The sequence below is a fragment of the Erithacus rubecula genome, assembly GCF_903797595.1.
Source record: "Erithacus rubecula genome assembly, chromosome: 10".
Taxonomy (NCBI): Eukaryota; Metazoa; Chordata; class Aves; order Passeriformes; family Muscicapidae; genus Erithacus; species Erithacus rubecula.
In genome coordinates, this window is record NC_136662.1 from 11,964,529 (window position 1) to 12,031,947 (window position 67,419).

Here is a 67,419-nt window from a genome sequence, read left to right on the forward strand (position 1 = left end):
TGACTTTAATTAAATATCTCGATCCCAGCTACTTTTGCAACACTGATCTACCTGTTCCAAGCTCTCAGCCTGGTGTTTTTAAGTCTTGCCTAGACATTATCATTAGAGAATATGTTTACACTGCCAGTGAGATTCCAGAATAAAGTGAGGATTCCGACACAAAAGTAGACACCCTGAAGTAGCCAACCTCAGGCTCAAAGAGAGCAAGTCCAAAGCTGGACTGCTCAGTTCATTTTCCAGCTCAGTAGTTGTAGTAATCCAGCCTAGCCAGCTGCTAACAAGATTGGGTCTGAAGTTTACCTCCACAATGAGATAATCAGATTACCAGCCACAAAGATCAAATAATGACCCAGCTTTAGAGCAAGTTCAGCAGGCCCTTGATAGCACTGTGTGGTCCTTGAGACTTGATTAAAAAATTAAATGGCTAAACTTTTCCTCAATATTTCGTATTGGGATTTTGAGTGACTTGATGATTCTTTTCATACAGCATTTTCCTTTTCTTTCCTTGATTTAAAATTAAGAGGTAGCAGAATAGGAGGTGGCCCCTGCTGAGCAGTTGTTCTTGAGCTGGGCTTTAAATGAAGCATGCAGAATTTTTAATTTGGGAAGAAGATGATGGAGAGTAAGCTTGAAATAACTCCTGAGAGAGGAGGTAGGCTATAGTGGAAAACACGTCAACAAACAAATAAAATCTTTCCAAATCCCTCCAGTCAGCCATTTCCACATGCTATGGTGTCTGTCCCTGTCCTGCATTGTACTGCTGGAGCAGGACGACTTTGGTGTCTGTTTCATGCAATAACATTTGAAAGTTTCAGGTTTGGCTACTATATGATTGCAGTTTCAGTAGTAAAGGGATTATTCTGAGAGGCATACAAATGTGATTGTCTCCCAGCAGATGGTGCGCACTGCTTCACCTTTGAGAAAAGTTAATTAAGCCAAGCATATTGTGCCCATAGAGAGGAAAATGTAGATGAATATTGAGCAATCAAACTCAGTGTCTCCTTTTTTCATGCCTTTGCAATGGGACACAGAATCCCATTGAAAAAGAATTATGTACAGAATCAAATTAATTCACGTCCAACTTTACTCTCTTCCCACGTTTTAACAGGGGTGCACACCAGGCCCTTCAGAAGTTTTGTCCACAATCAATGGGCCACACTGCTGTGTCCACTAAATTAAATGAATCAGTGCAGAAAAATCTCTTGTGAGATATTAAAAGGGTGAAAGACTGTTTAATTCAAATCCTTCCGTAGTCTTTTCACAGCCCCTTTTACATAGTACAGTATAAATTATTAACTAACTCCTTTTATCTCAGATCAAATTACAAAACAGAAACAATTACCCCCTTGTTAATGAAAGCGAATGGTTCTAATAATTATGAAAGTTGGGTTGTGCTTTGTTTGGATTGGCTTGGGTTGATTTACTTCAAATTCCTTGTTTACAGTTTGTTTTCAAAACAGCAGTTAATCTATCTGATTTCAGGTGAGTTGTGGAAAAAAAGCACTTAATTTTAAAAATGCAGGTATATATAATTCTTGGTGAATTCAGGACTCAAGACACAAATCCCCAGCTCCCTTCCCCCTCTTACACCTCCCCGATTCCTTGCTGGTGCTCTCTGTTTGTGCATTGACAACATGTTGGGAAACAGGGTCATCCTGCTGGGATTGGGTAGGAGGTTTTATTCAGCTCCTTTCCCTGCAAGACAGGCAATTTTAGGTGGAGTAATTGGGGAGGGTTGCTGCAGGCTGTCTGAAGGGCACTCATGTTTGGCCGCTTTTCTAGTGCAGTGGCTGGGTACAAGGAGGTGTCTGGTGTAACTGCATGGCTGCTCTGGAAGGGAGCTAACAAGGTGGCAGAAGAGAAGCACTCATTTTATTTTGAGCTCATAAACTCATTGGCGAGTAATGCTGGCAGCATAAGACAGCTGTGAGAAAACTGGCAAGATCCGTGAAGGAAAGAAGTGGCCTGTCAGCTGTCTCTGCCTTTCCCTGCCCTGCAGCCTTGCCAGGGCCCGGCAGCCGTCCAGCCCAGCAGAGAGCTCAGGGTGGAGAGAGGATGGGAGATCCTCTCTTATTGGCCTTGATAGCAACTGTTTCTTCCTCCAGTAGTGTCATGGAAAATTGCTGGGCTATAAACCAGCTGGACCTTCCTTGGGCACAGGGTTTGTTTTTGGGCAATGCAGCAGTCAGGACACAGTAGGGTAAGAGAAATTTAAAGGAAGCCTCCAGCTCCATCCTGAAATCCTGGAGCAAAATCTTGTGTGAGGAGAGGCGCTGCAGAGAGACACAGGGTGAGCAGGAGCTGGATCCTCACATTTGCAGGCTATAAGAACATGCCAGGATGTGAGACAGGCCACCAACTGCTCCATTGGACTCAGCCGTCGCTTGGAAAAAAACACCTTCTGAGCCTTGCTTGCTTGCTTTTTAGCCGGGGAGTTGCCTTGGATACTAAGTTTATCTTGAATTGGAAGCAAAGGAAGCAGGAGAAAGCAATAGTAAAATACAGTGTAACTGGAGGTAAGACCTTTGCCTCCTTTTGCACTGTTAAAGATATGATTAACAGCAACTTAAATCTAATTTTATAAAATATAATTTTTGTTCAGGAAATGCATGAACCAATTTTTTTTTTTTTTTTTTTTTTTTGTGAATGCCTTTTCAGATCCAGTGTGGACTTTCAGGCAGAAAACCTAAATAGATCCCTGGACTCAGCAGATGGTTCACAAGGATGTTTAGATACCAAGACTTAGAATGCAGGAACTTGAACTTGAGTTTTCTGGTATCAAGAGAAAGGCAGGGTGGCAAATATTTTAGTCAAGAAGTACTATGGGGAAGTGGGAGAATATCCTAGTCTATCCTGACAGTAAAATGTGCTACTGAAAATGTGATCAGATGGCAAGAGTGTGCAGGTACTACTATATTGCTGGCCATATTTTAGAGCGGGAGAGAGGGAGGGAGAGAGCATCCTTCTCAGAGTAAATGTAAATAAATCCTGCTGTGAGCAGTACAATCCTTTGTGTCAAGTTGATCACAAATCCTGGTATTCATCTTCAGGGGAGGAGATGATGTATGTAACTGAACACCTGCAACCACAGAGCTTTTATTGTGGAAATTCTGCTTGCTGACCTTTTTCCACTTAGGAGTTGAATTTAACGTGTGTTGTGTTTCTGAAAGCAGTAGATCAAAGCAGCACACACTTACTCTGTGGACCTCTTTGCTGTATTGCAATCCTATTTGCTTACTTTAATGGCAGTTAAGGTTTTACTATTATTTATTCCTCCTACAGAACCAATATGACTATAGAAGAATAATCAGGGTTTTATTCTGGTAATCACAGTGTTGTTTTTATGAATAGGAAATTAGTTTAAATTACAAATCTAGTGACGGTCCCTGGTTACACCTTCTGTATTTTTGTGCTTGTTTAAGTGTTATGCAGGTAGAGGGGAGGCCAACAACTGGACTGTTAACTTCTACTATGTGTGCTGAAGCTCAGCCTGATTTGCAGGTTCTAAGCTGGATTTGCAGTGGCTACAAGAGGATGTTTTTAAAAAGCTTATAAACAGATTTTATTTGTAAACCGCTGAGACTCAATAAACGTGGGGCTGCACTATATTGCTTTATGATGCCACATTTTAAAGCTGATCTACTTCATGAAGTTGAATGCTGTCTGCAGCCTCTAGTTTTATGTTTTAAAATGACAGAAGATTGCTGCTTTAAAACCCTGGACCCCAAAAAGCTGCCAAAATCTGGAGCTGTACAGGACTGATGCAGTGCTGGTGAGCTCTATGAGTCCCACAGCTGCTTGTGCTGTGCTGAGCTTGCAAGCTGCTCTCCCCACCGGTGCCTCCCAGAGCACATTCCCTAGCAACAAATACCTACAAATTCAAAGGTATTTAAAGTACTTGGATTGCCTTGTGCGTAATAGTACCCACTGCAGAAATATCACAGCTATGTCAAAGATGATGTTATCTCCACAAAGATTACCTCCCGCTAGAACTGAAACTTCAGGAAGCACAGCTGAGTTAATCTGATCATTAATGTGATGAAGTGTTCTCACCTGGAGGATAGTTTGATGTCTTCTCTTTCCTTCTGTTCACTGAAGAGGAATTTGATGTAGTACAAAAACTGAAGAAGGTAGAACCAAAGAGATATCCCCTTGGGAGGCCATTTTAACACAAATCTCAACCAGAGCTGAAATGCATGTGCCCTTTGAAACCATACCTAAACTGTGTTATGGAAGGAGACTTTGCTTTGTATCTTTCCTTGACTTTCAGCCTCTCTGTGGAATAAAATGCACTCAGGTGCTTAGTAGCCATTTACCTCCAATGTATTGTCAAATTCCAGTCTTTCTTGATGGTTTGCAAAGCTTAAACATACCTATAACAGACTGTTATTTTACAGTCATTAAATAATGATGATACTCTCTGCCAGCTTTCTGCTGACTATTCTTAGCAAAAGTCAGAGGAATTTTCTGGCAGAGAAACATTTAAGATGCAGTGCGGTATCAATAGCAGCTCCAGAGGTAGGTTATTTTCTTTGTGATGTCTCAGCTGGTTTCCTTCCCAGAAAAAATAAAGGCAGGAGGGGACCACAAAGCTCAACAGATCTTGTTGTACTGCAGTTCCTCCCTGTACACGGACAAGAGATGATTATATTATTTTATTATACTAATACAAAGGTGTTTGATGTAATATAATAATGGTTTTAATTCTGAAATTCCAGTGAACAACTTAATGCTGTGAATCCAATGGGAAAAAACCCTTCTTTTGTCAGGAGGAAATTTGTTTTATTGGTCTCTGTTTCTCAGGGATGCTTGCAGACCAGGATGCAGCACAGGGGAAGGCACACTCTCTGCAGTGATGGGAGCAGGAGAGGCTGGGCACGAAGGGCTGAGTCCAGTGGTCTGCCCAGGAAGGAAGGAAGGAGCCATGAGCCATGTGCAACTTGCAACAAAACAAGAACCAAGAAGCCGGAAAGAAAAAATCGGTAAAGGTTACTTCAGAAAATAGTGGTATATGATCTAAGGTCACAACACATTTACCTTTTTCACTTCAGTTTTCTTCTAAAATCGTCTTGTATTTGTCTTCACATCTGTGTAATGATGTGCAGCTACAGGGCTAACATTCACATTTTGCTATGATTGTCTTCAGCAAATGCGTCTGAAGGGGCTGCAGGGCTGAAAAGGACTCCTCAGCCAAAGTCGTTGTGACAAAGTAACATAAAGAGAAGAATCTTGCACACATGACTGTACTTGGAGGACACATTACTTTGTCAAGCTGTAGTGTGGCTTTGGCTGTCTGAGCTGACTGGGGAAGACTTCCATTTCCTTTTGCCTCCTGAATTTTCAATTTTCCTAGAGTTGCCCAAGTTTCTTCTCACTTTTGATTGATTCAGAAGTATCTGGAGATGGTCTAGCTACCTAAGCTTCCAGCCAGTGAGAGAGAAATTGTGCTTGCAATGTGATAGAGAAACTACCCTATGGAAACTACTCTCCTACTTGTGCTGCTGTGCTTCATGTCTAAGACACAGCACTGGGTGCTCGATTGCAGCCTTCTAAACCTCTTGTCTCTATTTTGCTTAATAGGTTTCTGAAGGGGTGTATTGATTTCACTACAGAATGACAGTGACTTTTATGTGCTCCTCTATCTTACACTGTGATAGCCCCTCTGAGTCTCTCTGGCTCTGACCTGGCATCCAGCCTGTGAATTAAGAACTGCACATTTTGAAAACCTGCTTGTTTACTCTATGTGAATTGGAGAGCTGAAGAGGAAGACAGATATCTAAATATTCAGCAGCTTTCTACCATTTGCACTGCTCAAAGGTTCAGTGTGGCAGAGATCCACCTGAGATTCTTCCTTGGGACACATGCAAGTAGAATGCAGCTGTGAAGCCCTGCAAGGAGGTTCTGGAGGTTTGCTGGTTTCAATGTTCAGTCTTAGGAGCAAGCTGTCTGTCAATGATGGGTCACATGGAGTTCTCGTCTTCTCCTGGTATGATTTTAGCTATGCTTGTGTGCATTGAAGTTACTGCCTAAACTCTGGTGCCAGTTCAGGGGTTTTCTAATACTTGCTGTTGCCTGCTCCATCTCCAGGTTAAAGGGGATGTCACCAAAGATGGGGAACCTTCATTCATGCACAGTTACAGCTCAAGAACAAGGTATCATCCCTGTGGATGTAGAAGGAATGGAGGAACCAGCTGGTTCCCTTGTGACAAACTTTCATCAAGTGCACATGCTCTTTCAGTTTGCCCATTTAGGAGTGCTGAGGGTCAGGCTTGTGTTTGATGATTTGTAGCACTGGGAGCAAAGGGCCCCATACAGGAGATAAATCCATTAGAATAATCTTGGTTAGCAGATTTTGATGGACACCAATGTGTTCAGAAACATGGTCACACAATTTGTTCCTGTCTGAAACCAGCAACCTCTTATTTTTGTGTTGGCCTCAGAGACAGGCTGGTAAAACTCCCCAAATGGTGACTTTCACATGCAGTTCTTGTTGCCTGTTTCTGAATAACACAATAAACACACTGAAGGCTACTTCACATGGATTTATTTGTCTTAATGTAACTATAAACATAAAGATGGATTGCCAACATAATATATCTATGAAGGAAGTTTAGTCATAAATAAGGAGTTTTGATATGAAACAGCACTCTGCAGATTTCCAAGGGAAACTAGAGGGAGTTTCCATTCCTCCTGCTCTCCCAGCTAAGAAACATGTATCTAAATACAAGGATAGATACATATACCAAACCATGTGGGGAAAAAATGGAGATAATATTGAACAAATGCATACTCAGTGAGAGAAAACCTACAGGCATGGCATTAGGTCTGCAATACCAGCTCATCAACAGGTACTCCTAATATATTGCACTCCTAGAAATTAAACAAGAAGATAAAATCCGTCTTCTTCCAGTGAGTTACTGAGGATTAAAATCTGGCACTACGTCAAAGCATACAAGATCAAAAATATTGACCTGTGTCTAATAAGTACCTTAAGGGTTTGGTATGGAGATGACTTGGACATTTAGTCAGACAGTTAACAGGTGTATTAACAAATCTGAACGTTGAAAAAAACCCCAGCATAAATATAAAACCATACCTAAGTACCTTTTGTGTAACAAAGTTTTCATTTTTTCTCTCCGTTGTGGATCAGCCTAGAAATGTATTTTTTCCAATTTTTGTGGCTTAGAACCAGTCACTGTTCCTTTTCCTGTCTGAATGTAACTGGTTCCACCTATCAATATCATCACAGTCTAAGACAGCAAGTAAATTTCTTATTTATTGATTTTTCTACAGTACAAAATACATGTTTTGAGAATTAGAGGGATTATATTTAAAATCCTACTACTGATGTACATTCTTACCCTAGAAATTTTGAGTCATTTAGCACTAGTGAAATGGAGTGTGGGACAGTGCATTCTGCTTCTGAGCTTAGTGAAAATGACCTGGGAATATCAAGGGCTCAGTAACTGCTGACAAAAATACTGGATCTTCTGTTGTAGAGGAACTGGCAAAGTCTGGCATTTTCTCAAGGCCAATTTTGTTACCTGACATTCTGCCAAAAAGAAGCTATGAGTGACAAGGTTAAGGGCTCATTCGATGGCTGTGAAATCAGCATCAAACAAACAGCCACAGGGAGTGCCAGACCATGTTCAGTCCTTTGCCTGGAGTCTCCTAATATTAGTATTACTCTTGACAGACAGAGCAAAGACTTCCACTGGCCCAGGCAGGCAGAATGAGCAACACAAAACAACTTACTACAAAGCATGCAGATAGTGACACAGTGGCAGAAGTGCCAGTGAGCCTTTGCTACTCTTAAACCTCTATGCCTTAATTTACATTTATCTGAGTCCTTCTTCCTCTGATGAAGAAAAAAGAGTTGATAGTCAAAAATATTTTCTGAACCCTAGGCAAAATGGCAGTTGCCTATTTTAATCTGGCATATAATAAGAATCTGACAACCACATAAACAGAATAAAATTTTCAAGTTGTACATTGAATTTGTGACTCTTAGGAGATAATAAAGAAATTTTCTATGTAGTTGGAGTGATTTTAGCCAAGCAGTGATTTTAATCATTTAATAAGGTTTCTTCTGCAGGTGATTACTTTGCCAGGTTAATTTGATTACACTTGTTAATTTGAATCACATTCCTTAAGAGGATGATAATAAAGCTTCCATAACTTTAGTGATTGTAAGTGTGCAGCTAATACCTCATTCACCATTTATTCAGCTTCACGTAGTGAGCTGTGTCTTCAACTTCATGATTGCTCTAAGAGTGCTTATACTCTTCTCAGAAAAATGAGTCTTCACACACCTCCAGCTGTCCATATCCCCCAGGTGGACCAGCTGACATTGGCAACGATGATGAGTCACAGACAGACTGGATCCCAAGGTAAGTAACATCCCATGGAGCAGCAGAATATGTTAGTTATCCAAACAAAGAAGCCATTATTTATCAGAAGGCAAAAGTTGGAATGTCAGTTCACTGTGCAAACATATGCACTCCTGACTCAGAAATGTAGAAAGTGTTGGACTTCATTTCTTATTTGCACTGCACAGGTGAGATACAATTGACACATAGATGTGCCTGGACTAGTTTTCACCTGTGAAGGAGTTGCAAGAAAAAACTCAGGGCTTGATGTTTGCTCTGTATTGGAGAGTTATGTGGTCATGGCTTGTTCAGTCACTGGACAGAAGCTGTGTCAGGAGAACCTGCAGCAGCCTGATGTTGCAACATAAACACCACACAGTTGGTGTGTGGGTTTTATCTACTTGGTGTAGTGCAATTATCTTCATAAGGTCTGACATATAGCAAAGAGGTGCTGCAGCAGTTACTGGTGATGGTTTCATGGTGGTAGCTGACAATGCTCGTTTTTCTATATATGTGTGTAACTGTTCAAACTATGCCGATGATTGATAGACACAGAATATATTAGTTTCTTACCTGTCCAGTTCCCGTCATGGTGATCACTTTATTGGAGTGAGAAGACAAAGCATGTGCTTATACACATACTGATTGTCACAAAAAAACACCTAAAAAAGCTGAGTGCAAACAACTATACAGAACAATTCCCTATAGGCTATAGCAAGCTGAACATTAAGAGCCCCGCTCTAGTCAATTTGTCCTCTAGAAAACAAAATCGAATGGACTTGAAAATTGAGTAAATAGTCATGAGATGACATAGTTTCCCTGGTCCACCAAACCAAAATGCAACTTGTGTTTTTGAGGAAAAAAGAGCAAGCAAAGAGTGAGGCAGCTTTGGGGTGATAGCTTGGTCTTTTTCAATTTGCTGAATCTCACATTGGCTTGTACAGTCATAACATTTTACTTGAACTCTGCACACACAAAAGAATCTGCTGAGGACAGTGAGAAATACCATATGGATAGAGACAGGTCATAAATAAGGTGTATATATGTTTATTATGGATCTATACATTCTGCCTACCCACATACCTAAAGGACATATTACTGCAGTAGCTTAGCATCATGTCTTATCCTTGGCATGTTCATGTTTATATATTTCTTTTTTGTGAAAAAATGAGGAAAATTGCAGTGTTGTTTCATTCCATATATGTTGTATGTTATTTATTCATCCTTTTTTGCTCTTACATCTAAGAAGTATTTCAAATCACCTTGACATCTCATCTATACACAAAGCTAGAAAATGTTGCATTTCCACCAGTTTTACAACCTGGTGAGAACCATTTATTTATTTTATTTTATTTTTTTGGCCAGTGCATCATTGCAAATTTCTGTCATGAAAGAATGTATTTTTACCCATGCAATCTGAGATTTTGCTTCATAAAACCAGGACACGTGCAGATCTGTGGAGGTGATTGTGTAGGGTCAGAGGTTAAATTTAGATTTTTCTGTGTCTGATTCATTATAAAGTTACTTTTCTGAATGATATTACCCAGTCTAGCCAGGAGAGTGGCCAAAGGGACAACAGGAGGATTGTCTGAGAGGCAGGGACCTTTTAGTTTAGCCTGGAGGAGCAATTGGACAGACCACTGCCTGCATTCCACTCCTCTGAGGTTCAGGAGCTGCCTTCCCCAGCTTCAGTGCAGAATGGTGCCAGCCTGTATTTATACTTTTTATGGTGCTGGATAGAAAAGAGGGTTTTAGAGCACCTGGAAGAGGCACAGTCAAATCAGAATCTGAGCAATGCTTCTGGTCTTTTAGCCTAACACCTGCTCAGAGTCTTCAGTCCTGTGTTTCTGAAACCATAAAAAGTGTATGTGAGGGATGCATTTCTCCCACACCTTTAAGTTTCACCACCTCTCCAAAGAATGTGAGTGAAAAACTGATGTCCTTTGAAGGGCTTATTTTGGGGGTAATCAACATTTTGCGGCTTGATTTAGTTTTCCATTCTGCCTTGCCCTGCCTGACATGCAGAGCAAAATGGATGTCTCCAGCACCAGTTTTATCAAATTGTGATGGTTTGGGATGAATTAAATAAAATTAAGCAACCAACAGACTTCCTGAGTATCTGGTGCCCAAAATAGGGCCTTGGGGTCAAAGTCATTCTGGCTGCTTGCCCCGCACATGGTGTGGGCATTAAAGGCCACTGAGGTCTATGGGCAGTTTCAGGATGATTTTGAATGAGCTGTCAGGCCCCTGGAGAGCAGAACTGTAGCCTTGTCCAGCTGGCTGCAGGTCAGGTTCTGAGCTGTCTGGTAGAGAGAAAATATCACTACTCTGAGATGTGAAAGTGGAGGATGTGAAAGCAATGCTAATTCCTACATCTGCCTCTAGTCATGCAGGTGAGACATGAAATAGAAAGGAGCTGCACAAGAAGCTGGGGAGTTTGGAGCTTAAAAAAAAAAAAAATTAAAAAGCACAGAGCAACAGATTCCAGCTCTGAGTGTGATGGAGTTTTTGGGAGATGAAATTTCTTAAGGCAGCACATCGTTTTGCTGTTGAATTGCAGGATTTGCTTTTTTAGAGGAGGAAGGAGTCAGGCTGCTTAGCACTGCAGGAAAGCTAGTGCCTTGTCTGATGTCTCACAGTAAGACACAAGAAAGAGAATTCTATGGAGGATCCTTTTTCAGCTGATCACTAGCAAGCAGACAAGTAATTTCTAATTAATACTCATCAAATTAAACCAAGTTAGTCTGACCAAGATGGGAGGTATTATACCAGAAGCTGATCTGCCATCCAGGATTTTAATTTTCTGGGCCAACTGTAAGGCTCTCCTGTGTTCTGATATCCTTATCAGACTCTTAAATGCTTTAATATAAAATGGGACTTTGCATACAAGTATACAGAATGCCCTGACTCTGTGGTCTGCTTTCCTCTGAGGGTAACAGTTCCTGACCCAGTTCTTGGCATGGGCAGGCTGTGCTCTGTAAGTCCCTTTATGGTGCTGTGCTTCCTATTTGTACATATTGAGATGGGAAAGGAAAAACACAGTCCTTTATTCTGAAAGTGTAGGAGGGGATTTTTAAAATTTTGATTTTTTGCAGTGAAAAAGTGGCAAGAGTTGGTAACTGAGATCACTGCAACTGAGATGCGAGACTGAAGAATGTTATAGATCCTCACTGTACCATATTTCATATTTTTTGTTTAGTATTGTGTTAAATTTCACTGATAGAAACATTTAATAAGGGATTAAAATAGGCTGAGGATTAGCAATTTGCACCTTTTAAAAAATGAACAGTACTCTTGTTTTGATATGCAACTCCATGGTCAATTTGCATCTTTAAACAGGTGTAGTCTTTCTCTAGTAACTTCTCTTTCTTGATTAGCTGAAAATAATCAGTTTTACTTTGTCTGTATTGGACTTTCCTAAGCACAATTAAAGCAAGCTAGTAACAGAAAGCAAACCAAATGTTTAAAGACCTGGAGATTCAGCTTATTGTAGCCTAGGCTGTCAGAGTTGACTGGTAATTTTGCTGAAGACTAGCCCTGCAGGTTATTAAAGAAAAAAAAAATTAGTTTCTGAGAATATATCAACAAAAATTTCTTCATGCTTGACAGTAACATACACATAACCTCCTTATTTACCAAACTGCCTTCAGGGAATAGTACAACCTTCAGCCTGCTATTGTACAGTGATCTGTGCCTGTTGGCAGAGCAATCTTGACTGATAATTCCCATCTTTCAGCCTGCCTTACCATATCTGTTCAAATGGACTTGTCCCAGCAATAGCACCCAAGGAGGCACCTTTTACTACAAGGTCAGGCTGTGAGAGGTCAGTGTATTCTCCAGCAACCTGGCATGTCTGGGAGGTCTGAAGTGTATGGACCCTAAACAGATTTGTTGCAATGTAATTATCATAAATAGGGCCATGTTACTAAAAATATGCACAGAATTCCTTTAGCTGAAAGGTGCTTGAAACCTTTTTACAACATTGTTTTTATTTTTAACTGTGAAATTGAAATCTTATCTTTATTTTCTTCCTATTTCATCACCTCATAAGTACTTAAATTCATTATCAGACAAAATACAAGCAAGTATAGTTACTTCTATTAATTTTTTTTCTCCACTCAATTCATTACAGCTAACACATTGATGGTGAGGCTTACAAATTTACTCAATCCTATCTAGACTTCCACACAGGCTAACTGAGGTGTGGAGCAGGCTGCAAGGCACTGTGGCAAGTCACAGCTTAACATCATCAGGGAGCCATGCTTGCTCACCTCTCAAGGAGAAGGTGTTTGCTGACATTAGGGGAAGAAAATGAACCTGGACATGATAGTCACAGTATAAGTCAAGGTTATGGAGAATAATTCTTGATAAGTCTGAACCAAACTTATCTGAACTTTGCTGAAATCACGAGGTTTTAGTGACCTTTAGGCCTCATTAGTAAAATCAATCTTCAGTTTTAAAGTTTTCTGTCTCTGAGTTGGTACCAAAAAGTATATGAAATTTTACTTCTGTGGGTGGCTCAAATGGAAAACCTAAGAAAAAAAAAATTAAGCTATTGGTAATTGACACTTTAGATTGAGGATTTTATAATTTTAATGAGATATCTTCCCAATTCATGCATTAATATCGTACAAAGTAATGTGCAGTAAGATATATTCATTGTCTTCTGCTGAACACATGCAATTTAAGTGTCAAGCAATAGGACTTTTTCTCCCTTAAACATAAAAGCCTTTATGTGAACTGAACTACAGAATGGTTTCTGAGTTCTTGTCAAATTATCTAGCAATTGATTACATGGGGAAAAGCAAGGCACTGCATCTATCAGCTCTCTGCATGGGGGAATGGTTAGACTCTTTTGATCATTGATAGGGGTATATAAGTTCTCAAAATGAGTCCACTCCTCCAACTTTTAAGAAGAGAACACTCAGTCCTGACTGAACATTATATGTATAGGAGGATCATAAATGCAAAATACAGGGCTGCAGCAAAAAAATACTTGAAAAACCAAAATCTTGGACTTAGTCTAAGCTTGATTTATCTTTGTGCTGCAGGCAGGAGAGCTGTCCCCTGTGGCAATGTTCTTTAGTGGCTTACATGGCCTCCACACTGGTGAAAGTGTTGTCCTTGAAATCACCAAGGAATATCTCTGTTTCAATTTCAGCTTGAGGTTATCATTATAGTACATTTTACAGATACATTTAATTCCCAGTTCATATATGGAAGTCATACAAATTATTGGTTTTTTTGCCCAGATCATTAAGAATTTTAACATAGGCGGTGGCCATTCAGAAAAAGGATGTTCTATTAAGAGCTTAACAAAGGTTAATTTTGGCATATAATTAACTCATCATCTAATGAACCAAAGACAACTTTATCATTTAATTGCTACAACTGGTAAAAAGTTCAAAGAGTAGAAACTACAGTTTTCAACATCTAAGTGCTTAGAGTAGTAGCCGTGCTTATTCTCTCACCCCAAGGAAGGTTAAAATCCAGAGCCTCTTACAAATTAATTTCCTTTGTGTTTTTCATTTATTTCTTCTAAGTCTACTTACAGGAACAATTCCTTCACCCTTGGCTTGCTGTATCCATTCTTGTGTGTTACAGGGTAGTATTTAAAATATGGATGGGTGATGAAATTGTAATTTCTGAAAGCATTCAGATGAAGGGGATGTGAGTAACAGCCTGGTAGAATATGACACTAGCCACCAGCACACTCCTGGTGTTATCCCTTCAGTCCTGAACCTTATCCTTCAGAAGCTACTGGAGGAGCTTGGTAAAGGAAAGGGGAGACAACACTTCAGTCAGGCAAGAGGAGTAGTTGCATTTCTGGATGCTGTTATGAAGTAATATATAAAGGTGACAACTTTCCTCTTGCTTAGCATTGTCAACCTACTTGGAAACTAAGAATTAAATCCAGAAATTTAATTAGTCTTAGAAGTTCTGGAAGTTCAGGAAGAAATTCTTGTTGGAGAAGGTGGAACATTGAAATAGGCTCTTGGGAAAGTGGTGGAGTCACTGTCCCTGGAGGTATTCAATAAATGACTGGACATGGTGCTTAGTGCCATGGTCAAGCTGGCAAAATGATGTTCAGACAGAAATTGGACTCAATGATCTCAGATTCCCTTTCCAACCTAAATGATTCTGTGATTCTGTTAATGGACAAACATTTAGTAGCACAGCTGCTCAGCTTCTTGAATAACTCATATAATTAGTCACTTGAGACTGCCTCATTGAATATCTGGAACCTTATTTTGGACCTTGGGCTCTCATTGAGTAGAAGGATCTCTCAATCAATGACAGCTCCAGCTGTCCTCATCTTTTGAGAGTTCTGGGTTTGAGTTGCATTTTCCAGTCAATTTTCTACCCAGCCCATGTAGTCTGAACCTGGAATTGCTGGTGGTTCTGAATGAGGCAGAACGAAGAACTTAATGGGGCTTTGGTGGGAGGTGGGATTTAAATTGGGTGCAGCAAAGAAGAAAAACCTGGGCATGAGTAAGGTGGAAAGTGCCAAAGCATGAGATAGAGCAGTTGTGGGGTTGAGAGAGCAAGGAATCAGCATCTGAGGTGTGTCTGTCTTCATGGGAAGGTGAATATTTAAAGACAGAATGCCCAGGACAGGGTTTGCGATGGCGTTTGAAATTCAGTAAAGGACCTTCTATCCTTATTCCTTACACCTTCTTCACATGATGAGAAACTTTCCTGCAAACAGGCACCATGACAATGACAAACCAAATCCTCATTAAAACAAAGAAAGGTTAAGGGGAAAAAATAACCTATTTAAAATGAGGTAACTCACCAGTCTTTGAGCTGTAAATTGACAATAGGATTTATATAAATCCATAATTGTATCTCTTTTACCTGCAGTTAGGTTGGTTAATGATGAAAAAAGTATACAGCCCATCGTGAGGTTTTAATGAGGATTCTTTTTGCAGAGTTAAAAAAATCCACCAAATTAAATTCTGCCAATTTACTCCATTGCAAATTGAGCGCCACCCTGTGCGCAAAAAAATCATCAAGTAGCTTAAATCAGTTACAGCTAAATGTGTAAGTCAGCGTGTGCTTTAGCCTTTAGTCATGAAGAATATATTAGATTTTAAAAATAAATGGCTTTCTGCTGAGTCTTCATTGCAGTGGCTTTCTGACTTTTAATTAAATTTTCAGTACTTGTGGGTACTTCTTCATGTACTTTGTCCATAGAATTCACAGCATCTCTATCATTATATGCAGTGGAAAACCAGAAGCTTGTTCATTCCTTTGTTAGTCACTGGTAAAATACCTAGAGATTTTTTTTCCTCTTGTAAGATAAGAGCAAAGCATTTATTCTACAATAATACTCTGTAAGAATGAAACAAGAATGCATAAACTGAACATGATTAGCAGTTGCTGGTAGCTCATTACAGTTTGCTCATTAGACACTTCTGGTCTCTTTCATTGGTGTTAAATGAACTTAATGTAAATTAATAAGTATGGGTTCACATCATTTGCAAGAAGCTCATGAAGAGAAGGGAGCAGTGGGTGCTGCTGGCCTCAGCAAGGCGAGCCACTGCCTGCAGGTGTTGGAGGGAAGGGCTGCTCCTCTGTGGGACTGCAGGGCCATCGCTGCCAGGCTGGGCATTGCCTGTTTTAGCTGTGGCTCTTGTGCTTTGAGGGACAACTTCATACCTTTGACTGCTAATTGGAAGGGGGAAAAGGGGCCTAACACTGGCTGGCTGCTTTCTGCTCCTCTGGGACCCTGGCACCACCCCCAGGAGTGGGTGCTGGCCCTGCAGAGCCTGTGCTGGCTGTGCCTCCTGGCACACGGGAGGTGGGCAGGGGCCAGTGCCCATCCTTGGGAGCAGCGTGTGTGCTGGTACACTGTGGCAGCCCTGAGCTGCTCCACTCAAAACAGTGTACCTGGCTTGGGCTGTGGGCTGCCAGCCTTCTTACCCACCCCCTTCTGCTGTGTCTGAGATGAGAGAAGTCAGAATTTTACAATTTTGACATGGGTGGCAATGTGAAGGAACAGCCATCTCCCACTGCTAATCAGCCTGGGATTTAATCTGTCACATCCTCTCACAGGTGTGGCTGGGGCTGCCCTTGCCCTTCACCCTGAGAGCCCCCAGAGCTCCCTACTGGCTGGAAAATGGGCATCCTGCCATGCCTTGGCCCCCATTTCATTTGCTGTGCTGGGCTGCTGAAAGTAGCACGTGGTGCTAGTGTGAGGACATGGACATGGGCAGGGCAGGCTGAGCTTTGTTTTCTTTTGCTGAGACTTGTGGGAACATGAGCAGGGCCTGTGCTGCGAGCTCTGCCTGCAGCCACACATCTGCAGAGCAGCAGCGTGGGTGACAGCCTGCATAAGGCAATTGTCTGTGTGTCTGTGAGGAGCACACGCAGTCATGGAAATGTGACAGGAGAATGCAAAGGTTTAAGAAATATTCTTAGCTCACCCCTACCCATCAGTGCTCATTGAGTGTAAGAAAAATGAATGTGGCTGGGCAGTGGGAGACCTATCATACACCTAATTTCAAGTGTCTCATCACCAATTATCCCCATGCGTATCTATTCTCTTTACCTGATGGACTAAGATTGACTCTCAGACCTGGGCTCTTCCTCCTCTCTTAGTGCTGCTTTCAGCATGTCATTTTTCCATTTGTCTCAGCTGCCACTTTAAAGGCTATGGCCCAATCAGTTACTGCCAGTGTAGCTGCTTGTCTGCAGCCAGTGTCAGTCCTGGAAGTTGGCATCCTCCGAATTTGTCCCAATTTGTTTATTATGGGACTGCTAGGAACCTCTTCCTGGAATTTGATGTAAATTCACTGTGAGCTAGGCCTGTATAGAGAAGACTTTAATAGGGACTTCAGAGGTGTGTTGGGGTGGAGAGGGTAATGGATACTTTCTTTTTTAAGTGTAGGGAAATTATGGTGTTGTCCTTGCAGAGAGTTTCATGTTAACTGCTTTCATCTGCTGGAGATGGCTAGAAAGCAGGAATTATGGTGGGGTGAATGGTGTGAGAGAGGAAATTTGAGAGGTGTTTAGTTTTTATTCTGCATCAAAATGAACAGTGGTACTTTTTGAGGAGAAAAAAGGAGACATTCAGGATCAGTCCTTCCTCCCTTCTTTCTCCCACCTGTTGTTTCTTGCTGGATGTAAGTCAAACCCTGTTCAAATCCCTATCTGGCTACTTTCAGATTGAGAATTGGATGAGGATGTTCTGGGGAGAAGTAGCAGAAATGGCTGGCAGTGTTTTTGTGTGGCTTTGCACGGATAAGGGTGTGTTGGGGTTGGAGGGTGTTTGCAGGGGTAGACAGACCACAGGCTGTGCAGGCATGCTACTGTGGCAGCCCTGATGTCTACACCTTTCTCTGCTGACATCTGTGGGGCTTCTACCTCTCCTCTTTCTAGTGTTCTGCACAAATGGGCTCCAGAGTGTATCCTCCTTTTGACTCTACTTTCCAATGAAAGCTGGTTTTTATTAAGAGATCTCTGCCCAGTTTTATCCAGAGGTTGCTGCTCTAAGCCATTTACTATTCAGTTCAAACATGGTGAAACTGCCACTTATCATGGTTATTGTGGCACTTTGCTGAGACAGGGTGGCGTTTCCTTCTGAGGAGAGGTGTTCAGGAAAGGTAAAAGTACACAGAAACAAAGATTCAGATGTATTTTTTGTATTGTTCCTGTAAGACAGTTTGTGTGGAAAGTATCGTAATTACAGTCATGTGCTGCGAGCAAAGTTGCTAGATACCTTAAATATTCTCCAGCAGATCCATGTGAGCTCTCATTTGTACAAATTCTGGTAAAACAAGTTTTCTGACCTAAATCAGCACCAGCCCAGCACTAAGGAGCTGGGTTCTTTATTTGGCAAGTTATCCTCGCTATCAAAATGCATTTACATAGAGCCCTGCAGCCTATGCACTAATAGTGCCTCCCCCTGCTTCTGCCTCCTAGTGGGCTGCTGAAGGAGGCTATACATATGTATTAAGTTATTAAGCAGTGGTGTGGGTTCTCACAAGTTCAAACGCAGAGCATGCTGTGCCTATGCTCAAACGTCTCCAGGAGGGCCTGGATTAATAGAAATGCAAATGGAGCATCTGCACAAGGCCATATGATTAGAGCCTTCCCCCTCACACCTCAAAGTCAAAAGCAGAAAAACACTGCATGTGATATACAACCAAAAAAAACTGGTGATATAATATGCAAAGTCTGTTGCCAATTTCAACAGCAGTCAGCAAAACATTGAGCCTCACCCCACGTTAAGCACCATTGGCCCCACCTTCTCAAAGGTAAGTGGTTTAATCAGCATGAATTGCTTGGCTCCTAGAGTCCACAGTGGTACTGGCCTTTGCCTAGGATTCCAGGGAACTTCAGCTCAGCCCTGTCCAGCAGGAGCACTGCTAACCTGAGCAGAAAAGATTTTATTTTGTGCCAACTCATGCAGAGTTTTTTCTACACTGATGGGAGATTTAAATGTGGCTCATTTTTAAAAAATCAGTCATTAGTAAAATCAGCTAGGAAAAACACGGTTACATTCTGCTTTCAGGGCTGGTGTTGATGTGAGTCCATATGTAATCACTTTGAGTTTATTTCTTTCTACCCGAGAGTAGAATTTGACTCACTGGAGGCATAAATCCTGCTGTGTCAAGGTTTTACATTCTACTAGAGACACCCACTCAGCTGTGGTGTAGACTAGTGTCAGATGTTAGTTCCTGCTGCCACAAACATGGAATAACCAGAAGGCAGAGAAGCTATAATTTTGTATCCTTGGTCCTAGCCAAAGCTATGAGATGTAATAGAGCTAAGTTTTTTTCATAACTTCTAAAATTTTTCTACATGTGTTGGTATCAGACCCCTTAGAGGGGGTAAATGAGAATGACTCCTCTGTGAAGAGATCTAGATGTTTCTGCTGGAAATAGAGACTTCTGCTGGTTCAATACCCACAAAATCAGGTTTCTATTTTGGTCAGTTACTAGTGGTTTGTCTTCTCTGATGGTAAATTTTTCACAGGTTATTGCAGGCTTCGTCTGGCCCGGAATTACTGAGGAGAAGAGAATCCTATTCCACCAAGACTTTTGCCAGGTAAAGTAGGGAAAGAAACTCACTATTCTGTGCCTGTTTGTCAAGTTGTTCACAGCCTTGCAGGGGCATGGCAAACAGAGAGGTGCTCATGGTGAAGAAGATCACCTTTGTCTTCTTCATGTGAGACTTCCCACTGGATGTAGATCTGCTCTTGACACATTTCAGAACCAGGTATGGAAACAAATCTTTTTTGTTTATAAGCCTTACCCTCACCCTCTACCATGGATGTACCTATGCATTCAAACATTGTCCTTTATAGTTTTGTAAGACTACATACTGTAAACTTTCTTTTTTTCTGCTTCTATGCACTTACCGTCTTCTTGATCAAGAAGCAATCTCGGCTTCAGGAAAGTTTCTTGGAGTGAGATTACAGCTGGCATCCAGAATTTGAGTGACTATTCATGATTCTGTCAGAATAAGAAATCAGGCTGATCTTTCACACTTTGTGGAGATTTTATTTAGTTTATCCTTGACAAAGACTCTCCTGATGGTAGAGGCTATTCACAGATGCTGATACACTTCACTGTCTTTGTGAATAAGGGAGCCAACACTTGAACTCTTCCCTGCTCTGGAGTAAGGCTCATGAGCAGCTGTTGTCTGTGCATTTGGTTTATTTAATATGTACAGAGTAAAAACACATCTAGTTCTTTGCCCATGGTCTTCTGTATGGAAGTGTGGAAACTAACCTGAATATAATGTAGCTTGATTTATGAAGGACAGTCGCATGTATCTGATTCAAATACTTCTCAGTTACATGATCCTTACAGGGTAGTTGGTGGTCATGCTTAGTGCTTTGAGTGACTTTAAGAGGTTGAAATATGAATATTGCCCTACATATATTGAAGTTATTTCTTCAGAATCAATTGCCATGTTCTTTTGCTATTTCTGTGCTACCTGATATTACAATCCATGTTTTGGTCACATGCCTTGTATTCTAGGATCTACTTTCACACATCTATTGCAATAAGCTTGCTCTTCCCAGCTTCCCTCAGAAAATGAGGAGAATTTGTCCTTGTTCCCCGACTTAGGCTTTGGAGCTGGAAAGCAAACCAGAAAAAAGCTATACATAGAAAAATATGTTCTACTTTTGTCAAACAGAATAGGAAAAGCTGCAGAGTTTTGGGGATTTTGTTGGTGGGGGTATTTTGTTTGTGTTGGATTTGGTACTTGTTGCCTTTTTTTTTTAGGTAACTAGAAAGTAACTCTATTTGTAAGGGAAGTAAAATTTTGTTTATGTCTTTAGACAATGTCCCTGAATTGTCAGACTTTTTGCTCCTCTTTGTCTATAAAATTCACAGAGCAAATAAAACATTGGGTTAGATGGGGAATTGGGTGTGATTCTTCTTTTCAGAGCCAGAATAGGGTGACTGTGAGCTGTAGCTCACCTTCCTGGTTTGATAGGTGCTAGCATCCTGCTTCACAGCTTTTCAGCAGAACAGCAGCATGACTGTATGGAGGCCTTGACTCTTCAAAGACATTGCTGGATTTACTTGTGTGGTAGTTAATCAATTTTCTTATCTGTCCTCAAACGTTAGAACCCATGGTATGTAAATTCCTAAATAACTGCATGCACCAGGCCTGCACAGACCAAGATAGAGGAAGAATTAATAAAACATACACATGAGTCTCTGCTGATTTCTCCACACATTAAAGGCTAGTGATTGCCCAGCAGTGGGCACGTTTGTATACATACTTCTCACATGCCGTTAACAGAGCTGACCTCTTCCAGCAGCACACACAAACCCAAACTATATCTACAGGAACCTTTTTATTTCTCTTAGAGAGAATATTTTATTGTGGTGTTTTCAGTGTGGTGAGGAAAGGAATAAAGGAAATAGTTCCCTTAGGTTAGATGAGACTCTGACTTCTAGCATATTATGGGCAGGATGAGTGTAATATCTAATGGGAGAAGGGCCATTCTTGTCCAACCAGCTGCTGCTGGTCCACAAGAAAAACAGCTATATATCTCTGGGAACCTACCTGCAACCTTGGTTGCAATTTCCATGGTTGATTCCATTAGAAAAGAAAGAGGAATGGAGAAAAAATGGAGAATAATTTAACACACAGCACAAATGCACAGTAAGGAGGAAAAAATTAATTGCTTATAGCACTTACAGAGCATCTTTATTTGTTCAAGAGGTGATTTGGCTCTGAAAAATAGCACATCAATTCAATTTGGATGTGTTTGCTCACTTTGATATCTAAAGCAGATGTTTGTTACATATAATTTATTTTAAGTAATAAAAGTAGTTGCCTAGGTGAAATTGTGGCTATTCTATCACATATATGACTTAAAATAAAAACCTGAAGTATTCAAATACTATATCAAACAGGACATTTACCTTTCAGCTATCTAGAAAAAATCCATTTAACTCCTATAAAGGGGGCAGAGCAGGACAATTACAGGTGCAGGTATGACTGAGTAGATAAGAACCTACTCTTGCTGTTTAACTGCTGTCCCATAGTTGAAGAATAATACAGCCTACAGATCAGATGTCAAATAAATGCTGTGTGAGCTCCTGGACTGTTTCAGGGCAATCTCACCCAGATAAATTTCAATTACAATAAAATGGTTTAGTTCTCATAAAGGTACTTGCAACACTGTGGCAGAATGTGAAGCTGAAGCAAACTGCTGGGTTGGTATCTCTTAAAATGTTTCAGCTACATCATTCGAGGAGGTCTTGGATGCACTCTGTACTGGCTCTTGCCCCATTGAGCCAGAATGTAGTTCCCCAAAATGCTCACCTCCTGCTTGCTACAGTGGCTGAGCTCTGGCCCTTCAGAGGATGCTGCAGGTCCCAGTGGGGCACTTGCTCAGGGGAGCATTGCTGAGGGCTCCCTCTGGACAGATCCTTCACTGCTGCAAAGTGTCTGAGCCCCAGTGCAGCTCAGCCAGTCCCTCGTGCTGCAGCTGCACACTCTCGGCAGTGCTGTGAAGTAAAGGGAGAGCCTGGCTGATGGTCACGTCTCACCTTGAGTCTTCAGGATGAGAGCTACATATCTGGCACTCTTTGAGGTACTTTCTAACCATATTTAATTAGGAATCTAGTAAGCCCCCCTGAACATAGAGCCCTTTGCTGCAGCTTTCATAATGTCACTTCTTAGAATAGCACAACACCGTAAATGTTATTTAGGAGGAAGATACTGCAAAAATCTGTAACAAATTACTCCTTCAGGAAGGTTTAGTGGTGACAGAGGTGCTAAAAATCTGGAGAGAAAGGAAGAATAACAATAACGAATAATAAAAAGAAAATAATTCACGTGTCCAGGATGAGTGCAGCCTTTATAGGGATGAAGAATATTTGTCCATGAACACCACTAGAAGGCAAGAAAGTGTCTATTTTTCCTAAAATAAGTAGGATCTTTTTTAGCAGTACTTAGGTAAACTGCCTGTGCAGTGTTCTAAAGGTGTACCCAGCTTTCTGGTTTTGATGTGTTCTTGCTCTCTGATTCACAGCCCTGGCTGCATGCTTGATGGTGGGAGGAAGAAGGACCCCACTGGAGTGCAAAGGTCAGTCTGATTCTTAGAATGTATCTACAGAGTGCAACGAAGTTCTCCACAGCAAAGTCATGACTGGGACCTTCCCTCTTTCAGACTAACTCGACATGTAAGAAATTAGGCAGATTCTTGCCTGGTCAGAGCTATGATGCTTTACTCTGTTCCCAGAATGGATTCACTTCAGATCCATTGCTACAGAGGAGAGGGCATGCATGAGGCACAGAGCTTAAATGGCTTATCCAGAAAATTATGGCAGGTTTTACTTAAACTGGGTATTAAACTGTCCAACCTCTTCCCTCACCTATTTTCTCCTGACCTGTAGCATTAAATCCCTGTAATTTTTGGGGGATTTTTGCCTCCTGTATCTACCAAGTCATTGTAGATTGGCTGGTCTTTTTATGTTTATGAACTGGTGACACCATATGGGAGATTTGTTTAACATTGGCCTGTAAAAAACTGAACAAGATGGAAAGCATGATGTAACAAAACCTTGCTTTTATTCTAGTGACAACCTATAGGACAAGCCAAAGAGAGGCAGAGACAGCTTTTCATCAGAGATTCCTTGATACAATGTGTTCTGCAAAAAGATGTCTCCACATTGTAACTTTCTGACTTTTGTGTGTACTGTGATTCTCTTTACAAGTGCTTCTGAAGACTGCAAGTAAGAATTATTACAGCGATATCATCCTGTTCAATAACAGTCACCTCACATAATACCACCAAGGACAGTTCAGGTTTCTAGGGAGCCAGTGAACTGCATCAGTGATGTCCTGTGGACACTCCATGTTAATTTTGTAAGAAAATCTTTCTGTTGATCTCTGGGAGTCTCATAGCCACCACAGCCCTTCTTCTCTCCAAAGTAAACTGAGATACAGTGACCTCTGCATGTTTGGCTTCTCTTTGAAATGCTACAAGAAAACTCTTTCTTGCTGTGTTTTAGTGCAATGCAAAAGGGTGCACTCAATGGACTCTCAGATCTGAAGGAAAAGTAGATGTTTTTAGGATGACTTTGTTTCCTTTTAGTCCCATCCTTCTTTTGAAGCATGACTGGTTTTACAGGTACTGTGCTTCCAGCTGACACACACAGAATTGAAGTGAGATATATATTTTTTGACTACTAAGAAGTGAAGTGTTAAAGTTCTTTTCTTCTACAGAAATGGTCCTGTTGTAGATTTCTTTTTTTGTCCTACCAGTATGGTCTGTCTCCGCCTCAAAATACAGCCATAAACAATTGTAGTGTAGCCCCAGCAGAGGTGGCAATCTAATGCAAATGTCAATGAGAGGTTGACTCTACAATGCTTTACCTCACAGATGAGTAGATAAAGAAAATAATCAGAATTGTGGCAGACTGAGGAACAAGCCAAAAAGTTGGAGGGTTAATTCTCATCCAGCAGCTTGGTCATTCCAGGAAGTACCATAGCAGAAAACTTAGCTGTTGTAAAGTTTAAGTTCATCTCTAGATTGATTCAAGAGATGCCCAGAAAGAACTGGAAAAGTCAGGATTAGACCCATGGCATCAGAGGTCTGTGGACAAGTCATGATATTGGCAGCACTGTGGAAAATATCTTGGACTTTTAATAACCATAATGTTTTGTAGGTAATTAAATATACCTGCTTCTCAACAATGGATACTGTGTTGACCTAAGTTTTCAGAAACGGCAATCTAAAATCTGTGGAAGGCTAAGTAGAGCATGCTTGTCACTACATAACCAGACTGGGTGCTTACACATCTAATATGCAGACCAAGGGTCCCTGTGTTTGAGAACCTGGTCTGTCCTACACACCCAGCTTCTGAGCAGCTTGTTCCTGCAGCAGCTGTGGCTGTCTTAATGCCTTTACCAATTTTATGTCCAATCTTTTAATCTACAGCTTTATGTTTGGATTTTCTTCCTCTATGGACATACTTCCATCATTTCTCAGTCCATTCTCTTTCGTTCTTGACACTTCTTTGCAGGGCTTTTTCCACACTCATTGTGATTCCTCTTTCCCACCTCCCACTGACAATAGCCAGCAATCTGGTTGGCCTTGGTGCATCATGTACTCCAGTGGGCAGCCTCATCCCCAGCAGGGCAGCAGACCTTGGCTAGCAGCTGTCTACTGCCTAAACAAAATACAAGTGTTTCTTGTGACTTTATTGGCAGTCTGAAGAACTCTTTTAGTCCCACTGGAGAATTCCTTATTAGATGCTGTAGAAATATGGATGGAGATTCAAAGTTTGGGTAGATTCATTTGTTTTTCCTATTTAGAATCTTTGGACATACATGAACAACCAGACTGAAAGAACTCTGGATCCTAGATGCCAAACCTGTATCAACTCTGGCAACGAAAAGGAAAAATCATTCCTGACTAATCATAGCCAAAGAGCTTGTCTTGAAGACTATTCCAGGTCACTGTGCTGTGGATTCTGGATGTCCATTTTGCCCCAGTGAGGTAACTTTTGAGACAGAATCTCAGTGGAGAGGCAAGCGGTTCTAATTTGTTGCTCAAAGTAGAAAAATAAATGATGTTGCACTTCATAAATAGGGTGTTAATGATAGCAATGAAATAATCGATTTCTCCTCATTAAGCAACAAACAACACAAACTGAAAAATTAACCAGTTTGTTTCACACAGTCGGATTAATGGAGAACCAAGCAGGTTCCTCTCACCAATGAATAATGGCCTAGAGAAACACAGTGCTAATCGAGACAACAGCGCTGGTAGTAAACAAGTCAATCCTGTATTTATTAGAGCAGTAGAACATGCATAATACATTGAGCTCTAGTTATCAGCTGAAAGTTGCACAATGCTGGCAAAATAGTCTGTTGTATTTCTAGTAGAAGGAGATTGTTTCCTTGACAGGAAATCTATATGTCTAGGAGGAGAGACATTAATTTAGTAGAAGGTGAGAAGAGTGCCACATGTGGAGCGGGTGGCCTGCTCTTGACTGAAGGGCCATTCAATAATTACTCTAAATGCATCACTAATACAGCAAAAAGTACTGTCAATCAATCAGCACCCTGACTTTGTAAACTTATTAAAAATGCTTAGATTTGACCAGAAGTTTAGAGGAAACCATGGATAGTATTTAAATAATGCAAGACATGAAAATTTTACACTAAGCAAGTCAGACTGTTGTGTTTGTTTGGGTTTTTTTGCACAGGAATGTGCAAAGGTTTCAGTGTCTACGAAGTGAGCATATTGGTATGGGATTCAATTCATTTGACTTCTTGTACTGTACAACAGGTTTGGCCCAGAGAACAGCATGCTAAATTGGACCTTGGAAAGCCTGCTCTGCCTTTGACCTACTGGATGATCTTTGGCTTAAATGTGCCTTTTTCTGACACACTTGCAAGAGAAGAATGATGATAGTACCTATTGTAAAATACTTAGAAAGCTAAAAAGTCCCATATGGAAGGCATGTAAGGATTGCTAATTTCTTTCTTTGTCCTTAAAGTATATCAACTTTAAATTTACTGATTCTAGTAGAATTAGTCATGATGATCTCATTGGAGGGGTTTTCTCACTGGGGTGAAGTTTTTATTTTTTTTTTTTTTTTAATGCTTCATTTGACTGTTTGCCTACATTTGACTGATTATGCTAGTACCAAGAAATGGCTTTATATATTCCTAGTTTAGTAAAGGATAGATTTAGTGTTGAAGCATTTGGAAAGTGGTCAGGTAGAAAACCAAACAAACAGTAGCTGCTATTCGGTAAGTTTCAACTTAGGCTCACAAAACCAGTTAGAGAGTCAACTGTCTTCCCTGAATACTTCCTGATTTTGTCTTTGTTTTAATTCAAGCAACAGTCTTTACAGCAATGTGATTTATTGTAACTAAGTGCAAGTTGATGGTGCTCCTCATGCTAAGTGCAGATGTTGGTCTTTGCAAAAGTCAAATAGAAGATATTTTCAGTTTAAGATAGCTCTATTTTCAAAAGCTAGAGGTATCGCCATTTTTTTCCCTGACAGATCATGTCATGGCACACATGAAATGTGATTCTGTAGAACTGCACAATCCAAAGATAATGAAAATTCATTAAGAATTGATAAAAAGAAGAGGAAGTATTAGGGATATTCCTGAAGAAGCTGTATCAGTAGGGGAGTTTCTATTACAGGTAACTAGAGTAAGTCTCTCAGGACTCTTCTGTTTTCATCTATTTATTAAACAACTAAGAGAATAAGACAAACTATAAATTAATTATACTTACCAGCAACATAAAGTCAAGGCAGTGGTGAACACAGATAATGCGATTCATAGACAACAGGGGGCCAAATTTTCTCCTTGCTTACACCTGTTCAATCTTACTGAAGTCAATGGGATTGGACAGGTGTAACTGAGGAGAGAATGTAGCCTCAGGCCTTTTCTACAAAGGGGTGGAGAGCTGGTGAAAGATGCTTAATGTTAATAAATATGAAGTCTTATCCATTAGCCTGAGATGCACAAAAGAAAAAGAATGAAGTGAACAGAGAGATGAGGTGCACAAGTGCCCAAAGCATGGACACTTTGCATACTGGAACTCTGGTGATTTCAGGGGATGCTGTGGGATCTCAGCCCAACCCAAAGCCAGGTGGCTTTTGTGGTGGCTCAGAGGAATTGCACCAATGAAGGATTCTGAGTATTTAGGTCTGCGTCCACAACCTGCACGGCAGATTGGAGAATAGTACATACCTGTCAATCTATTTATTAATGGTGACTTATATATACAGTAGTAATGACTACCTCTTACATATTGTGTTCTCTCATAAACAGATTAAGTGCCAGTACCTTTCAACCCTGCAGTCCTCTCACTCAAACTGTTCTCCAGACTCTTGTCTGATAAAAGGTATCCACAGCCTTACATATTCATTCACAATATAAATCTCGGGTTACCAAGGTAACAAGCAGGTTAATCAGCTCCACCACACTTTTCTTAATTGAGGGAGAGTACTTCATTCTCCACTTCAGCTAGCAAAGTGCAATAGCCTTTTTTAGTTGGCTGTTTTTGATCCACTTGACTCTGAGACAGTTCCCCTCTCCAACTACAGTGTACTGTATTGTACACTAACAACAAACGTGATTGAATTGCTGAATTGCACAATTTGCTTTCCAACTGTCTTCTGCTACAATGTTCATACATAATTTATATTGGAATTCCATTAGGTTGTGTCCTTTGCGTGAGATTGGCTGTCTGGCAGCTTATAGCACCAGCCCTGTGATGGAGGTGGAGCAGAGCCATTCTTCACTAGCGTAGATTTGGGAGATTGGCCTGTGACTGAAACAGAGTGCACATGGGACTGGGGAGCCTTCCTTACTCTGCCTGTCTCCCTGAGCTATGTTCCCTTTCTCAGTTCTCCATCAGTACAAGAGAAGATAATTTCTAATAGATATACTGCTGATGTGGACTCAGACTGTGTGGGAGGTGTTCCAATGCAATCTGTGCTACTGTCTCATTTTTTCTGGGACCCCTCATCACTAAAACTTTAAAAGAAAGAAAACACCATGCAGTATCAAGTGCTTTTTGTGAACATTCAGAGCTTAGCCTTAGTCTCCCTCATCACCAGAATCTCAAAGCTCATAATGTTTCCTAAAAGGATTTAGAGAGGCCTTCCATACTTTTTGTAAACTGCTTAAGCAAGGAAGCATGTAACTGAAATTGTGCAGTATAGTATATATTTATCACATACAGTAATGATATCCAGCAATTACAGACAGAAAGTACACTGCTTGTTACAACTTCAGGGGGATTCAACTAGGAAAAATGAATTAGAGCTTCAGTGTTAATAAACATGATGCCAGAGAGTGATGCCAGGATTTTTACTTACATACACGTGGGTGAATCTCCAGGTTTGTGTTTGTCTTGTGAGATGGGAGCTATAATAACACAATGCCTTCTAATGCCAGTCTGGAGGGCAAAGCAAGTAACAAAACTTTGCCCTAGTTTGTGAGTGCAAAGTTTTCAATGACCTCTTCAGACACCCTCTCTAACCACCAATGTAACCCTAAATCCACCTAAAGCCACTCAAGTATTCCTAAATTTGGAAGGGGAAAAGAAAAAGTAAAGAAGTATTAAGAATTTTAAACCAGGACATTCTTCTAGTATTTGTTGCTGGGAACATGAAATGTTGATTTGTGATGAGAATAGCTGGCTTCAAATTTTCATCAGTATGGGACTTCTAAATGCCTGCTACTAGCAGCATGTTTTTATTTATTGTGGTGTGTGCCTGTCTTTAAGTTTGGGAATCATCAAAATAGGGTAGACTCAGCCTTTGTAATACAACCCTCTAGGAACAATTTTATTCAGTCAAAGTAATACTGAGACCTTAGAGAGGAGAATTGATCTAAAAAGCATATTTTTTTTAAGAGAAGCCCTTGCACCAACCTTCTATTGTAAATTATCATTAACAATTTCTGCTAACCCAGGAAGACACACTGCTTTCTAAAGTAAAGCTAAAGCTCACTCAGCTATGTTGGAAGCAGATTTTTGAATCCCTTAGTTCCTCAAGTCTTTAATATTGCCTGTAAATCTTGACAAATTACATTTTTGGGCTTCAAACAATGTTTTTTTATGAACTTTTCCAACTGTCCCTCTGAGAAATATCTAAATGACCCAAGAACTACTTACATTTTTTGCACTGTGTAAACCAAAATTTCACAACTGCTGTAATTTGAAATATTGTATTCTTCTGTCTTGGGAAACAAAAGGAAACAATCCACAACCTCAAGCTCTCACACAATCATGTTTGTTTTTTCCTCTTGACTGCATACAACATAAAACCAGATCCCATGTCTGGGGTCCCAAGTAACCAAGAGAGAAATCTGTTAATTTTAAATGGAAAAGACTCAAAGTTTAAAAAAGTGGGGGCTAATCTGCAAATGAGAAAATGTGTATGTTACTTACCAATGAGAAAGAATATACTAAATGTAACTTCTGCTGGAGAGAGGAGAGAAAAGAGCAGGGATCCCCACAGTCAGAGAACTTCACTGCATTTATGCCCATGCTTCTGGCCAAGAAGAAAAAACACATTTGCAGGACCAAATGCCCTCCCAGAATTATGTGCTTATTGCTGTTATGAAAATATTATTTATTTCTCTCCAGTTAATTTGCTTGAGATGCTAAACAAAGATGCACACTGGCAATCAAGAAAGATATAGTGGTAATTCAAAGAGAAACAAAAAGTAATACTGGGACTTAGACCAGTAACATGAGGATAGTTGCATTTGATAAATTATTAGCAGAGAAAGTGAGCCAAAGAGACCTTCCTCCTGTTTTTTCCTCTGATATTTAGATGATGGTCTTAGAAATGCTTATCTGATTTTCGTCACTTAAGTACCTTTTTTTATTCATATACACCCAAGAGAATGCATGTCTCTTCATTTAGAATAAAATAGTTTTGCTGCTCATTTCTGTAACATTTTTGACTGTTAACCTTTAAATTTCTGGGGGAAAGAATGCTTGTGGTAATGAAGTGCTCACAATTATTTTACAATAAAACAAGAAATCAGAAGCGAAATTCTTAAAAAACGCATGTAGTGATTTCAGCCCAGATACTTTTCAGAAATTAACCCAAAAAAGTGTTCATTACAAAGCAGTTGAAAGCATTTATCCCTTGCTAATTTGGAGGTTTGTTTATTTATTTTCTTTTCTTTATATCCGCTTGAATATATAGAAGAGAAGGCTGCGTACTTTTGCAGAATCTTCCTGTCTTCACAGTGTTCTAATAAAAAAAAAAAAAAAAAAAAAAAAAAAAAAAGACATAAAAAGACAAGCCAAACAAGTTTGAAATTTTAATAAATAAAAAAGATCTAAAATATTATCTTAGTGGTATGAGCCAAAAATACAATAATGAATATCCATGGGATGTGATATTATTCCCACTTGTAAAAAACACTTCCATAACTCATTTGTGACTAAAGCAGTTTTGAATTATGGGATTTGCAGTTCACTCGTGGGATAAATTACATACTCCTCAGATAACCATTATGTATCTGGCAATGTCTGTATCATTCACAGCTCTGGGTAACAGCAAGAGACTGTGCTTTCCTATTGCTTTAGTGAGTGCACTCTTCAAACATTTATTGTACAATGGTTATTGCAGGGGATAAATAATGCATACGAGGGAAGAAAATTTACATTATAAGTTGATTAAACTGCTTAACAGTTTTTAGCCACTCTCTAAATAAGGATTTTTAACCAGATTTAATATATGCAGTGTTTCATGTCCAAAGAACTAGCATTTAATCTCTGTTTAACTGAAATTTAGTTAGCAATGTTGACACCTCTGCATTTTAACACTGGGATTTCTTTGTGAGACACAATCCCTTTCACTCAACTTAATATCCCATCTTGGTCTCTAAGGGAAAATAATTGAGTTTAGGCTAGTTCTAAATAGCGATAAGGACAGGGAACACAGATGGGTATTTCATTGATTAACACTAACACTGGCCTAAGGCCTTGGTGTCAGGCATTAGATTAGGACATTACTAAGAGAATGACAGAGTTTTGGCACTTTATTCCTCCTCAATAACATTCTTTCACATATTAAGTTTATCCCACCCTAGGTAGCTACTTTATCATGCAGAAGGCCTTAATCCACTGATGTGACTCTATCTGCTTTCACTTTGATGCTGCCTCTGTTTACAAGAGTAATGCAGCCTGTGTAAGACAAAGTACTCGTGACAAGAACAACTGAATGAGGCTTTTAGATGCACAGAGCTCTGACCTAAAAAAAAAGGGAAAAAAACTTCAATAAACTTCAAAATACTCCAAAGCAAAAGAGAAGGGAAAAAAATCAACAAAAAACAGAGGCTTTTTGAAATGAAGTTATGTTGTTTGCATCATGAAGAAGCAGACATGAGTTTTCCATCAAGAAGATTCAACTTTACTGATCTTCTTGTACTGCACTTTATCTTTTCTTCACCTTTGACCTTCCTTTCAGTGTCTCCTCAAGGCATCATGAACGTAAGCCTTGTGGTGTTCTTTTAGAAGTAGGATTGCTGCTATCCCCTCTGGTGAATTTAAGCAGCTGTTGGAGTCAGTGACAAGGTTGGCTACAGATTTGGTGTACTGGCTGGGAAAGAGATTATGGGTCAGTCCCCAGTGCTGGGAGACAAAAGATTCAAGTAGTTCAGGATTTTTTGGATATCCGAAAAAGATTTCATGAAATTTGTAAAGATCTAACAATGTATTGCAGGTTTCATGTGGTCTAAACAGCTTATAGCAAGTAAAACTCTAGGTAGCCAGTAAGTGGTGTTTTCACAGCAATGCTGTTTTGCAGAGGTGTATGAGGTCTTGTGTAATATAATTCCACAAAATTGCATGGTCAGAGACAGAAACTACTGATTCTTAGCACTTGCAGGAACTGTGACTATTAGGTGGACTGCCAATTTTATGAAACTCGAACTAGATTATTGATGCATTTATTACAGGAAAATGGGTTGCTGGTGAGGCTTTTTCTCTCTAGTTAGTAGAAGATTTAATAGTCTGGCTACTGAGAGTGGCATTTTGGATATTTTAAAAGCTCATTTAAAGAGATGCTAGCAAATTTATCTCTCTTTTTTATTTCTAAATCATGGGAAAATTTTCGAAACTCCTAAAAGACAACAGACTTATGGGCAGTGAGACAAAGGTTTTTTTGACCTTATTGGTTTGACTCTGATGAAAATTTTCCTCCTACAAACACAGACTTATTTAATTTTGTTTGGAATGTCACTGTGCCTGGATACTGACTAAAGGTAGGAAAGAAAATTTCCTTCTTTCAGTTTCAGACAGCTTACAAGAATTGTTATTTTATAACCATTGTAAGTTTGCTGTGATTGTTGGCAACAAGGAAATGTTATGTTGCATTTTTATACTTGCATATAAAATAGTCCTATTAAGATTGTTTAAGATTACCCACATGACACAGGAGCTATCTTAAATTGTTCTTGTTTACATGGATTGAAAACCTGGCCTTCAGTGTTCAGACAGAAACATGTGTTTTCTTTTCTTTTCACTTAAACTGGTGTTGAATAGAAGTAACTCCGTGTAAGTCAGGAGAGCTGAATAAGAACCAGAGAAAAAAATCCTATCTGATGGATGGCATTTTTTTTGCATGTATTGAGATATCACACTGGGATATTTCCCTTTTAGAAGGAAGAGTGAAAGCTTATCATGTGACTTTTCCAGACCTTCAATTTTATATGGTTGTTCCCTTCTATTTTATTGTTTGTACACTGTATGGACTGATCATTGCTCAATTTTCTCCACAAATTGTATTAATTTTGCTTGAATTCCCCAGCCAAAATTGTATCTGGAATTATCTCCTTAGAAAATTATGATTATTTTTATACCAAAACCTACTCTTAAGTGACTTGTGTTACAGAGAATGCTAAAGTAGCTTCCAATTCTACTTTTCAGATCATTAATTATTTTTTGCACAGCAGCTTCAAAACATAAAAAAGTTAGTTCTCCTATTTTTTTGGTGATAGCTTCATGGCAGTTGAGTCTGTGGTAACAGTTTTCAGTGCAGTTCCTTTTTCCTAAATTTCTTTATAAATGAGATGTTATTGGCAGATCTGATGAAAATTAAGGCTCATAGCACTAAGCTGAAGCCTGAAAAAGTGTGCTGGAAAACTTCTTCACCTTTGCTTTATCCTGGCAGCCTTAGCCCAGTTTTCTAAAGGCTCTTTCTTGGCAGCCTCTCTAAGCAAATAGGATATAATGGCAAATTACAATTTGACTTTTCAGGTATGGACAGGATTGCCACATAATGCAGGATTTTGGCTCAGGTTTCCCAGAAAGAAAGGTAAGCACAAACATCCTATGACCTGTAGTCTCCACCAAGAATTTGCATTGGTTTTGACAACACTTGAAAACATGAAAGGTCCTAACAGTTCAAAGGATGGTATTTTAAAAAAGTAATAAGCTGTATTTATATCTGGGCACTAAAGTGATGTGAATGCAGCTGCTTCTGCCCACCTATAAGATTTTAATTGCTCTCTTTCAAGCACTTCTACTGCATCCTTTTTCTTGGTGTGGTAGATAGAAACTTTGGATTGTTTGGAAGAGAACTGGGTGCAGTTGTGAGGCTTTTGAGTTCTTTATGTGCAGCTATGAACAGGCTGGTTTCACATTTAAGAACGTGGTGCTACTTCAGATCAGGAACACGAGTTTCTCTATAGTATTTACGCTTTGGTACAGGACATCCTGACAGCTACAGCTTAAAATCTTCATGGGGTTTTTTGTTTGTTTATTTGTTTGGGGTTTTTTTGTTTGAAAAGGGATTATGCCAGTGCAGAAAAATGTAGAACATTTCCTTGAGACTTCCTGTCAGTGTATGAGTTTAATGCACATCTGAGACATTGGCAGCACTATAATAAGCCACAGTGGTAGTTACCATCTGTCATGTTGCCAAACTATCTCAAGGCACATTTGTCTTTCTCAGGGAGGGGAGAATATGTCAGTGCACTTGGAAATGGAAAGAAAAGCTGTGCTTTTAGCCTACCCCACAACATAATCACATCTGGTGCTTCTGGACATACATAGAGGAGATTAGCTCCATCTACCCAGTGCCATGCCAGAAAGGCAAGGCAGAAACTTTCTCACTCTCTTACAGCTTAGTCCACTTCCAAGGCAGCTTCAGCTGTAATATCGTGCCACCAAAATATCACTGTCTGTTGTTCATTGGATCACTGGTAGCTTTCCTACAAAGTCAAAAGTGGCAGGTGACAAAGAAGAGTTAATAGAGCTTCAGTGGGTCTGGGAGTTGCAGGGGTGGGTGAAAGGCTCTGTGGATTTTTGCCCTTCTCCTAGGTGTAGCTGCTGTGCCACTATGAAGGCTCCTGGGCAGGGACAAAGCAGGTAGGGAGCCTTGCAAACATGTGCTGCTCTTGCTCTTTCTGCATTCAAAAGAAATGAGGTGTGTGTGTCCAGAGGCCAGGGCACCAATGTGACAAGGTCTGGTAGGAAAACAGACCAGGGAGAAAAATGTACCTGGGGGAAAAACCCCCTTGAAATTCCCACTCTTAATTAGATAAAATATGCCTGAGGGAAAGCTGATGAAAGTTAGTGTTAATGCTGAAATACCACAATAATTTGTTGTTTTTTCTTCTTAAGTATTCCACAGTTTCAGGAAATAAAGAAGAAAAGTGTCTGATTGAAGTGTCAGGTTGGGTCTGTGTTTTCAGGGGCAATTCCTGTATCACTGTTGGGATGCAATTCCCACTGTCACTGGTATCAAATACATTCTCAAGCACCTGATTTTACTGTCAAAAGTGGAATGATTCCTGAGGGGCAAAATTGCAGCTTCAGTGTTTATTGTGTTCACATAGACCAAAAATCTAACATGTCACACTTCTTCCTTCGATAAAATTGGACTGTATTAGAATTAATTACATCTAAAATGCAGACTTTTGTCTAATTCCAGCCACCTCCTAAGATGACTGTGCATATGAACACAATCTAGACAATAATGCAATGGCAGTTTAAACAAAACTGAAAGTCTTTAGGCCCCCAACTCAGAATTAAAACTCTTAGAAATCTTGTCTAATGTGTTGTTTATGCTGCCTGCCCCCATTCTTTGAAAAATGCAGGCTAGCCAAAAGTTTTTGATCCTTCTGCTATTAACAGATGGTATATGTAGCTAAGGATAAGCTGAGACTATCACTTAGGCCGCAAGCAAAGGGGTGAGGGATGCTCCCCTGTGGGTACCCTTAAAAGGCCATAAGCTTGAGTAGCAAAAATGAAAAGGTCTAGTGCTGGTGTTAATTACGCAGAAACCACACAGAAAGTGCTCGCTGTCACAGAGTTGAGAGGTTGTGCATCCCTTCCAAAGATAAAAGGCATGGTATGAAAACATTTTGCAGAGGACAATGAAGTGAAGATTAGCATAATCTTTTGCAGTATCCTCAGTAAGCTATCCATGAGTGAGCTGCTTTTTTTCTCATTCCTTTTGCTCTAATGTCTGGATTTAAGGAATGGCAGTGTAAGAATAGGCTTTGTCCTTGAAGCCTGACAGTTGTGTTTTCCCGCCTTCATGTGATCATCCTGGTTGCTAGTGTACTGCTCTTCTGGTAATCAGACAATGGAAGGAAAATGAAGTGTCAGTTCATTGACAGAACCTTATCCTGGCTATGTTTTTGTCTTAATCCAGACTCATCAGTGCTCTCACACTCTTTCGTATTTTCTCATTTCTTCTGAAGCAAAAAAGTAAAATCTCTTTTATAAGTGTTAGGGATGAAAGTAAAAGCAAATAATGCTGGAAAAATCTTAAAAATAGCTCCATGAAGCCTAAAAGCAACATCATAGTATAATTCCTCGCTGCTTGGGTGGAAAGTGTCTGTGGTGGATGCCTGTTTAGCATGTTAAATTGAGCATGTTTTCATACCTACCTCAGTGAAAATGGCTCTTTAGATGCACGTCCTCTGGAGCACAATGTTTAGTTTTAGCATGGAGATTTAGCCATATACATGTTTTGGTTTAACGTGACTGTCTCTAGGGCTGACACAGTGGCTAATACTCAAGTTTGTTAGCCACTTTGATCCTGAGTGCCCTGTTTTAAGTCTTGCTACTACTGGTTAAGCTAGCACTTTGTTACTGCAGGGATAACCGGAGGATTCGGAGTGTTGGGAGGCACTATCCCCAAGATCAAAATATAAAAATAGGTCTGAGGTCAGGGAACTGTACAGACCCCCAGAAGCTTTTCAGTTTTACAGCTGGAGATAGTCTCTTAAGTATATATAAATCGTCATTAGGATTCTGACAAAGAAGTGCACGATGGGATTGCTGCAGGGCAGGCTCTTTGAATCTTATTCCTGATAAAAACCACTTCTGGCTGGCTGACAGGAGACAAGGCAAGTTCAAGGAAGGCATTAAAAACATCTTAAATCTATTGATGGCAGCAGAAGTGTTGGGATGAATAGTTTGGGATTAGGATGAAAATTTCTGAGTGCAGTCAGGGCAGAGAATTTGGCTCCAGCTGGCAGTTCTGGGAAGAAATATGTTTCTGAATATGGCCAGATTCAAATAATAATGCACAAGATCACTGTGAAACTTTCTGAGAAGAGATAGTTGATTTTTCCCCCCTTTCTTTCCCCTCCCCCACCCCCCCACTCTCCCCAAGGAAAACCTCTCTCTGATTGAAATATCACTCTAGCAGAGAGCAGGCTACCTATCAAAGAGCTCCCTAGCTAAGGCAGCAGTGAGGCAGCAGGAGCAGATTTGAGGGCATTGATGGGCACCTCTGTCCTGCTAGGAGCAGCTGCAGTGAGACATGGCACCAGGAATCCCCCCAGCTGCTTCTCTTTAGCAGAGCAGAGGGGCAATGTCCTTCCACTGCCTCACATGTCCTGGGCATGACAGGGGGCAAGGCACCTTTGCCTACCTGCGGCCAAAATTTCCTTGCTGAGCAAGGAAAGCATCACTACTCATCTTTGTAAATCAACAAGCAATAAAGCTCCTTCCACACAAAGTCTGAAGGGAGGCTGAGGCAGACATGGTGTTTTTAGCCTTTTCCAGGCGGTGGCTTCAACACAAAGGCTTGGGGGGCATGTGTTTTTGTCACCATATTAGTGGCTGCCCAGTTGACAATGGCATTCAGTTTCTTCATCACCCACAATAATTTGAATGTTAAGAGTTTTTGCACTAGAAGACCAGTAATGCCTAACCCCTGAACAAGTGATTTCAGTGTACCTACAGACCTGCTGCTCTCAGTCAAGCAAGCAACTATTGCTCATTTTCATTTGGATTTTGCATTGATGTAAGAGCACTGAATTGGTTAGAGTATCATGTTTGTCCCAGGTCTTCCTGTGTAAAGCTCTACTGCCATTGGCCCTCCTGGGTTTACCTCTGTGAAACTGAAGGGAGCATCCATGTCTGCCCATGTGCATACACTGTAACAACAGGCAGAGGCAGTGTGGGCTATGTGGACTATGAACAGTGGACTATGGGCAGTGTGACTGCTACAGCACAGGCTGTGGTAGCACCTTCTGCAGGCACAAGAAAATTCTAGTGAGAAGGCTTTCCCTAAGAATACAATAGAAATTGTGTTAATTTTCTTCCTAGCTGATGGTCAGTGGAGCAATGACTGAAAGACATTTGATTTGCTTGAAACATTGGATGCTATTACTTCTTGAGCCCTTAGAGGTAGTTTTTTTTCCTATGATACATGGACAGTGCATCAATATGATTGAAATCTAGCCTGGCATTTTGCTGAGTGCAAATGAGAGTGTCTTTGTTAAAAGAACAGTTAAGTGAGCGGGTGACAAAAGGACCTAGTGATCAGAGTTATCCTAAGTTCTGTGCTAGCAGAGAGTGGTTATCAGCATTTTGTTAAAGAAAAAAATAAATTACAGCTTTTCTGTCCAACCTAGAAATCTGCCCCAACTTAATGCAAGCAGACAGGTTCAGTGCTACCTAAAATTATTTTGCCTCGTCAGTGAACTGTGGTGTTTGCCTGTTCATAAATACTGTGGACACCTTATTGTCTGCTCCACTGCCATCTGACACACAAAATTGAATCAAATACTCACAGTATCCAACTTGTTGTCAGATATCAGATACTAAAATAAGCCTGCTTCCCTTTGTGCTTTAGCTATCATGTTTTGTTATGTCAGACTCTGGATTGTGTTATGTTTGACTGGGTCCTCCTGAAAAAGAACCCAAGTGATCTGTGATTCATGATTTGAGTAAAACAGCAGTTGGTGGGCAGCAGATAATTGAAAGTTTGCAAGGCATAATACCTAGCTGCCAGCACAGCTCTGGATTTGCATAATTGTTCAAAACATCAATGAGAATTGTTACATTTAATTACATCTTATTTACAGGGGACTTGCTCCAATATTTGATTTATTGTCAAGCAATGGAACAGACTGCTGAGGGAAGTAGTTGAGTCACTATCACTGGAGGCATTTTAAAGATATGTTGGTGTGGCACTAAGGGATATGGTTTAATGGTGGGCTTATCAGTGTTGGGTAAATGGTTTGACTCAAAGGTCTTATAGCTCTTTTCAAACCTAAACAGTTCTATGATTCTGTATTTGAAAGAGTGTTAAGTGAGGCACAAAACTCCTGCACCTATAGATAAACAGGAAGCAGCACATGAGAAAGCTCATTATAAATTTGCTAATAGTTATTTTCTCCTTTCAGAAGTACTTCATAAAGAGATATCCTTAGAGCACCAGCAGTGATGACCATTTAAGCTTCCCACAAGTGCACAGCAACAGGAATCACGAATTATGAAGAGAACATAAGCATGACAGCAAATATCTTGCAGCTTTCTTGATCACTACAGAAGAAGCCAGGTGAGATTTTATTTCTGTTGAAGCTCCCTAGAGGTGTGAGCTAGCACAAGGACCTGTTGTATATTTAGGATGGCAAAATTTAAAACATACACATAGGCCAGAAAGCTAAATTCCTATAATGACTATCATCTCTAAAAATGTGGTTCACAGTGCTTTACAATGCATGGCATTTGCACTACCACCTTTTCTTGGGAACATTATTCTTCATAAGGTACTATAGCCAAACACAGAGCCCTTCATTCCCATGGTCTGTATTCATATAGGGTTCGTATTCATACTCTGATTTATTGACTATTATACTGGTATTTGTATTTGTTCACACAAATGTTTGTGAAAGTGCTGCTTTACTCACATAAAACTCTTCGTGTGAAAAAAATAAAAGGACCTTAACAACATTAATCTTTTGCTATTCAGCATTCGGTTTTCTCTTGGAGAGCTATCATTCATTAGATGCAGACACAATATTGCATTACTCAAGCAAATGATTATTGCTTAAAAAACTACCCAGAGAAGCAAGCTGTTCACCAACTCTCCATAGGCTCACCTGCAGCTCACTGAGGAAACGGATGGAGTTCAGTGGGATTATGGGGAATATGAAAAGCTAAATGTGTGTCTAAGTGTTGTCAGGATCAGGGCTGCTGCACGCATCCACCACTATCAGGAGCAGTTTTTGAATTATTAATGATAAGAAAAATTGTCTAAATTAATTGGATAATTTATTTGTAATGAATAATTCGAGTAGCTCTGTTCCTGAATGTCTTTCTGCCCTTGAATAAAGCAGTTTGGAGGTGCTGCCTGCCTCTTGTTTCGAATGTAGTTAAAGCTTCAATTAGGCTTGCCTACACTGAAACTTGACATACCAGTTTCTTTCACGTATTTGTACAGACAGAGAAGCAAGTCTGTGTTTGGGTTGTATTTTTTCAGGGTTTGAAGTCTTGTTCAAAGATCTTGAAAGATTGAATGACTGAGGACATAGACTGGAATTCTGCCCTTCAGTTTATGTGCAAAATCAAAAACATGCAAAGTTTGGTAGTATCTGAGTTTCATCTGATAAGGCATACATTAAAGTATAAAAAGAAAGCCCAGAAATAGGAGACTTGTCAGTTTGAATGTTAGTTAAATAAGTACATAAGATAAACAGTTCAGTGAGGGTTATGTAGCTGAATTTTCAATCAGGATGCACAAAAGGCTGTTGCAACAGCATCTTCCATTACCAAAAACATGTAGAATTTGTTGCACAAAGTAGCAGACATAATTTTCAAGGGAAAATCTACCCATTTTAACAATTCTTTCTTTTCAAATTAAATATTATTGACCAACATAGAGCATCAAAAATACCCTTAACATGAGGTCTTTTAAAAATTCAATATGCATCAGGTTTTTTAGTTCATTTATCACTTAATTAGCACTGAAAAGTCTTTCTTTCAAACCTGCTTGTTTCATATCTCCAAACAGGTAGTGCATGCTACTAAATTCAGTAAAATGCATCCCTCTTTTTAGTTTTAATCTTAAAATAAATTGCTGTTGCTATTCTGTTGAATATAATTGGACGAATAGCTGCAAGTTTGTGATACTACCACTCAATTTCCACATGGTACAATATGCTGTTAAACTATTTTGCTTCATTATAGTATTAAATTTGAAATAATTGGTCCAGAAATTCAAGGCAAACTAAGCTTTTGAAAAAAGGAAAGAAACAATTGATGTTTAGGTGGACCAAAGTGCTCACTGCCTGTATCTCTACTGAAGAGAGCTACTCCCATTGCTGGGAAAAGGTGTATGAGGGACACAGGAGACAGACAATAGGGCAGGAGCCAAATGCAGGAGCTTCCAGTGCCACTGTCTGAGGACAAACCAGTGGCTGCCTGCAAGAATTACTCTGGAGACTGAGACAGGGTGAAGGTGGAGGTCTGACTTAATCAGGGAGTAGGCTTAAAAGGTATCTGGGAGGGAAGAGTTTGCTGTGGACAAAAGAGAAGCAGAAAAGAAAATAGCTTCTAATGTAATTCCGTGTGTGTGTGTGTGTGTGTGTGTGTGTGTAAATACATATGTGTGTATGTATATGTGTGTATACATACAGGTATATATGTATGGCAGTGAATTTGAACATTCTGGGGTTTAAAAGGTGCAGCACTGAAAGGCATAGACATTTTGTCCTTTCCTTGCACAACCTTCACTTTTGTTTCTTGCATGTGGCATTAGAAGGAGCTGACAAATCAGGACAAGTGTTCCAGAGAGCCTGTACCCACATACAGTTTGAGAGCTGTGTGTAAATGGTGGCTTATCCAGCTGCTAGAGCTCTGTTCCTTTCTACAGTGACATGGACAGGCTGCTTTGCTCACTGTATTGTCACACAAGATATGAAAGGGAGGACATGGCATATGTGCTTTACTCTCCCAAAAAATGGCATGTTTTACATATCAGTGACCAGGAGCAACAGTGAACATAAGAGATGTGGAGCTCTGAAAGGCCACAAGGTAGAGGTGGGTGGAGGTGCACCTCCATGGAGATCATCAGTGAAGAAACCTCTGTGGTTACAGCTCTATTCTGTGGAACACTAAGGACTCTTTAAAATGTGGTTCATAATCTTATCTACAAACAAATTGCCACAAAATTAAAGTTTCCTAGTTTCCTCTTAAGGTTTTTAGGGCCTTCCACAGGATTCAGGTTTTGGTTATAAGAGAAAAGTCTCCTTTTATATCTACAGATATTGTATATGAAATTTAAGCACTACTGTTTATTGTGTTTTTTTCACATGTGTAATTTATCTGGATTCTGCAGGTATACTTTTTTTACATTTGTCTTTTGGTGTTAATGTATTTTTTTTAGAATATGTGTAAATAGATATGAGCAAACTGTGTAAAAGTTATTCAGCTACCCAGTGAACCATGTAATCTGTTGATTCATAGAGACAACAGATAATAGAGTGAGATATTTGCTTTACACTGTCTGTATAGTATCTAGGCACAGAGTCAATTTGTGTCCTGTCGGGGCATGTTGTACCACACTATATTATCACTTTGAGGATAGGCAATTTGGGTAATGAATATGTGAGCTGGTGGGGGTGGAGAAGGATCTCTGATATTATCTATAAAGTGGAAATGTTGAACCAAGGTTTTGGCTTCCTCCTGGCTAATACAAAGCACTAACACCACAGACAAGCTCTTTTGCTATCTTGGAAACAGTATTGCTAATTAGCTTCTACCTTCACCTCTATCATATCGTAAAAATGAAAACAATGCACCAAACACTGACATTTTCTTTGTACAGCAGGTATGAGTAAAAATGCCATCCCTGTGGGAAAACACAAAAATTAAATGGAAGAAAATGAGCATTTTGGGAGCAGTTGAAAGAAAATAGTTACTATTTGTTATGCTTGATCCAAGGATCCATTGGACCAGGTTGTGGTTATACTCAGCTGCTGCAACAGCCCATCACTGCACCTCTGTTCCAACCCCTCCCAACAGCCCTGGGGTAGACAGCTGAGTGAATGAGCAGGAGGTGCAGAGTAATGACAAATAGGCCACGCTCTGTCCACTCTTCAGAACATGTTCCACAACATCAGATTTTTGTTTTCTGGTTAATCCTTCTCTTAACAGATGATCTTGCAAGCTGTTGACATTTGCATGACTTTCCCAGGAAAGTATCCCCAGATTCCTGATAGGTATTTACAAAAGAGAGTTTGTGAAACAGAGATGTTCCAGTGCTGAACTTCTTCCTCTTCTTCAAACATCTTCCCTGCTATGCTGACAGTATATTGTGCAATGTGGAAAATCTGTACCTAGGTTCTATGTCAAGTGTCAGAATGGGTTTAACTGTGTTACTCCACACCTCTTCCCTGAATAACTTGCCCTTTTAGCATAGAAATGCAGGTTTAGAGACTTAAATTGCTTCTCTTTGGTACCAGTACAATTGAGCTGGGTTGAAGATGGTTCCAGTATTGCTATGCAGTCAGGGTAGCAGGTCTCCCAGCCAAATACACAGGTGATCCAAATAAACCCACTAAACCGTATCCTATGTAATGGGAGTAGCTAGACTCTGTCAAACTGAAATTAGCTCCACCCACTTAGCTTTTCCCCATTTTGTGATCTTGCCATCTTTGCTGAAATTTGAAGCCTGCAGAGGGGAATGAGCTATCCACCCACACGGTGGGTGACTGTCACATCAAGGAAATCTCCATACATCAGATATGAAGCCAAACAGCAAAGGCTTAAAAATGGAAAAGCTGGGTGAAACATATTAAAATCTATTTTCTTTCCTCACTAATGGTTGGTGATTTATCCATAAGCAATAATTTCTCTCACATCTCACTCAGACCTCCCAATAAGAACTGCTTATCAGACAACTCGGTTAGCTTCCCTTTAACAAAATTCATGTAGACTAAAATACAGATTTTACTTGAATAAAGACTGCAGGTAGTCCCAGAATGTCTCTGCCCTTCATCCCCACACTTACCACATGCACCCAGGCTACTTTAGCACCTTACTTTACAGGTAAGGCTGGTCAGCCTTCCCTGTGTCCCAGCCAGAGAGCAACTCCTCTGAAGGTAGCTGGGCTGACCCAAGCAAGCACTCCTCTCTTTCTGTGTGTCTGCCAAGTGCCACAGCCACCTGAACCAACAAGGGCAGTCACAGAAAAAAAGAAGCCCTGTGGTACAAGCAACCCTTAGTCATGATCCCTGCAGAGATACAAAAGTGGGTGTTTTTCCTCTAAGTAATGTTATTTATTGCTGTGCTGAGAAGCTCTGGTGAAGGGAAAGGTCAGCATTTTGATATGCATTGTATAAACACAACAACAACAAAAAAAAAACCCAAACAGGCTGTATCTAGGTAGGGGCCAGTTAGTGTTTGTGACACTCAGTAGGAATTTTTCCCAAGTTATCTCTTAGCCACGGGTGCCAGGTGAGTTCAGCTTCTTTTATGCCTTAGAGTAGAATATACCTTGGAATAGAGCATGCAAGAAGGCAGCTTTTGATTGCATTAGAAATGTTAATTCTCAATTTTTTGCTGCTTATAAAGCACATTTCTTCAGCAATACCTCATGCTGTTAGTTATTGCTAAAACATCTCTGGGAATGGCTTGGAGATATGTTTGTTCTCAGATCCTGGTAATCTGTTGCAATTTGATAATGTACCTCCAGCTTCAAGCACAATGAGGCAACTTGGTTCTCATTTATCAGCCCCACAGCTTAATGCAAACAGGGTCAGGGTGAGCTTTTAATGAGACTGGATCACCTCCCTGATGGGAACCAGTCTTTTGCTACTCATCTCCAACAATCTCAGCATCCACAGTGGATGTTTTGGGCCCAATTGGAGTAGCTCTGTCAAGGCTTTCATGTAGGCCAGAAAACAACCCCTGAATTGTCCCGAGTTCTGCTTGGATTGGGTCCAGTGTGTTCAGTCATTGTGCATGGAATAAATAAAATACACTAGAGAAAATTTATTCCTCTTACTTCGGCTCATCCCTCTTTCTTGAAAGTAAAATATGAAGGAGATGAAGAACTGTGTATCTCATTTTTAATTGCACAATTGGGGTGACTGCCCTGACTATGGGGAACCATCTCCTGATGAGGATTGGAACAGAACTCACTGTGCTCTCCCTTTCCTGTCTGGAAAATTGTTGCTGCTTTACTTGGCTTAGCTATTCCAGAAAAGCCTAACAGAATGGTGAATTCCCCTGCCATCCCAGTACACAGATCTAGTGTGTATGGTATACACAAGAACACTGAAAGAGAAGTTACAAAATGTCATGTGTACTGTGTACTATAAAAATTTCAGTTTATCTTGCATGTATTTTTAATGGCAGCCACTTTCCAGTTTCCTTTTGTTCGATACAAACAGCAGACTTGTTCTTGAAGTAAACACTGTTTTAGTCTTCTGGTTTTTCCCTTTTATTCCATTTCAGTGTAGTTTAGTTTAGAGCTTCTGCCTGAGCAGCCAGGGAATATATATAATAGGGCATGAATACATTCTTATAAGTATTAGAACAAGTATGGAAACACAGAGCCCTTAGTGACCTTGCTAGTCCTCTGCTGATCACTTGTGTTTGTTGTTGTAGGAAGGCAAACATAAGTATAGAAGTGTTATTGAACAGAAAACCCTTCAAAAATTTCACCAGTCTTTTGTATTCAAGTCGCAGAGCAATAGGGGGCCGCCCTGCTCAGAAAGCATACTTATGTGAGTATTAAGAACTGGCTGAGATAAGAAGTAAAGCTTAAGAGACCTTCATCATTAGCTGCTAGTGGTGGAGATTAGTGATCCTACTACAGGATTACAGATGGAAAGAGTGCTAGTGTTGGTTAATTGTTCATTAATGCTTGTAAAATAAGATAGCACTAGTAAAACTTGCTATTGTCTGTTCTCTTAAAGTAAAGCAAAATTAGACCTGCTTGTCAATAGCTGTATTGATGTTAACAGGAACATATTCAACAGATCATTTTACAGTGTAAACTACTATCCAGCTCTTTCAACATTTATTTAGACACTATTATCTTAATAAGAAATAATTTATATTTTAAATAATCTGTTCTCTATGCGTGCACATTTTATCCTTTTAATTAGCAATGCCTTCACCAGGGTGCTTTTAATATTTCAGAATTTGCATATGAGTCTCAGATGGAACATCACCTCCCTCTAGCCTCATGGATTTATTTTATTTACAATATCTTTAGACTCACTATATTTTCCCACCAGTGCTTTTCTGTGCTATTAGGGAATGGCAGCCACAGTCCAGGTAGCAGAATCCCTCTGTCAGGTACAGCCCAGGATTATGCAAACTTCTACCAGCAAAAACCTGTGAGCAGGATGCGCATCAAGGAGGGTGAACCACGGCTTTGACTCTGTCTGCTGAGGCACCAAGGCTGTGTTTGCTGCTAGGGGCTTACCCTTGCTCTCTTGGTGGGATGCTTGTTCCAGGCTGCAGACTGGAGCTCCTTAGGCTTGCACCATGGTGAAGTGGTGCTGTGGTGGCTGTGTCCCATTGCAGATGTGCCTGGGCTGCTGCCAGCCAGCCTGTGCTGGGCCCTGCCACTTCCAGCAGGGAAGGAGAGCAGGCAGCCCCTCTGCCCCTGTGACAAAAAATGGTCTTTTGACAGGGACGTGCTTGAAAAGAAAAATGAGACCCTCCCTTTCTATTAATACCAAATAAACTTCAAGTGAAATACTAATCCTGAAAATAAGGAAAAATATTTTCAATGAGATGCATGTGAAGAATTAGTGTTTTCACAAAAAAATTGTTATGTCACAAGAAATCTCAGTTGTTCAGAAAATAAAATATATACTTTGAAGGCACGTGTTTTAAAGGCAGAATAAAACTCTGTACATTACAAGTTACTTCCCTGTAGCTGCTTGAGCATGAAAATAGAAATCTCTGCGTCTTCACAGCAGACACACCCTGAGAGACTTCATCACACCCTCACCAATTTTCCTGTTTGTCTTTATTTGAAGATAATGGTTAAAACCACTGTTGAAGGTGATTTGCTCTGCCTTGATCTTGGCTGCTTTATTGGTCCCCTGGCAGCAGTCAGAGGAGCCTGAAGGGTGGCTTTAGCCTGAGCCAGATGCCACTGGCCCTGAGGGACTGATGCAGCATCCAGGCACTGACAGGGTGCTGAGAAGTCCTGGCTGGGTCCCTTGCAGGCAGCAGGAGAGGTGCTTGGCGTGTGGAAACCTGCCATGCTCTGATAGCTGCTCTGAGAGGGGCTGCATGTGTGGCAGAACAAATGCAAACACTTCTGCTGAGTGCCACCAACCTATCTGCCCCTAAATGTCACCAGCTGATGTCAGAGGGCACATAAACCATCACACAGGGCTCTGGTGCAGGGGTCACTCGTGGCTTCTCATTGCCTGTCACCTGCAAGCCCCAAGCAGGGGCTCAACTCCAGAACAGTGTCCTGCCCTCTGGAGAAATTTGAATGCAACAATGTCTCTGTCAGAGGATGAGAAGTGATATCTCTGGTTAATTGTCTCAAAAGTGTTAACCAACAGCTCATTAGTCTTAAGGATAAAAACTTGATAACCCTTTTTATGTGGCATGGAATGAGACGTGCATAAATAATTGCATGCTGAGACCTGCCACTGAGAGACATAAGATGTTGGCTTAAGACAAAGAAAAAACAAACCTGACTGAAATATTTGGGAAGATGAGAAAGATACAAGTCACAACCTCGGTTTGCAACACAAACCCCAGCCCAGCCTTTCTGTAATGACTGTTTTCATAGGAGTAACAAATAATAGCTACCTGGTTTGTGCTGAGACTTAACCCCAGTGCAGAAAAACACCCTGCACTTAATTTAGTACCTAAAGAGAGTGATTGTAACAAATGCTGGAGCTTTCCTTGCTGTTCATTTAGTATTTCTCTATTAAAGTTTTAGGGTGCTTCTTCAATCACTGCAGCTGTTAATTACAATCCTAGCAAATTGCCTTAGATCAGATTTGGGCAGAACCTCTGGGTCTGACAGTAACTTCAGTTGAGACCGTTCAGCAGTAGCATGACAGACAAAGAAAATTAAAGAAATCATTGCTATGGCTTTGTTCTATTAGTGGAAACCTATGTATTTGGAGCACATCCCTGCTGAGGTACTAAGGGATGGGTAAATAGGATACACCACTGCATGGTAGCTATGGCTTAAAATCAAAGCATGAACAGCTGGACAAATGTGCATTGTAGCCAGATAATCTAAGGAAAGCAGAGTGCTATATTAACATGTCCAACTTGGGAACATGGCAAGGTACTTTCATTTGAAGTATACATCTCATTATATGCAAGCACTGGGACCACAGCCCTTATATGGAAGCACTGGGACTGCAAATGATTAGAAGGGGGTAAAAAATTTAATTCCTGGTAGAAATTTTCCAAACAGCTGCAGCTAATCTATAAAATAGGTGCTAGAGTAACTGTGTGATGCTGGTAGAGACCTTCAGGAAGAAAGTCTTTGTCTGTACCAAAAATAAGTGAACAACGAAGCCCCTCTGTGGCTAGATGAGAGAAAGCGTCTGAAGAGGGGTCTTGCCATTCATTCTACCTCATTACAGGTATCTGACTGATAGCAAAGCTGCATCTCAGTGCAGCAGCTCATTAGTAAGAGAAGACTCTGACATTAGTTCAGATGTTGATCGATGTGACTGGTAGTGTGAAGTCAGGATTTTGTTGTCAGATGGAGCTTTATCATCTGCATTGCAGCCTGGTGGTTTTTAGTGGAGAATCAGTGTAGGAAGGGTGTGTTAAACTGTTTGGGGATTTAATACCCACCCAGCTATTTTCTTATGTTGCAGCTTCCTTTACCTACTGTGTCATAAGAGGCCAGGTGAAAAGATCATGGAAGGCTAAGCACATTTTCAGAGCTGCTTCCTAGAGCCAGGGCATGCTCAATGCCCTGTGTTGTGTGACATGGGAGAGATGGAAAGTCAGATCATGGCACTACCTGAAGTGCCAAAATGTGCCCACGTGTCCATGCAGCCTGTGTCAGCCCAGCTCTCTGGTGGGACTAATATTGCTATTATTATTCAGTCTTTTGACCTAATGCCTCGTGACAGAAGGGAAAAGTCTTGTGTATCTATGTTCTATTGGAGCATTAATGGCAATTTGCAACTGTTTAACAGTAAAAACCTATCAAGCATGATGTGACCTTCCAGAGGGCTTTGTCCCTAGTGCTCTGTGTTGCCCTGCCCATGAGCAGGTCTGCTCCCCCTGCTCACAGTGCTCCCCATGGCTGCTCGGGAGAACACGCCAGCTGATTTTGTGCAAGGTTTTCCTTGGCAAGATCTTTTTCCAGTTCACCCATTCTAAAGACTTGATGGTTTCCTGCAACACTTCAGACCTATTTCAGTGTCTTGTAGGCGACACTCGAGCTCCCTCTTTACTTGTTATGAGCCAGCACACGATGGGTGAGCCCCCAGCAAGCCTTGAGCTATATCGAGAGCAACAGAGAAGTGAAGACAGCAGATCTACTTCAGCAAATTAGCAGCAAAAGCAGGCTCTGTTGAGGAAGTTCTTTTGCATGCCATCATTATAACTATTCACTATGGACCAGTTCTTAAATGGCATTTATATTTAAGTCACTTTATAGTATTATTCCAGTCACATGAAAATGTACTATGAATTTACCAGCCCAGGCACAAAATCTATTCATCCGTCCTTTTCCAAGGTGATGATAATGGACCCCTTCCCTTTTCCTCCTTCTTCCTTCAAATTATTGTATTTTGCCTGCCCATCAAAACAGGTTGGGTAAATAAAGTTTTACAAGGTTGTAGTAGGCAGAATGACACAATTGTTGGTTTGGGTTTTTTTTAATATTTTGTTGCCGTTGTTCTCTGTAGAAGATGTCATGCTCCTTCTGTGGTAACCATCTTACTGAATTTTGACATGTCACTTTGATGCAACTCTGCCAATGCAACATCACTTTCCTTCAATGGAGAATTTTGACATTATTTTCTGATTTTTAAAAATGAAACAAAAGGTATGCTTTAGATCAAAGTTTTATTTTTGTGCCCTCAGTTTCAAAGTTCTTCCTCACGTCTCTACACTCTGGAAATTTTAACCAAATAAAGCTGTTCCAAATGACATTCCATGGTGGTGTACACAGACCAGCATGTTTGTGCTGGCTCTGATGGGGCCTGGATGAAAAGGACCAAATTCTGGCTGAGAGAAAAGACCGAGGGCAGCTGGACAGGATGCAGCCTGCTCCTGGTCTCCTCAGGCCTTAGGTACCTCAGGATGAACAAGAAGGATTTAACCATTTAACCATTGCCCACTTGTGCTGCAGCATGTGGGGGGCTCTCTTTCATTGACACGTTTCAAAAGGAGCAGCATGATGCCTTATTTACTGCCAGCATTTCTGGGAGTCCTATGAGCCACCCACCCTACAGCTTTTCCTACAGGAGGAATTTTTCTCCCCTTTGAGGAACAGCTTAGTGCAATAGACCTTATTCCAGCATTTGCCTCAAAGCAAGGACTCAGTTGTGCATTTTGCAAATGTGTTGTTTTGGGTATCTTACCTGTTTCTTTTCTATTAAAAAATCAATATGACCCTTGCAAAGAAGCTCGTTTCCCCACCTCCTTGCCACCTGTGTTGTCAAAGACTCTGGAAATCAAAAATAAAGTAATCAGTTATTTTAAGCCAAAGCTTAAAAGGGTATTAATTCAATGGGATAAACGACAGTTAAGTAACTTTTATCAAGCAAGCTGGGTTAGGTGGTTAAATGAAAGAAAAAACCTCTAGAAAACATACAGTAGGTAGCAGTTTATGTGTCAAGAAAACTGAGAGAAATTTTGACACTCTGATGTCTAGCAGATAGCACTTAAATCATTTTTCTCCAAACTTCAGTCATAAAACTTCAAAGAGTTTTAGCCATAATACAAATTTTTAGACTAAGAAGCGGTGTTTGAAGTTATTTTATAGGATTTTGCTGTAAGGGCTCCAATTGATTTGTAGTAAGATAAAAGAAGAAAACTTTATTTTCGAAGCTTTGTCGGAAAAAGCTTAGCTTCCATTGGCCGTTTTGCCAATATGCCTTGAGGGGATGATGATGTCGACACGGATATTATATGCCTATACGAACTGAACTGAGTTTACACCTCCTGCTGTTTGTGTTATGGTTAAAATCTGTCACAAAACTGGCAGTGATTTATTAAATGTTTAATGAAGTAAGACAAAAACTTCAAGAACTACAAACAGAAAAGTAGAACATCACATTAAAGTATAATAATATAGGTTACACTTCTGGTTTTTTCATATTTCTTTTGCTAAAAATGTGAAAAACACAATTAGAAATCAAGGCAGTATCAAAAGATTATGGGGTGTCACAGATCAGTCTACCAAAGGTTCTGCTTCGCTTGTTCACTTTTTTCTTTCTAAACAGAGGAATGAAAAAAAGAATATGAAATAACAGTATGCTCATAAAAAAAAAAACCTCAGCAAACCAACACAAAGCAAAACTCAAGCTGGCATAATAGGGTATCAAGTCTCAGCCACAGAAAATTTTCCCAGTTTTCAGAAGAGCAATAATAAATGTGATTCAGTGCTATTTCATTATTGCTTCATGTCCCAGTTCGAAGAATATTCTGCTCCACACCACACATTTTAATGATGTTTTTCTAATAAACTACTTTTAGTTAATAACTAATGAACTTAATTGAAATTATAATTTATAATTTCAATTCTATTAAAATTAAATTAAAATTAAATTTAAAAAGTAGTTGTTGAATTCAGGAATTGATGCTATTTTCCAGTAGCTTTCAGAAATTATAATTACTCATGATACATCTGTCTGTATGTTTTCCACATTGTAATAAAAGATACATTATAATAAAAAAATACAATATTTGTATAAGCCTCTCATTCATCAGTGTGTGTGATAGTTAAAGCTCGGTAAGTGTACTTCTGCACTTTTTGGCAGAGGTTATTTACATTTCTTTGTATAACAGAGACTAAATATATACTTTAGGTTTAATTATTTTCATTGTAAAATGTAATTCCTGTTATTTGACTTGCCTGATTATTTATGTACATCCTGAACTAAAAATTCATTAAACACAGCAGGAGGGGGTTTAAGAGTACAAATTCATGTTTATTCTGCTACTTAACTCAAAGAACATCAGCCATCAATGCATCCATACCAACATGGTAATTCACTGAGAGATTCATGGTGAACCTTGTGGGGCTGTTACACCTCGTGAGCCCCTCTAATCCAGAGGGTCTGAGTTGCTCCATAGGCTTCCTCCTCCCGGTTCTCCCTTTTCCTCAGTGACATTTTCAAATCCAGCATTTTCTGTCTCTGGGGAGCCAGCAGAGCAGCAGAAAGCAGATCTGCTGCTTCCCAAGCCCACCCTGTGGTGGCTCTCCAGAAGGGTTTGTCCTGGTCTGTTCCAGGTTCACACTTTCAGGGGAGCAGGGTAACCCCTGGCCCTGACAGAGCCACTTGCTTTACATCTCTGTGCTCCACAGAGGGGAACATTGTTGGTTAAATGAGGGAGGTTTTCACACAGTATAGATAAGAATAACAGCCAATGTCATTGACCCCTCCTAACATGAATGACTCGAGCTTTTTCCCTTTCTCACCCTCTGTAGCAGCCCAGGATTCAGCTCTGTTTGCAGCAGTTTTGGCTCTGCTGCTGTATTCAAGGTTTTAAACTGCATTTTCGTCTCCTTTGGGATATTGGTAAATCAAGTTAATAGCAACAAGCCCAAAAATTTCAATAACAACAAAAACAACAACAACAATCATAATCCCACCAAAATAAATTCCAATAGAATGCTGCTGGTTCCTTGCTGGCTGGGTGAAGGGCTGGGTGGCATTTTGTCAAGTGCTCAGCAGCCTGAGGGTGGTCACAGAGGAGAACCATGTTTTCAGCTACTTATCAGGTAAATTTAGATATGGGAGAAAAAAAAAGTTGTGGCTGTTCATTTTTGCCCTCACTACTGGATGTCACTGCCCTTGGCTAAGGCAGGAATATTCAAGGTTACACACCAAAAAAAAAAGGTGAATGACATTGGAGATATCCTTAATCCCTTATATAAATTAATATAAACCTTATATAAACTAATCTGCTGGGATTTTTTAACAGGTATATTCTTTCAGCTAGTTTTTAATCAAGTGAATTTCATATTCCCTGTAGTATATAAATGATCACAAAATAACTCATACTTCCTTTTTTTTTTTTTTTTTAATTTTGCTAAAGGAGCAAGACATAAATACTAGCTGCATATTTTTTGCTATCAAGTCTGATTTTTTTCAGCCAGCTATGTATTGTCAGAGGTTTTCCAGCACATGAAACAGGTCCATGGCAATTGGCTCCAGGTGACTATTCTTTATTTTTTCTCCAAGTGTGTTTGTGTTATATCAACTTGCTCATTTCCCCAGTTCCAGTCCCATATTTCTGGCAAGTGAGCTACATCTGTCTCCTTGGGACCCTCCTTAAGGGGCACTGGAAAGAAGTGCAGTGTTTCAGATTTTATTTCCTTAATTTAAATGGATTTTTAAAAATATTGATAAATGCTTCCCTTGCTTCCCCTGGTCTAAACATTTGAAAAAAATCTATGTGTTTGTTGAAGTTAGGGAACACCACAATGGAAGAGGATTTCTGAGTGGGATGGCCCCGGGATGTGGCTCAGCTCAGGGATCAAACCTTGGCACCTGCTGGGCTGCATCCACTGCACCCTCTCCTCCTCCTCACAAACAAGGCAGTGGGAGCTGGGATGCACAGGTGAGCTGCCAAAAATGCAAACAGGTGTCTCCTCTGCCCAGGCACAAACACAGCCCCCAAAATAACCAGGGATGAAGGCGTGAGATATGCTGGGAATCTCATTAGGGTAGGAACACTTGAAAGAACACTAAAAACATATGTGATGTTAAAAAAAAAAAGATCATTAGGGGATTTGAAATTTAACCTGAGCATTTTCTTTAGGAGATTTGTTTGAAGAGCTGTTATTTTACTGAGCTCTTTATGGAAAGCAAGTTCCACCACTAATGTATGTTCCACTGCACTTTGATAGTATCCTACCTGACTTCAGTCCTGCTTTTATAGTCTATACTTCAGGTATTCATTTTTAAGGAACATAAAATTATAATGGGAAAGGAAATATCATAGCTTTCCTATCCATGTAACCCTGTAGAAATTTCAAACAGGAGTACTTACCTAATCTATTCTTCAAGAGGGACCTCCACTGCTCTTGCCTACATTTCTTGTTTATCTCCAGCTTCTAGTCACTCTGAGGTTTAGATATTCAAGGTGTTTCAGTCCCAGCCTATCTTTATAAAATAAAAGCAAGCTTATCCCTTGGCATTCAGGTTTGCTCAAAATTCTGTTCCTGAAAAGAGCTCCCATTTCTTACAAATGGATTTCCACAATCTACAGAATCACACTTCTCCCTTTGATTTTTGTGCAGCTGTAGACAGAAGAGCCCTGTTGGTCAGAGCCTGGTGCCAATAATGCCAAGGTCACAGGTTTGATACCCCTATGGGCCATTCACAAGGGCTGGACTTGATGGTCCTTCTGGGTTCCTTCCAGCCCAGATTATTCTGTGATTCTGTGTCCATTAGCAGGTTAATGAGGTAGCAACGATTAAAATTCCAAAGGTTGTGATGGATTTGTTTCAGCATAAAATGTAGCTGAGTGTAAAAATCTCATCTCTCTGTGCCAGGATACCCGAGTGCACCATGATAATTACTGCTAAAAGAGCTGGCCTGTATCTCCTGATTAACAAACAGACAGTTCCTTGAACAGAGCAGCTTTCCTCTGAGGGTTGCTGGGACATGTTGGCCACATGCAGCCCCAAAACTGAGCTTAGCAGAGGCAGACCCTGAAGTAGACCTGGCTGGGCTGTGGGATCCAGAGCTGACTCCTTTGAAATGGGTGCTGATTTGGGAAAAGACACATTCCAATGTCTTTTAAATGAAAAGATTCAGAGTACTCTTTCCTTCAGAAAAACTGTAGGGCATTTGCTGGCATGCCTGGTATGGGGTGTAGCTACATAATTTTACTTTATAAAAGATTTTAATAGAAATCACCCTTCTGGCCTAGTAAAGACTTACACCTCAGTGTGCTATTATGCCACAACCTGAAGAGGGAACTACTGAAGGGTGTTAGTGACAGGAAGAAGCAGATGGGCTTGGAAAAGACAAAATGTGGCTTCCCAGGCACTAACACTGTGCAGAGGCTGTCATCTGCAGGATTTGCTTGTGAACCTCTATCTGCTACACCCTGGCTGTCAGTGCACCCTGCCCTGCAGAGCACTCACTCCTGCACAGGTACCTGCCCCTCCAGTGCTGGCATCACCCTCGAGGACCTTCACTGCTGTCTGTGGGTTGAAGGGCTTCATAGAGTCCTTGCCTGAGTCACAGGTAGAAAGGTGCACCCTTTTTGCCCATATTAGTACTGGCAAACTGTTTGAACCCAGAAAAACTTGGACTGGCACAAGAAAATAGGATTTTAATAAAAATTAGCATCCTCTACCAAAAAGATTTGCCCCATGCTAAATGTTTTTACTGTGTATTCATACCATAAATTACTGTTGTACTGTGAATAGAAATACTTACATTTGCATCCTTTTTTCCACTCCTGCTGGAAAACCCCCCTAAGCCTTCCATGAGCTGAGGGAGGACTGACAAAGGCAGAAACCAGTTCCAAAACTATGCAAAAATGCTTTGTGACCTTTCTACCATCACCCAGCTGGCACTCAGAGCCAGCACACACCTACTCAGGCACATGCTGGACCACAGCACTGCTTCACCTCTGGCAAGGCACATACATCCAGCCCAAAATGTGTAAGGATGGCTCCATCAATTTCATTAAACTCCAGTTAATGCAATTAACACAGAGGGTTCATTCCTCTGCAGTTACAGATATTGATAACAAATTCTGAAACCTCAAATGCTTTCACAGTGCATAACTGTCCATTTCCAGGCAGCTGTAGTTACAATCCTGGTAACAATGTCAGACCCACAGGCACAAAACATTGACTGATGATCTAAGTCAATATACATGACATTAATGAAGGTATTGGATAGATTTTCCAAGGGAAGCCGTGAGTTTTTCACATTTTTGGGGGGTTCTGGTAAATCTTATGTTTGCCCTGAATTCAGGGGCCTCAGTTTGAAATGCCATAACTTGTATTAAACATATTCCACAGTGCCTCAAATACTTACACAAGATGCACATTTCTAAGAGGAGCATTTTGTTCCTCCTGTAGGCTTTTATCTGGTTAAATCTGCTCAATATATTAATTAAATATAAACTTCAAAGATGGTCTTACAGTGTTCATCGACCAACAATAGCTGATGCTAAAGTATCCTCTCTTAAATGCATTGTTCTTGTTCCTTTGTAGCACAACACACAACCAAAAAGAATTCGTAACTAATCTTCTTAATATTATCTAATACATTTGTGTTTAATTAATTTATCTAGTCACCATTTGTCTATTTTAAACAATTCATGTTTAAAATCACAACTTGTGCACAATTTTCCTCCCGTGAAATCCAGCTGGGAACATTGTCCTTTGGGGAGCTGCAGAGCCCAAGATTGCATTTCTCCCTTTTTATTGGGTAGGTCACTGGTCCCTGTCTCCAGAAGCTGTTGTACCTGCACTAAGTTTCATAGGTAATCCCCTATCTACAGCTGGTTCAAATCAGCCCAGAGTACCCCTGCAGCCAGCCCTTCTTCCCACATCTTTGTGGTGGAACTGCCCATCCAGTCATGGTGTGATGTCCCTCCAGTCTCAGCAGGAAGAGGGAGCTGCCTCAAGGCAGTTCCTTCAGGAACTCGACACAGGCTGCTGGGAAGAGGCGAGGGGAGTGCACAGCAGGTTCAGTGCTGCATCTCCCAAGTGGGTTGCAGGTTAAACACAGAGCTGGGTACTGCAGAGCCACCTCTGTGAAGGACTGTGCTTGTGATAGAGCAAGGCAGCAGCTTCCTGAAGACCTGTGATCAGAAAGGATGGAAATTCCATCCCAACAAGTGGGAGGAACTTGACAGGGTCTCTCTGTCTCCACTGACTATTAACAGAACTTTAATTGCTGTTTTAGACCAAGTGTTGCAAGTGAGATGAATTCCCCCCCATGCCATGAGCATGTGAACTCATTACAAGGGTGGGAGCTAGCAGAAAACCAGGTCTTCTGCAATAATTGCCTGCATCCACACTCAAACCCTCAGCAATGCAAAGTAAATGCAAACCTCACTCCTCAGAGGAAGTTCACCTTGCATATACCACAGTAAGAACTTGTACACATGCAATTACTGCCACTGCACTGCAAAATTATCCCCTAGCTGTCTCTTGGTATCTTATTCAGGTGCCCAAACCTTTAATCTTGGTGTCTCCTGGCTCCCAGTTTTGCTAATACACTGCTTCTTTTGCCTGCCACAGCTCACCAAGGCTGTGCACAGGTGTTAGATCCACCTGCATGAACAGCCTGAGGCTTGAGTCTTATCAAGTACAGAAAAACCTGATCCCTGCCTGTGCAATCCTCCACTCTAAATTCCTGCTGACAGTCACCTGGTCTCTTAACTTCCAGCTACAGGTTGGAACTAAAGCCTGCTGATGCTGTGGGAGTCCTTCCATTGATTTCCACGAGCTCTGGATCACTGTTCCCTGCCAGCCACATATGTAGACAAATATCTGAACACCTTCACCTTAGTACTTCAGATAATCAGAGTAGTATTGCATTTATAGATGCATTAAAAAGAAAGGCATTGAGAGATTATTTATTCTAATTCATGATTAAAAACAAACCAACATTGTATGCAACTGGAGAGGGCTCAGAAGACATCTGTTTACCAATTTTCTCCTGGTAACATCACCTCCACTGAAATAACTAAATCACCTTCACATTCCTCTCGGTGAAGCCATTAAGCCTAGAAACATGCTGGTTTGGGCAATGCAGAAATCAAAGTGGTAGCACAGCAGAGAAGATCTGTGTTAAAGAACAAAAATCCACAGGCTGCTTCAAATATCAACAAGGAACCCTGAAATTTTCTATCAATTTCTTTTCATGGCCTTGTGACATTTTCAACTAAAAACTATATTGCTTAACATCAAGGCACTTTCAGAGAGCTTCAGTTGGAAAAGGTAATTTTTGAGTGAGACTCAGCAGAAAAAGGTAATTTTTCAGAGAGGTTCACTGGAAAAAGGTAATTTCAGAACCAATTGCTGCATTCTTTTGCTGTTATTTTGTCTCTTTTCTAAGTAGCCCTAATGTCATTCATGGGCACACTATGTCAATACATCAGTACTGGCTAAGTCGTTTGTGCAAAGTAAGTTTACAGAAACTGTAGCTTTAGGCTATGTTATTCCAGGACTGTGAAGATCAAACAATGCAATTTCACTTGGAAGTTTCATCAATTTTGCATCAATGTTGATGCCAGAGCGGGAGACCTGCTCACAGAATCATAATTTCATCCTGCTAAAACTTTTGTTTTTGATAGAGAATCTAATTTCATATGATAGGTTATACAGTAATACCATGTATTCATAACACCAGTCTACCAAAGCCATATTGCTTTGCTATAAATTGAGGCAAAGGTAGAGAGGAATTTTTAATAGCTGATCTGAACCACACCAATTTATACTGTTTTGGGATATGAAGGGCAAAACCCCCAGTTTTTGATTGCAGGTGTTATTATGTGTTATTTGTACAAGTGGAAGAACAAGAACAACAGAAAGCCCAGAGCTTTCATCTGCTTATTTTCTGAAAGCTTTGGAAAGGGAGTAATGTATTTCAGCTTTAATGGCTTGAAATAAAAATCTCTGAAAATTATTAGGCCCCTCATACATGTATCCTTTGATTGTAGCTCTACAGAGAAATGAAGCAATTCTTGCAATGAAAGACACAGAAGTTGATGTGCACATGAAGAAATAATAAAAAGCCTCACGTTTTAAAGTAAAACAGCAAGAAGGACAGTCAAAGAGTTAATTCCACTGTATCTGTTATGCCTGCATATATGCTGAATATCAGATTTTCATTCATTTCCTTTTTGCTACCTAAATACTCAGAAAAGAGTGCCCAGTGTTCAGCAGGTGGGCTGGGCATCGTGCTGGGATCCTGCACACAGCATCCACCTTTGGCACCTCTGTGGGCAGCTTTGGTGTGGAGGAACACGCTGACCCAAAGGACAGGAACTTTCTTCAGCTTTAAACTGACCATCTTCCCAAACTTCTGTATTGGCTTCCTGCAGAAACAGGCTCAGGTACATCCCTCAACTCAGCAGCCCCACACAACATAATAAACCACTCACTCCTCTGTGAGGAGCCTTTCAGAAGCAGGCTGAGAGGGGAAAATCCACTCCAAAGCCTCACACTTCATCTAGAAATTATTGGTTCTATATCTATATAGATATATCTATATCTGCTGCTATTAGGTTCATATACAGTTGTGACTGGTTTCCTGGAAGGACACAAACACAGGCTTCATCACAGAGGAAGCTATCAGGATAGCTTGTAGTAGTTCAAGCCCATTTTTGGAAGTTCAGCCTAGCTAAAGGCCATATTCATTAAAAAGTTATGTAGCATTTATAGATTTCTTTTTTTTTTTTTTTAATTACCCAGAAACATGTGGATGAACTTTTCAAAGTAAAGTATACGCTTTTCCAATCCATTACACTTCTTTTTTCCCCTGAGTACCAGCAGCTACTTTTCTGCCATGCACCCAAGGATACACAGGCCAAAAAGGGGGCAGGAGTAATCTCAAAATCTATTCCCTCCTTCAAACACATGAGCAGTTGTACAATTATTAAAAGCAAACCTGAAAAGACAAGCCCATAGTGTAGCTGGCACAGGTGCCCTGCAGGTTGTGCTCTCCAGTACCTGAGCACAGAGCCACTCTCCCCCTCTGCTGCTCTGGGAAGAGAAACAGACACCAATGTGCCCTGCATTGTCCTGCAGCAAACACACAGCAAAACTCAGGCAGGGAAACAAGGCCTGGAACTCTGGCTGCTGCTTAGGCAGAGCCTGTGCCATGGACATGCATGTAGGCTGAACCTGAACAGTTTTGGACAGCATTTTCTGTCGTAGGGCTTGTTCCCTTGTGTGATGCTGGATTTTTCAGCACACACTCTTTTCCTTCTCCCCTCACTTGTACTGCCCTCACATCAGAGCTTCAAGTGATGGATTGGATCACTTACCTCTTCCCAGACTGCTGATATGTCAAAGTAAGCTGCACTCCAAGCTGTTGGCAAATTCAGATTACACCTGTGGCTGTAAGGCTAGGGAGTGGTGAAGGAGTACAGCAACACAGCTTCATCCAGAATCAGAGAAGCCATTTATTGCAAAAGCAGACACATTTTTACAGACTGGTTCGCAGAACCAAGGATAGATTTAAGCTCATTGGTCCAAGGAAGACAACACCTCTTGTAAACATCCTTTCACCAAAACATCACATTCCTCATGCACTCCTCCTGTCCACAATACCAGGTGCTAAACTCTGTTATTAATTCTTTCCTTTTTTTTTTCCTTTGAGTAGCTTGGGAAAACTTAAACTGCTTTTTTTCCCTGTCTCTTTAGCATCTACACATACCTTTCTAAATTTATTTCTATTTTGAAGGATGAATATTCCTAACAGATCAGAAGGAAAAAATAAAAACAAAAAAATCATTCCATGGTGGAATTGAAAAATGCCTATTCAGAATTTCAAGTCAGGTGGCAATTCCACTTTAAAATTTGATTTAAGACACAGTTTATGGGACACAATATTTGGCCTTAAAATGTAGGAATGTCCTGTGACTTGCTGCTGTAACACTGATGAGCATGGTCAGTTACAACCCTGCCCAAGGTCCACTCTGAATAAATTCCATCAGTGATATGGGTTTATCAACAGAGCCCACCACAGCAGGGCGAGGTGCCACCAAAGATGTGGAGCACCCCCGTGGCTCCTGCTGCTCTGCATCTCCACTCCCCTTGCTAAGGACAGCTTTTGCAGAGAAACATTTCACTGTAAAACAAACATTATAGTGAGTGAAAGGGAGCAAAGGTCTCAAGGTTTCTCAGAGCTTAGGAGGATGAGTCCTGTGTTCTGTGGAGCAGCACTTGTTTGCTGTTTGCATGGAGGAGCTGCAGGGTGCCCACTGCTGCTCCCACCACAGGGGCTGGGGCTGTGCTGTGTGCTGGGTGATTGCTGCTCTCTGCACAGCCCACCCCACATGCCAACCACTCAGTGCACTGAACGAACACCAGGAGGACAATTGATTACTGAGGGAGGGCAAAAGTCTGCTGCACAGACTTAAGGCATTTTATTTTTGCTTTCTGGTTTCTTTTTATCTCCTCTTTCTCATGTGGCTGGCTGGGCTCCCTTTATTCTGTAGCAGTGGTGCTGAATGCTGATGACAGTGTGGCATTCATTTTAGGGGCAGTACATGCAGGCTGCGAATGTCTGACCTTTAGGAGGGAAAATGAGTGGAGACTGTGGTTTTATGGCTGAGAGATAATAATGCTTTACCTCTTGACACTTATTTGGGAGAGGGATGTTGATATACACCCACTGCATGTGTATATTCCAGCAGCACAAAACAAGTGTCCAAAGGAGCAGTAGCACATGTAATTGATAGCTCCTTTGTGTTTTAATGCTGCCCTGTTTTCTTGGGTTTTTCTTCAAATGTTGTTGCTAGTCCTAGGCTGCTGATGATTTTGGTACTATTCAATCTCAGATGTCATACTATAAATATGATCCAAGATGGGCCTGATTGTGGGACCAAAACTTCTGGTATTAGTGGAAAATACCTACCAAGACTATGAGCTGAAAGTTCCCCCAAAGTACCCAGTACTGTAGAGCCTCATCTCTTGGGTCCCAGGCTTGGTTGCTCCCACAGACATGCCATGTTGAATCACACAACAGGTTTCATTTCATCTCTGCACAAAGACAGCCTCCAGGGATGCCAGCTAGTAATTCCTAATCAACATGCATGCAAAAATGCAGAGCAAGACTTTCAAGAGTGGCTGTGCTGAGCCTGCCTAGGTCAGTAGCCATTGAGCAGACAGGTCTTTGAGAGCCATTAACAGAGAGAACTTAAGGAAGCCAAAATGTCAGTGTGCCCAAAAAGGCTGATTTTGCAGAAGTGGTAAGCATGGAGATGTGGAACAGCCAAACATGCCACTCACTTTTGAAAACTTAAAGATCAAAATGTTACAGTTTAGATCAAATTTAGAGGAAAATAAGCACTTAATGGTATTTAAAGTCATATTATTATTCACAAGTACCTTACTATAAATAATAGACAAGTGCATGAACGTGTATACATATTTACCCACACTTTTACATGTGTATGTGTATGAATGTGTGCACATATACACATGTGCATACATATATATACATTTATATTCATATATACAAACAACCTCAAAAAGTCCCACCAATTACAGGGGTTTATTAACAGACCTTAATGCAAAGCAGGGAAAGATGCCTATAATATACATATATATTATATATATAATGTGCCTATAATCTAAAGAGATATATACTTTTATATATATATATAAAAACATATATATATATATACATATATGGGGTGGGAGCAGGAGAGACAGAAAGAGAATGAAAGAGAGTGATATTGGAAATGAAGACAGACCACCAGCCCAGGGGGTGAGAGATGTTCCCATTACTTATCAGGAATATGCTGATGGCCTCAGTCCAAGTCCTGACAGACATGTCTGCCACGTCACTTCAGTGGCAAGGCTTGTCACAAATTGAGGGCACATTTGCTTGCAGACAGCAAATAAAGCCAAAGATTGAATGGCTATGGAAGCATTCTTATCCTGGCTATTAATTTAGGGTTTCTGGTATGTCCCAGGTCTACTGGCGGTGAGGACTATCGAACTAGCATCTGTCAAACCACACACTAATTGCACTGAGACAAATGGAAAAATATAATTTGCAGGTTTTGACACGTGGCAAAGTACAGTACGATGACCTGGCTGAGAAATACTTGCCTTTGGTCTCCGCTTCCCATGGAAAGCACATTCTATTAACATTTATGTTTATAATTATCCTGCAATTTTATTTAGGTTCAGTTGAACAGAGGCAAAACATGGCACTTTTCTCACAGATCCGAGCAGCTGATGGGCAAAGGTTAATTTGTCAGTACATGGACACATTAGCTTGTCACATCTGTTATTAATTGCAAACAGATATATTAGTCTAATTAAACATTGCAAAGGACTGACCTAAATTGTTCAATGGTCTGTAGCTACATATATTCTGCTATTAACACACTTCATGTTTCATGTTTAGCTTTTGCATACTGATGAGAAGTAGCACTCTTAATTGTAAAGCTAGTTATGTGTCTCGCAGTCACCACTTACTGCTGGTACAGCTAATGTGCTCCAAATGTAAAAATAAAACACATGTGACACAGCCATGTGAATTTTCTGTCAAATAGCAGCCATTCCTCCTCGGCCGTCTCCATTGCTCGCTTTCCTAAATGATTATTTTCCTTGGCAGCTGTCTAAGTGGCTCGTCGCAGTCTAATTTCAAACCTCATTATTAGGACAAACAGTTGCGGCGCATCAATAGCCCATCAGGATTAATTAAACTGGGAATCAGCAGCTGACTGTTAATCAGATCATTTGCAGTTGATCAGTGTAGGGACTATCATCAAGATATTACTGTAGTCATTTTTTATTATGTGTCCACAGCTCGTAACAAACACAGTAATGGCTTGATACAAAATATTTGCCTTGCAAACAGCAGCTTCTTAGCAAGTGCTGGGTCGTGTAATTACTGTTTCAAAGAAGATAACCTCCAAACTGTGCATTTATGACCTGATTCACTTTGTCCTGCTGGCTTTAGATGCTCCACTGCATGGGAATAAGCAAAACTCTGCTTTGGAGGAGTCTCATCTGGTCTTAAGGCACAGGATGCCCAGAACATCACATACTCCACACTTGGTCTCACCTTTCTAAATAAAATACACAGAAGGATTTTTTTTTTTTGTTGTTCTAACACTCCTTTTTCTATGGTAATTCTCTCGAAGAAAATATATTTAATTTGCTAAAGGACTGTATCTGCACATACCATTTGTGGTCAACATAATCTCTTACAATGACGTGCAAGACCTAGAGAGTCTGAAAATCACTACTGAAAAAAAAGGCAATAGAGAGAAGGATGGTTCAATTTACAGCACAGAATCTTGCTTCAAAAATAAAATTAGAAGATATGTTCCTAAGGACATATCTTACCTAAACACTTCCCAAACAAGTAACTAATTTTTAACCTACTATGGCAGCAATTGAAAAATGTTAATTGTTATAGAAAAATACTACAATCTGGCATGATTCAAAATATACCTTTAGCTTGTAGAGTGGATTTCATGAAGAGAGCTTGTGCTTCTGGGAATGTCTTCCTATTTACTCTTTGAAGCAAACTCAACACAAGTGGGAAGTTAGCAAAGGGCAGGCATACAGGGAAGTTAATTCCTGATGGAAATGTCAAAGTAGAAGGTTTCTGTATTGTATTTTTCTGTTGTGTGGACAGAGAGGCAACCACAGCAGCTGTTGAAAGATCATCCGAAGGAGTAAAGAAAGAAAGAAAGAAAGAACATAATTCAAAGCATGTCACCATCTCAGAGGGTATAAAACAGAAGGATGGAAACTCTCAACTTCATCATCACATAAAAAGAGTCAGAGTCAGAGTGGAAGTGGTATATTCACACTTCTTTGCAATCAAGGGAGGGAAAAAACAACTATGTATTTATCTAATAGACATATGGTGATTTATAACCAACAGTAACAAAATGGTAGTCTATGGGATTTGTGTGAGTCCACAAAAAAAAAAGAAATCCAATCAAGCTGAATTTCCTGAGAAAAGACAGTACTCAAGATATGGCAGGAGGAGGTATCATTTTTGATGCATATCTACATGAAGATATACAAGGAGGTACGAAAATCTGCACATCTGTGTACTACCCTCAAATGATTTTCAAATAAGCTATGTATCAACCAGCAAGTTTTCTTGTTATCTCTGCAGTCCTCATGGAACTGATGAGATATGAAAATTCCTCTGCATATTGTTTTTAGTTAGCAGTGGCTACTTTGAAGTGAGGTCCTTGTGCCTATAAATCCTTGAGGGCTCCAAAAAGGACTTGGACTTTGCTTTGAACCATGCTTACACCAAGGTTGGTTGCCCAAGAAAAAGAACCAACCTCTGCCAATAACAAGCTTGGTAAAACTGAACACAGGGTGTGACAGGACTTTCAGACCTCTTCTTCCTCCCTGCCAGCTGGTACCTCCCCATGTTTTCAGGGTCCCAGTCGTCCTTTCTAGTCTGTGCCTCATTGAGGTGGCCATCGACAGCATCTCACTGCATTTCATTCCTTGTCGTAGCCAAGATGAGAGTACATCTAAAAAAACAACAGCCAAGGTCTCCCCCAGGGCCTTGAGGAGAAAGGCAGTGTGTGCTTTCCCCACAATATGGTACAATTTGAGTATGCTGTAAAGGCTCTGGCCATTCCCCATAATCTGCATTTCTGCACTTCAATGAGCATTTTTCCAAACAAAGCCAAGGGAGAAGTCTACCCAGAACCTTGTCTACTTGGGGTAGCAATACTAATTTTAATGTGTGCCTGGTGGCTTCATTATCTGAGATTACAAAGATGGTTAAGTAAAATGACATACCCTGTGTTGTTTAGCCAACAGAAAATACCCCTTGGTGTGAGGAGTGTAAGGAATGTGTCATTCCTCAGTACATGATGGCAGAAAAAAGGAGCTGGTATTAGAAGAGGAAAAATCCCAGTTCTGCTGTTTCCTGCCACCCTATCAGCCTTGCTGCCCTAGGCAGGAGCTGTGTTTGCTCTCACTGGAGGGCTGCCCCCAGACAAAGTACACACACGTGGCTGATAGCACACATGCCCCAGGCACTTCGGTTTAGGTGACAATGAGGTCAACTCTTTACATTACAGATTTATATAAGGCTCAATTTCTGATTTACCCTGCCATACTAGAGGTGTTTGCTATCAGGAAACACACTGGGAAGTGTGTGTCTGCCTTTAAAGTATTCAACATGCCTCTTCCCCTTGATGATAATCGCTGGAGGAGCCGTGGAGCTATGGTGACTAACGCTATGCCCATATGCTCTGGATGCAGCCAGTAGCACAATAACTTTTTTGTGAGCAATCTTTGATCAGCTTCTGACACTGATGAGATGGAAATTAAATTTTACATGCTCTAATGGCACTGTCTGGAGAGAGCACAGTGGAATTACAAAAACAGACCCAGTGCAAGACATACAGAATCTGCCTCTCTGCAGCCAGCTAGAGCTCACTGGCTGGTAAAATGCTTGTAGGGTGGAAAGGACAAACTTATGCCCCTATTTTAGTCAAGTACTCCAAATGTATCCTAGACACTGACATATGAGACAAATTCACAATAAAAAAAGATGGCCATATGGTTTACCTTTAATGATTGGCCATGTAAGTAATGTCCATCTGGATGTGGAAAGCCATCAAATGCATGATGGTTTATGTTGTTTTACAAATAGCTATGCATTTTAGACTACCTCTGTATCTGATGCTTCAGCAATCTGTGTGCCTCATACTGCTGCTGTAAGACACGAGCACCCACATACAGCTGCTCTTTTCCATGGAAAACTGTGTGGCACTGCCTTTCTTTGAGACAGAGCAAGGTGTCTGCAAGGTGTCTCATAGTCTCCAGGCAGCCAGTCGAGGTCTGCTCTGAAAACTCTCATCTGTGCAAACTCTCAGACTTAAAAACTATTTGCAGTATTTCCTCTGGATCTTACAGTTATTTGGTCCTTTTCAACTTTAGGCCTCACGTGGACAGGAATCAGAAGACAGTACCTTCATATTGCCACTGTAGAGGTACTGCTGGCTAGCAAAACACCTGGCTAGCAGCTGGCAGAAACCCATCTGCTCATTGCTAAATGGCAGCCCTCCTTCTCACTCAGAAACAGCCTCATGTGGTTGTGTGATGAAGAGAAAATTATATTAAGTCCTAAAAATTAAGTCCTAAAAAACAAAAATAGTAAAGAAATATTAGGAAAGAAAATATAGAGAAAAGAAGAGTAGACCATCTTCTCTGACTTCTTGCATTAAGACAGTATCTGGTATAGTTAGATGATCTCTCAAGGATATCTTTTTTTTCTGGTGGCCCTATTTAAAATATGGTTTGCCTTTAGGGTACAACTTCATTTTTAGAGACAGTCAGGGAGCCTCAGACTTGGCCAAAGACTCAGCATCTTCACCCCCCAAAACAGAAAGCAAATCCTGCAACACTCTGCTGTCATGTTTTACCATGATGGAGAATCCTATTAGCCAGGTAATTAAATTGGTGGGTCTGAAAAATGGTGTTGGCTCCATGGGTACCAAATATTTTGATATGAGCTTTAGGAATAGAATCTACTTTTCTAAGAAAGGGACATCAGCATTAACAAGGACACTTTACTGAAATCCAAAAGGGAGCTACCCAGCCAAATCTGAGGGAGATTATCAGTGAGTTTATCATCTACCTCCCAGCCCAAGATTTTTGTAATCCCACTGAGTTATATAGCATAAGGAAACCTTTTTCCCTAGTTACCCAGCTGTACCCATCTTGTCTCCAATGAACAGCTAAAGATACTTAATAATGCTTACTTGTAAGAACTGTAAGCTCTATAATTGTGACCATTTCTGAAAAATGCTCTCTGCGAACTTCACTAAAGAGATGAAAGTTTTTAGGAGAAAATGCTTATGAACAAATAAGTATTTATTTTTGCATCCCAACAGGATTTTCAATCAAGGTACACTCTCCTCTCTGGGGATTGGCAGCACCTTGCAGTTTCTGGATATCCT

General features: G+C 40.5%; 1 long non-coding RNA gene across 1 annotated transcript; it reads right to left on the reverse strand.

The window, feature by feature from the left end:
- Window positions 1-46,237: 46,237 nt before the first annotated feature.
- Window positions 46,238-59,894, reverse strand: LOC306805913. The gene is made up of 3 exons (XR_013775333.1): window positions 59,770-59,894; window positions 50,154-50,239; window positions 46,238-47,085 (listed from the first exon to the last, which is right to left on the reverse strand). It is a non-coding gene; the product is annotated as an uncharacterized lncRNA (long non-coding RNA).
- Window positions 59,895-67,419: the final 7,525 nt, after the last annotated feature.